Raw genomic sequence first — 72,089 nt, 5'->3', positions numbered from 1 at the left:
CTCCAGTGTTTAACTACTTCTCTTATACAGAATTTCAGGGCTTTATAGATCTTCTAGTGAGGGTTCTGTCGGGGGTTATTTTCCTTTGCTTGTTGAGTAAGTGATGCCGAGACCTCTCTGTTTGCCACGACATGGGCAGGAGGTGTGAGTACAGTCACTGTACTAGGTAAGTGGAAACCAATAAAGATTCTGAATATCCTACACTGAATCAGTCAGGCCCTCACAACAAAGAATTCCTGAGCTTGTGGAAAAAGACAGCAGCAGTTCTAAGCCTGAGTCACCTATCTGTGCTTTTTAAGTTAGTCCAGGTTTGTCATAGTTTGCTAAACTCCAGAAAGAGGATGAGGCTTGCTATCTAACTAATGAAAGGCAAATTTGAATTAGAGATCAGGTCTCCTAATATTCAGCATTAATTAACCCTAGATCAGTAAATCTTTTATTTGAATATTTGCAGACTAGGTAGCATGAGAATATCAAAATTCACATAGAATGTGTAAATTACTTTTATATAAGATGGAATATTAGCATAATTCGCATTCTTTTGGCTCTGATCATGTCTCAGTTCATCTAAAATATTGCTATATCTTCACACCACATGGTATTACTTTTTACTCTATTTTTGTCTCAGGCTTTCACTTTTCTAAACTTTTATCTTTGCATTTTTGCAAAGATATAATCAATAGACAGAATAAATTGGACTGTCACTAAAATACCACTAATAGGTAGAAAGTGAGTATAAAACGATTTTTTCTTGTGCTAAGGACATATATTAAAATATTTCTCTAAATATCTAAAGAAAAATAAGTGAGAAAATGTAAGAAGTTTTTTAAGATCGGTACTCACTTCGTAAAAGACTTTGATCCTCTCAGCCTTAAGTTTAATTCCAATTCCTGCTGCGTTATGTAAGACTTGCTCAATTCAAAAAGTCCTTCCCCTTAAAGGGGGAGTTCAGTTCAGGAAAAGCCACGCCCACAGCGTCCCGGAGCAGGGAAAGACAGGAAGGAGGATAAATTGCACAACTATTTAAAGGAAAATGCTCAATTATATTTTTCTCAGGACATGTCTAATAAGTTACTTTTTAAGGTTGATGGAAAAATATTTAGGCAAATACTTCAGATAGATCTTGTTTTTTTTCTGCAGCTAAAGGGAAATAATGCTTTGGATAACTCTTTATGGGATTTTTAGGAGATGGGTAAAGAACTTAGACAAAATTGCCATTCTGACTTGGCAAAGTGGTGATGGTCTGCAAGAGTGAGCTGATTGCATGCCAGAACCCATCATTCTGATTTGCCAACTAAAATCTTGGCCACCATTACAGGTGATTCTCACATTGCCTGGTGAATGGTTTCACTAAACACTAGATGTTAACTGGAAATTCAACTTTATCTGGGTGTCCTCTGTTTTATCTCCTAAATCTAGCAGTATTTATTTCATGATTTGGTTTCCTACCTCACTCATATTAACCTTGCTAGCATAAGGCTTTGCATGTACTCCTTTTTAAATTGAAATTTAAGTCACACATTGTGCTTTCTATTTTATGTCTTGGCAAACATTGTATTGGTTTTATGTATATATTATAAGATTCCAAACTAGAATTTGATTTCTCAAGTGCAGAGCTTTTATTTAATTTGAGGCTGGTTCCCATAATTTGAGCACAACTCTAAAATAATAGGAGCTCAAGAAATGAGATGAGTTAAGATTTATTTGGATAAAAAATTCTAGCATGTGTAGCTTTACTATTGTCTAGTGCCGAAAAAAAAAAAAAAACTTCTAGCAAATACAAAGCTAGAAAGAAGAGTATTCCTCAAGTGATTTTGTGCTGAAGACATGAAGACATGGGTGCTTTATTTCCCTAGCTGCATGGCTGTAACCAGGGTAACTTGGGCCTGGTCAGGCATGAAGCTTGGAACCCTAGCTCCTAGTCTGGGGTTGAGGCTTGGGAATTTTCTCTATCCACAGACACAATGCTGTGGGCAGATTTCAAGTAGATTCAGGCTTTAGACTCATAATCTTGGCTCCCTCCATTACCATAATGCTGTGTGAAGACCTCAAGTGTGGGGAGCTGTGCAGTTGGGTCAGATGGCATGTGTGTGTGATGAGCACTGCTCCTCGGTTAGCAAGGCTACGAGGAGTTTCTGACTGCATGGCAAGGCCCGGGCGGAATGTCTCCAGTCACCTTATTGCTGCCTCACCCCATTGTATGGACACTCAATCACCTCTCTGATGTTTCATAGAATTCTCCTGAGGGTGTTGTTGTTGTTTTTCTGCTAATGTGAAGTGATTCCTGTAACTGGTATGACACCTCAAATTGATCAATCATGTTATGATAAAAACACCTTTATTAATGTAAGACTATGACACACAGTTAAAAGTATACAATAGTACAATTGAGACCACAATGTCTCCAAACATCCTGTTATGTGCCACTTTTGTCCTGAAGTTTGCCCTAATGTAATTAATGTTTTCCTTAAGAAATGGCTTTACAATATCTTGGAACAGATGGCAATCATGGAGGTACAAACAGTTTGTTTACCATGTGCCTTGAACTGTTACAACACATAATATGATGCATTTTAGTTTCTCACCACAGAAAGCAAAAGTATATGGGGCATCTTCTAAAAGGAAACAAATGTGAACGCCCTCAAAATGGCTTAAAATCTCTATCTTATATTGGCACTTATATTTAGAGAAAGAAAACAGTTTATAAAGATAAAAGAAAGTTTCTTGTAAAAGCCCTCTGTTTGTAGATTGGCTGAATTGCCTTGATCCCTTTCACTGCCCTTTAACAAAAGAACAAAAAACAATTGAATCAGCACTAGGTGAATGCTGGAGTCCAGCTCCAGCCGAGTTAGGAGCTCGGGAAGGGTGCTTGGAGTCGGCGATAAAGAAAGACACAGACATGGACACTTGGTGTGTTCTCACAACAGCTCAAGAAAAAGCTGTCCTCTTTATTTACTCAAAACCCCTCTCAAGCTTCTGCACAAGCAACTATTCTATTTTTACTTCAAGACTAAGGGGGCATGTACAGACATTTGCTCACTCCATCTGCACTTCAAGGCTAAGTAGGTGCCCATAAAGATAATTCTGCAAAATACTGTATTCATTTTCTTTAAAACAAGCCATTATTCATTTTTCAACAGTAGCCATGGAGCAACAGCCAGGACTCCAAGGCCAAGGCACATGCGATTACCTGCTAATCAGTAGTACATTCCTACCACATCTCTGTTTCTACAGTTTACTTATTATTTAATGGGAAAATAGGTTACAAGGGAAAAAACCTAAAATCTAAAACAGAAACTTCAAATGTTAAATCCCCCTACAACTATAGACTCCTACAACCCCATAAACAATAAAGCAATAATCAAAAACATTTTTGTTAATAAAAGCATCCTTAATTCCTCTAGCTAAAAATTATAAAAGCAGCTAAAACAATTACATTTTCTAGGCTCCAAAAAATTGCAAAGGCAGGCTAGCCTTTGAGATAACAATGACTATATTTAGTACCATAGCAGTTTCAGCTCTCACCCCCATCACTTCTATTACTTTGTAAAATTCTTATTAAGCCATTTTCCAGTAGGCTTGCTATATGTCTGGGCCCAATTTCAGGTCAATGAGTAGGTACAGAATAAGGTGTCCAGAAATGGCATGGGTTTAACTGTACTCCTGTGCACAGTTAAAGGCCCACTTATCAAGACATTATCAATAACATCAACTCTCAAGCTCTCGTTGGTGGCAAAAGCCATCCAACAGGGACAAACAATGCCTCAATAGATTACAGAATTCTTAGTGGGTCGCTTGAGTGTCCATGCAAAAAGGTGGGTGAAACTGTGTCAAGGTAGTCAGAGAGAAATCCGCTAGGCCTTGCCGAACAGCTGGAAACTCCCTCTGGCCTTGCCACACAGGGGAACTGTTCTCTTCACACCTTCGTGCCATCCACACCCACTGCATGAACCCCAGCAGGTGATGATGATCAGTAATTAATGACTGATTTGATTATAAGATTTAGCAAAGAATTTATGTTATATGCTTCTATAAAATCCTTTCATTTATGATCTTTTAATTCTGTACTCTTAATATTTCAAACAATGTTAGTTAGTCTGTGTTTAGTAAAGATTGATTTTGAGTATAAGTAAACCACTTGTCACTATGTAACCACATGCGCTGTCAACTGTGGAGTTCCTGGATTCAGCCAGGTGACTGCAGGTTTCAATGAGTAATGGTTTGTTGAAAATATTTTCCTTAGGATTGTTTATTGTATTCTCTTAACCATGAAGTAAAAGTGAAACAATTGGATATTGTGCAAAAGCTTGTGATGCTTTGTGTATAAATAAAGAAGGCAACTTTTCTGAGTTGTCCATTATGAGCATCATGCCATAGTGGTCCATGTCTTATCTATTCTTCCTATCATCTCACCAATCCATGCATCCTTTGCAAGCTCTCAGTCAGCCGGAGCTGGTCTCTGGCACTAAATAAGTCTATTGTGGAGGTGTGGATGCTTACTTCCTCAGCCACATGACTACAGCCAGGGGACTCAGGCCATCTGGTGGTGTGTTCTAGAAACTTTGAGATGTGTGGTTATAGGGAGTCTGGTGGATGGTACAGGTGGCAATGAGTAGGGACCTGAGGGTTCGTGTCCAGGTGAGGGACTTCCATGGACAAGGCCACTCTACTTGAAGGGCTAGAACATGGAATCCCCCAGCGAGTATTAGGAAAGGGAATGGGTACTGAGAGGCTGGACCATGAAGCCAATAAATACATAAGTGAATCAGGTCTGGGGGTAGAATCTGTGGGGGACTATATGAGTGAGCCCATGTAGAACAGCAATCTGTTGACATGCATGAGATCTGTGGCTGAACTAAGCCTCGTTGGGAGCTAAAGGGATTCCCCAGCCAGGATGGAATTCCCACTGGTGAGCACAAGAGCTATAATTTGGGCATTGGTCTGGGTAGACATGGCTGCAATTTCCTTTAGCACGGGTGTGGACTGGGTCTGGGGAGTGCCAGATTGGGCACCCACTGGTACCTGTGAGAGTCAGGGTAGATATAGAATAGGCTGGGCTAGGTCTCGGCTCCGGCTGAACCATGTGAGAGCTGTGTCTGGGCACAGACCAGAAGTGGCTGGGCTGCAACACCCATCAGTAAGAACCAGAAAGGGTATGGCAGAGTTGGGCTGCAACACCGTTCCTATCAGGATGAAAAGGTGGACAAAGTCAACCTTGGCTAAAAATCAATCAGTGTGCATAAGATCTGCCACTGGGAGGAGACCTGATAGAGGAACTTGGTGAACTCCTCTGTCAGATTGCAGTCCCTGCAGGTAAGCATAAGCACCAAGGCAGGGAGCAGTCCAAACCAGGCCAGGTTACATGTGGGTCAGCATACATGTGGGTCAGGTCTAGGGGTGGGTCAGACCAGGTCGGTTCATAACACCCACTGGCAGATCCAAGAACCAGGATGGGGTGCAGGAGTGGCTGAGTTGGGCCACATAACCAACTGGAGCTGGGATTTGGGGCTGATTGGGCAAGGCTAAGTTGTAACACAACCAGCATAAGCTGGAACTGGGGGCAGGTCAGATCAAAGTAGGTTGAAAGACCTACTGATGGATGCCAAGGTGAGATGAGCCATGTCAATCTGAGGGGAGGGGTGGATGTCAGGTCTTTGAGCCCCAGGGACGGAGGGGCCCTTTGGCCAGCCTGTGACGTGGGTGTTGGATCGGTGAACTGGGGGTCTGATGGGGCTTGGGTTACTTGGTCCATGTCCTGGGGCCCACCTGTGTGGTGGGTGTTGGGGCCATGAGCCCCAGGAGTGGGGGTTTTCAGCATAGCCTGGGTCATCTGGACTTTCAGCCTGCCTGTGAGGTGGGTGCAAAATCCTTGAGCCCCAGGGATGGGGGCAGGGTTCTAGTGGGGCCTCGGTCTCCCTGCCCAGGTCCCTGGGCCCACCTGAATGGTGAGTGCTGGGTGTGAGAGCCCCGGGGTAAGGGACCTGGTTGGGCTCATATCATGTGTCTCAGGTTCTTTGGCTCCCATGCAGGGGAGTGGGGTGCTGTGTTTGTGAACTCCGTTGTTGGAGGTCTGACTTGGTGTAGGTCTCCTGGCTTGGATCATAAGCTCACCTATTAGAGTCCTTCTCAGCATAAAGGATGGAGTGCTGGACAGCAGACCATGGTGCACATAGAGGCCATGATAGCCCATTGGGGGCTGCAGAGGACATCTGGTACCACAGCAGAGGAAGGAGGGCAGAATATATGGACAAATACCCCAGCCAAATGATGACAGCAAATATCTGGGTGAATAAAGACTATAAAATTGATTCTGTCAGCTAATGGTCATTGGAAGTGTTTCTTCATCCATACATCGGTGAGATCAACAGCATTTCAGAACTACCACATCTACCTGGGCAGGAGCCTTGAAGCATGTGCAAAGTTGTGACTCTGGGTTGAAACTGGAGGCCTTTCCCCATCATCGGGTACTGGGATGGCTGGGAGGCTGGGTATGAACTCTATCCCCTTATTTCTCCCCTTCCTCCAGAAATGAGAAGAAGAAACAGTTTGGAAATAATGTTCACATCCACTTCTCCCTCACCCTATATCCTTCCCACACTGACCAACTGTGTAAGCATCATCTAAAATAATTGTTTTAAAAAGGTTTTTTTTTTGAAAGAAGAGTATAACAGCCTACAAACTAAACATTACTCATTTCAGCAATTGCCAAAAGTCTTTTTTTTTCATCTATGTTATAGAATGAGCTCAGCCATAATATCCTTCTAAAACACAGGTCTGTGACCAATCCCTGATTCTCTGAATGTGACCCTGATAAAGAACAGACTTTGCAGATGTAATTTACTTAAGGAATTTAGGATTATTCTGATTTATGTGGTAAGGTCCCAATTGGCAAGTATTCCTGTAGCACAGAGAAGAGAAGACATACATTGGCAAGTGTGAGGAGGTGGAAGATGAAGACAGGGACCACTGTGCTGTGGCCACATTCTGCAAGCGTGAGATATAGAGGCCTCCCCTAGTTGGAAGAGGCTGGGAAGGATCCTCTCCTGTGGTTCCCACAGCACTGGGGTCCTACTGACACGTTTTACCCTTTGTCTATGACCTTGACATGGCAACAAGGAATGACTGAATATGCAGCCATCTGTGTCAGGAGGCACAGAACATGATAATCACTTCCTGCTACTCCCCACAATAGTATGAGATTATACCAAAGCAAATGTCAGGCACAAGAATACTTTGTCTACAAATTACTGTTATGTATCTCGAAAAAGGAAGCCTCCTTTGTTAAACACAAGCAAACTGTTCTTGCATCACACTGTTATTATGATTTACTTTAACTGTTCATCATCCTAATCTCTTCAATGATGTCACATAGTTTGCGGTTGGATTATTTGTGATGACATCCAGACAAAGTCCATGCATGGCTGTTGAGATGAATGATGAGCTTCAGGAGCATGTGTGCATTGTGGGAGGGCTTCTCCGTGTCTCAGCACATGTCTCTACATCCTCCAGGAGTACATGGGGAGCACAGTGACACAGTTCACTGATGACGAAGTACTGTGGACACAACATCTCCTTCTAGGGAAAACCTTCTGAGATTTTGAGCTGCCATCTTGGTTTCCTCGATTCTGTCCCCTCTTATTGCATTCTGTTCCAGCTCCTCCTCCCCCGATCCACTGCAGCTGCTCTGGTCAGGCCCACAGTAGCACCCTGTTGTTGGATCCCATGTTCACTTCTCAGTCCTCACTGTTCATCTGTAGGTGTTGTGATGCCCCTTGTTCCTGTTTCTCTTCCTTGTGTGACTCCCAGCTGCCTCCACTCACTTGCCCTGTCTCTTCATCTGCCTTCTCAGGCCATGTGACTTAGCCTGACTTTCACTACCTTCAGAATCATGACTTTAATGCTAGTCATAAAGACAATGTGGTTTCCTTCTTGCTCCCTCCTGGGTTGCTTGATCTAGATGGGCTAGCTGTTATTTCTTGACAGCACTTCATTAGCCCCCATAGAGAAGCGGACATGTCAAGAAAATGGAATCTCCTGCCTTCTTCTATACAAGCCATGCTCTGCAACAGTTGTGGAGTGGACCATCCATGTATGGGTCCTCCTGTGCTAGTCTTTAGATAAGTGTAACCAGCTGATGACTCAACTGCCACCTCCTGAGATATCTTGATCCAGAACTAGCTATGGAGTTGCTCCCAGATTCCTGACCTTCACACATTATAGGAGATAATAAATGTTTATAGCTCTCAGATCCTGAACTTTGGCATACTTCGTTATGCAACTGTAGATAATGATGTATTCGTGCCTGCCATCTGAGCTTATCTTTCAGTTTTTCCTCACTGCGGTCCCACCGCACTAGCCTCCCTCCTGCACCTGAAATGCGCCTACATCATTCCTGGCAGAGGCCTGTGCCTTCACAGGGGTTTCTGGTTAAGCCTCTGACAAGTGGCTCTCCTGCTGGTTTTATCCTGTCTTTCAGAGTTTAGCCTTCCTTTGCATCCTCTGAACCTAAAACAATCCAGGGAACAAAGTACATGATCAATAAATATGAATTGAACTGCATAAAATTCTTAATTCATTGGGATCATAACAATTGAGAAGTTTTTGCCACTTTATGAAATTAAAGAATACTTTTTTTCTACTAGCTGCCATTGGCTGCCCTGTTGGGTAGGTTCTTGAAGTTAGAATTATGTGGAGAATGTGGACTGGATGAAGGGTAGGATGAGAAATATCACTATGATCCTAAATCTGTTTTGTGAAATATGTGAAATTTTTTCACGTTATATACATAAATTGAAGGACAAACAAGGATAAGGAGGGAATGATAAAAGAATTTGGCAGAAAGCTGGGAACAAGATGGACTAAAGTTAACAGAGTAATGAGGTGGCATCTCAGGATTGCTATATCCCAGAAGCTCTCAGCAGAATGCTGCTGAAATACACTCAAATTTGTTCTTTAAAAATATTTTAGGAGCCCTGTGCAGTAGCCTAGCAGCTAAAGTCCTTGCCTTGCATGTGCCAGTGCTGGGGTCTGTACAGTGGGTGTGGATGACACGAAGATGTGAAGAGAACATCTCCCCTGTTTGGCAGGGTCCAGAGGAACGTCCAGCTGTTTGGCAAGACCCAGTGGATGTCTCTCTGATCACCTTGATGCAGTCTCACCCCCTTTTGCATGGACACTCAACCACCCGACTAGGAATTCTGTAATCTATTAAAGCATTGTTGTTTGCCCATGTGAGGTGGGTTTTGCATCTGATGCGAGCTTGGAAGTTAATGTCACTGAGAATGACTTGGCGAGGGGGCTTTAACAATTTACACACGGGAGTATGATTAAACCCATGCCACTTCTGGACACTTTATTGTGTGCCTAACCATTGCCTCAGGATCTGGCCCAGACATGTAATACACCTTCTGGGAAAGGATTGATAAATATCCTAAATATTAATGCAAGTGATGGGAGTATGAGCTGAAACTGTTGTGGCAATGAATATAGTTACTGTGACCTTAAAGGCCATCCTGTGTTTGTAATTTTTTTGGAGCATAGAAAGTGTAGCTGTTTTCACATCTTATATAATTTTTGGCTAGAGGAATTAAAGTATGCTTTTATTAATATTATGAAGATGTGCTTTTAAGTATTGTTTGATTCTTTTTGGAGTTATAGAGCCTGTAATTATGGGGGATTTAATATTTGAAACTTTTGTCTTGGATTTTTATGTTTTTTCCACTTGTAACATATTTCTCCCATTAAATGATGGGCAAGTTGTGGAAATAGAAATGCAGTAGGAATGTATTACTGATTAGTAGGTAATCACATGTACCTTGGCCTTGGAGTCTTGGTCGTCACCTAATGGCTACTACTGAAGAATGAATAAATAATAGCTTGCTTTGAAGAAAATGATTATGGTAACTTACAGAATTATCTTTTAGAGCACCTGGTTGACCATGAAGTAAAAAATAAAAGAATCCAACATCTGTGCATGCCCCCTAAATCATGAAGTAAAAATAGAACAATCGAATGATTGTGCAGAGGCTTGTGATGTGTCTGAGTAACTAAAAAGGACAGCTTCTTCTTGATCTGTCACAAGAGGACACCACGCGACAGTATTAGGAGAGAACACTGACACTAATTGCTGCATTGATAGCCTTAGTCATTCTCTTTGCCAAAGTAATGCGGTTGATTCACTTGCTAGAGTGTCCAGTGTCTGCACTCCTCACCCACTTGGGCACATCAACAACACAGAGCACTGACGGATTCCATGGTGCATGAACACTCAGGGAACTCTGAGTTTTGGGAATCCGCCTGGGCAGGTACAGAGGAACCAATCATACCTCATGCCCCTGCCAGTTTCTTAGCCTGGGACCAGGACTCCAGCACAATGGAGTTTCTGTTATATTCTGTCCATTCTCCCCTGCAAATTTCTTTTCATCAGGCCCTAAAGAATATGATCATTTCTGTAATTTTTTTTATTATCGTACTGTTGCTTAAAACAATGCATCTTCTCATTACACAATCATCTTTGATCAGCGTTTTTAAATGTGATCATACTACTATCCTGCCACAACTACATGATATAATTGTTATGAAGATTACTTTATGGTTGAATTATTAGTACTGCAATCCAAGAATGTCCATATCTATCATTTCAGGCAAATGAATAACTCTACTTTGTAGATTAAGTTTATGACTACCAGAAAGAGTGTATAGATTGTGACAAATTCTCAAGGTCCAGATCCGCACCCATAGCTTCTCGAGGTGCACATGAATTTTGTATGGTGTGATCTATGTGTGATAACTGAAGACACCTCAGCTGTAGCCCACAACACAAGCCTCACAGAAAGTGGAACAGACACAGTGCCTGGAACTGTTGTTAAAAGCTTCCTGATACTCTGTAGAAGGCAAACAGGGGACCCAGAGGAGCCCTGAGAACTAATGAGGTCAGGAGTTAAGTGTGGCCAGGTAGGAAGGACTGACCAAGCAGGGTGAGCAATGTGCTTGGTCTAAAAGGCAGGTGACCTAAGGGAGTGTATGCTTTGCTGTGTGGAGAACCCTCCCAATGTAAATAAATGGATATGACGTGTGTTATTGATGTGATTATTCTTTGATAGTGCAAACCCCGTTTCAAATTTCTGATTGAAACATAAAATTCAAGGAGCTATCTAATGGTAAGGAGGCCCATTGCTCACACTCATGCAGGGATAACATCATTTACAACTGTGTGGAAATGTGCAAATGGAAAAGTTTGGATACAGCACTTTGCCATTCAGGGTAGCATTGGAAGCAAATATAAAACACTTGTTGGGGTAATAAATACCAGAACATTAGAAGTCCACTTTAGGACACCTCTACACCCTCTGAGAATTAGTTATATTAGTATTAGTATTAGTATTAGTATTAGTATTAGTATTAGTATTAGTATTAGTATTAGTATTAGTATTAGTATTAGTAGTAATAGTAATAGTATTAGTATTAGTATTAGTATTAGTATTAGTATTAGTATTAGTATTAGTATTAGTATTAGTATTAGTATTAGTATTAGTATTAGTATTAGTTGCCGAAGGCTCTGCAAGAGTCAAAGTCCTTTAACTCTACTAAAAACTATCTGGATGGCATTGGGAACTACTAAACAGCATCTTGGCAGATTGTGCTGTCCCAGACCACCAGGACCATTTCCTCAGTAGACATGTGGTGTTTGAATCATTGCTAATACTCTGAAAATGAGTAATTTTTAAATCTATATTTGCCTATCTTTTTAATTGTTCCTTTATCTTATTTTTACTTACTCTATGTCGTGCACTGCAGCTAATGATTAATTCAAGAATTATCTTTGTTTTTTAATGAACCTTCTAATTTGATTAAAGGGTAAAGAACTTGACCCTCTTGGAAATATTATGATGCACAAGGTTGAAATTATCACCAGATGTTTAAATCCTGGCCATCCTGGCATGTCTAGGCTACAAAAGCCCAGGTGAGGGAACAGAATAGGGATCAGGGAGTGAGGAGGGATGTGAGATTACATTCAGAAAACAAGGACTCACTGAAGGATCTGAGAAAAAGAGAAAATATTCACACTTCAGAGAAGCCCTTGGTTCTAAATGGGGCAGAGACTAGAAAGAAGTGAAACTGCATTGAGGGCACCACATGTATTTGCTCCCTTGTCCCCTCCCCTGTGGGGGATCCCTCTCCAGAAAAGGGGATTCTGTATGCCACTGTCCAAACTTTCTGAGAAAAATGAACATGCGGGTCTCTGTCATTGAAATGAAAAACTGCTTCTCACCCATAGACTCTGTCCCAGTGGAAAGCCAGGGGGATTATGGGTTTCAGATCCACATTTATAGTTCTTATACAGAATCGGTATCATGACAGTTCAGGTTTAAGTGACACTAAGAGAATTGGAAGTGATGTCTGTGTCCCATTTAGCATTACAGGACACAGTAAAGAAAGGCCAGTTGCCCAGATGCTATGAGGGACAACAGGATCTTCTGAGACTGCAGCTTTGCCTCTTGGAATACAGAAGAGTCCTTGGTTAACCTAATACACATCTTAAATTTAATGAGGAAAAATGTCTTTATTTTCACAATAAAATGGCTGTTAAAGGAAAATCTCATGTGTTGTTCATAAAATGAGAAAGATTGGGGTGGGAATACCTGAGAATATCAGAAGCGAATTTCTATACTCAATTGTCTCATAGATGGTAAGACGGATTTTGTACATGGAAAAACAAAGGACCTGGTTTACCTTTTTTCTTCTCCAATATTTAATTCCAAGAAAGATACTATAAGGACATTTTAAACCTGATTTCATGTCAGACCACAGTGTAAAAGAATATATTCTAATTAATTCTGCCATGAAGAGTTTATTGCATCATCAATCACATTTGAGACAGTTTATTGGTTTCGCAAAAGCCAAGATCAGTGTTTAATGGATATACTTCTTTGATTCAAAACTTCACAACACTAATTGAAATAGGCTTATCTTCTACACCGATCACTTGAAACAAATCTTGATGTGTATTCCTCGTCCACAGGCAACTTCCTCTGGCTGACAGGCAGCAAAAATGCCTTCACTGAGAAGCTGTTAATTCTGCTTTTCATGGCCTGCAGTGCCCAGATCACAGCCTCAGAGAGGAGCAAAGAGCACCCATCCCAAGCACAACCCAGGGAGTCTGATTCTTCTAGACAAAAAACAACTGCAATTCTATGGCTTAATTCACGTCCTGTATTCCTGCTGATCTCCCCTTCCTACCTAACCCTTGGTGGAACTCCGATCACTGCTGGGGTGTCTGTTGCAATGCTGCTTTGCCATCTTTGCATCTTCTCTGTGTCTGCCAGGTCCCCAGGTGGCTCTCAGCTGTCATTCTGCTCAGTCCTATTACCTGGGATGTTACTTTCTCTGCCTCTTCTCCCCTAATCCTTCTCCATCTGCTTTAACATGTCCTTCCCTATTCCACAGTCCTCTCCTATCTATGCATTATTTTTCCCAGGCTCATTTTGTGTACAATATTACACATTATGCCAATCATTTTTATTTATTTATTTATTTATTTATTTATTTATTTATTTATTTAAGGTAGAGAGAGCCACACCCAGGGCAGAAAAAGATCTTTTACCCACTGGACCACTACCCCAATTTGGTAGAATCCTGGACCCTGTTAAGAGAACTGAGTAAATTTTGTTAAAACCCTCCAACATACTGTCTTATACCCATTTTCTGGAACACAAGTTTCTAACTCAACCATCCTCAGTTTATAGCATGTTTTATAATATTGTCTTTATCATTTGTCAAGGCATCTCCCTGTGCTCCAGGAGCACCAGATGAATAAGTATCATCCCAGTCCTTGAAGTGTACAAGCTTTGCACATAAGGAATTACAAATCAATACCAACATGTACTAGAGGGTCCCAATAGAAGGATCCCTGGGAAAGAATAGTTGAGAGAGTACAATGGAAAGTCTAGTTGCAAGGCTGGGGTAAGTCAAAGCACCTCAAGGGTTGATGAAGGCCTTAGAGACAGCAACACTGAGAAGCGTCTACTTGGCCTTGCTCTCCACTGAAACAGAAGAGAAGACAGCAAAGTCACCTGGGCCAGGTGAATTACCTCTCGGATGTATAATTGGATTCTATTGGCCAATATTTTGTTCAGGACTTTTGTGTCTTTGTTCATTAGGGATATTGGAGTGTAGTTCTTTTTCTCTGTTTTGTCTCTATCTGGCTTTGGTATTAAAGTGATGTCCTCATAGGAATAGTCTGGAAGGATTGCTTCCCTTGCTATTATTGTGAATAGCTTGTAGAAGATTAGGGTAAGTTGTTTTTGAAACATTTGGTAGAATTTAGTGCCAAAGCCATTCAGGCCTAGGTTTTTCTCTGTTGGGACAGATTTAATTACTATTTCAATCTCCATCTTGGTTATAGGTATATTTAGATTACTAATTGCCCCATGATTCAATTTTGGTAGATTGGATGTGTCCAAAATCTATTTCTTTTCAGTCATCTGGTTTCTTGGCATATAGTTGCTTGTAATACTTCCTGATATTCTATTGCTATATTTACTTTTTCATCTCTGATTCTATTAATTAGTGTTTTCTCCCTGCTTTTTTGATTAATTGGGCTAGTGGGCAAAGAACAAATTAGCAATTGTACCAAGAAAGAGCTGGGTTAAAGTCCTAAGAGGACAAGGATTACTTTGTGTTAACTTTAGTCCATCTTGCTCCCAGCCTTCTGACAAATTCTTTTATCTTTCCTTCTGCACTCAATGGCCTTATTTGAATACACTTGTTCTTTGGAACTATTAATTCCATTGCAACATCCTACATCAACTGGACAACCAAAGACAGCCAGTAAAGGAAATTTTTAGTTTTAAATCTCTTAATTTAACAAAATGTCTCAATAATTATGTTCACAGTGAAAATACCAAAAAAAATCTGTATTCAGTTCAATACATATTTATTGATGACATACTCTCTCCCCTGGATTGTTTCAAGCTCAGACTATTGAGCTTGAAAATTTAGAAGACTAAATTTTGGGCCCAGCACAGTAGCCTAAGCAGCTAAAGTTCTTACCTTGCACCCATCAGGATCCCATATGGATCCTAATTCCAGCGGTCCCACATCCCATTCAGCTCCCTGCTTGCAGCCTGGGAAGTCAACTGAGGATGGCCCAAATCCTTGCGACCCTGCACATGTGTGGGAGACCCTGAGGAGGCTCCTGGCTTCTGGCTTCAGATTGACTTAGCACCGGCTGTTGCAGCTGTTTTGGGGAGTGGATCAATGGGAAGATCTTCATCTCTGTCTCTCCTCCTTTCTGTATATCTGACTTTCCAATAAAAATAAAAACCAATTTAAAAAAAACAGAAAAGAAAATTTAGGAGATTAAATTTTAAATTATTAGGCTAAGAGGTCAGATGCAGAGACCAAGGGGAGGTGAGTGGAGGCAGCCAAAGATTCTTCTTCTTTCTAGTATTGTATTTGCTAGAATTTTTTATCCAAATAAATCTTAATTCATCTCATTTCTTGAGCTCCTATTATTTTAGAGTTGTGTTCAAATTATGGGAACCAGCCTCAAATTAAATAAAAGCTCTGCACTTGAGAAATCAAAGTCTAGTTTGGAATCTTATAAGATATACATAAAACCAATACAATGTTTGCCAAGATATAAAATAGAAAGCATAATATGTGACATCAGTAAAATATTTCAATTAAAACAAGAGCATAAGCAAAGGCCTTATGCTAGCAAGGTTAATATGAGTGAGGTAGGAAACCAAATCATGAAATAAATACTGCTAGATTTAGGAGATAAAACAGAGGACACCCAGATAAAGTTGAATTTCAAGTTAACATCTAGTGTTTAGTGAAACCATTCACCAGGCAATGTGAGAGTCACCTGTAACGGTGACCATGATTTTAGTTGGCAAATCAGAATGATGGGTTCTGGCATGCAATCAGCTCACTCTTGCAGACCATCACCATTCTGCCAAGTTCAGAATGGTAAACGTTTTGTCTGTTCTTTACCCATCTCCTGAAAATCCCATAATGATTTTTTCAAAGCATTGTTCCTTTTTAACTGTAAAAAAAAAAAAAAAAAACCCGTATGAGATTTACCCAAAGTTGTTGCCTCAGTATCTTTCCACTAGCCATTTAATAACTTATTAGCTAAATGTGCCCTGAAACGAGTATGAGCATTCTCCTTTAAAACAGTTCAGGAATTCAGCCCTTCCTGAACACTGAAGAAGTGGCTCTCCCCTGACTAAACACACCTGCTTTCGGGGAAGGGCTTTTAATAAATTGTTACACAAACCATCAGGAACTGGTATTAAGCTCTTGGGACAAGAGGATTATAACTTTTTACTAAGTGAGTATTGATCTTTTAAATCTTCCTAAATTTCCTCTTTCTTCCTTAGGTACTTAGAAAGTATTTTAAGTAAGTCTTCAGCAGAAGTAAATGTCATTTTACACTCTCTTGAAAGGTTCTAGCTGTGCTTAGACAATAGTTTAAAGCTATTTATTCTGTATCTGTCAAACACATGTTTACAAAAACTAAAAATGAAGAGTTTACAAAGAATGAAAGCATGAGTCAGAAATAGAATTTTAAGAAATTTTGAGGAGAAAACGGGACGATGATACCTTACACCAACTGAGGATATAGTCAAAGCAAGAAGAATGTGGGAATTTTTGCTAACTTTGCATTCTCTGTAGAATTGTTCTGGGATTAATTGTAAATTTTGATACTCTAATACTACCTAACACTCCAAATATTCAAAATTAGGATTTATTGTGACAGGAATAAGTTATCTGAATCTTAGGAAATTGAACTAGTTCATTCATTGCCTTTAATTAGTTAGATAAAAAGTCTTGTTCTTTCTTTCTGGAGTTTAACTAATTCATGACAAACCTAGAGAAACCGAGAGAACAACTAAGACAGGTTGCATGGATTGATACCGCTGATGCTTTTCCTCACTTGGTAACTTTTTGTGTAGGGGCCTGACCTGTCCAGTGTAGGATATTCAGAAGCTTTTCTGTCTCTACGTACCTGGTACAGTGACTCTTCTCATAGCACCTCGCCATGCTGTGGCAAACAGAAAGGTCTCAGCATTGCTCTGAAATTCTGTGATAAGAGAAGTAGTTAAACACTGGAGCATGAAACTTGTTTCAACAAAACCTACAAACAGCTTACTAAAATTCAAAAAAGAAAAAAGGAAGTTCATAGGATAAGAATGTGAGAGTCAGCAATGTTCTAGAATAAGTAATAAATAGCCTTATTTGGATTCAGGGGCTGGTGTGCTGGGTCACAACTCAACTCCTTTGGCATATAAAGATGTTTCCTGCTTGGAAATGGAGTGGAACTGAATCTCGGGGCCAAGTGGCAGTGAAAAATCCTGTTGGGCTGAGCCCTGCCCTGCCCCGTCCCACATGCCTGTGCAGAGATGACATGGAGCTTCCTCAGCCAGGTGGGCTTTGCTATCCTCCCTCCACCACCCACAGAAAGTGAAGCTCCAGTGAGTGGGCAAAAGAGGTCAGGAGAGGATGCTCGGCATGGTAAACTGAGAGCTCATAGGCCAACCCCACCAAGAACCTGCACCTGTGAAAGCCCAGAAGCATACAGCCTCAAAGCTGTGCTCAAGAGTGAGCCCAGATTTGTGCAGCATCCAGCAAGTATCTGTACACCACAAGGAACCACTGATTTCATTGAATGTGACTGCTGGCCTCTGGTAGGGTTTTGTGAACACCCCCAAGGCTGTGTAAGAACTTCTGACTCTGGTTAACAGAGCTCAATGTCAGTCTGAATGTCTAGAGGGAAGCCTTTATCACTTTCCTCTAAATGTGGGCAAGCAAGAGGCCACGGGACAGTGGCATAGGACCCAGGGCTGGGTTGACAAAGTCCCTCACCTGACAGATTCTACCAATTTGCTGAAGCAAGTGGATGTGGACAGTCTTTCAGGTTGTCCTGGTATCAAGCACAGACTAGTATTTGATGAATTCGCCTTGTTTTTATGTGTGTCCCCACCAGCCTCTGAGAGCATGGTGTATATCCACAAGATTGCATCGGTTAAGGTGACAGTTATAGTTGGAACAATCTACCTAGGTTCTGTCTGCATAGCTGAAACATACCTCCATCATTCTTCCTCCCGCTTTGACATCCAGTAAGGAATAACTGGAGTATGTTGGAACTCAGTACCAAGCTGATGGAATTCAGAATTAAGAAATCTTGTTGATCTATTTCCCCAGTTTTGTGCCTGCTGAAAGAACTTCTTGATCTGTTTCAGGACCCTCAAGAATCCCATGATCATTTGAGCAGTCTTATAGCCAAACTGACATCAACAATGGCTCCTAGATGTGGCTTTATGTAGTGAGCCCAGGTCATCAACTGAGACCACAGCAGAGGGAGTTTTGGTCCTACCCCCAGGGTTGTATCAGTCTTGGTGGGCCGAGCCTCCATGTCTCTAACTTATTGTACCTAGAAACACAGGTCAGAGCTTCTGCTCCTACCACAGACCCTGGAAGATGCTTTAGGGTGGACTAGCCCTGAAGGTCATTTCCATTGTTCATATTAAACAATATTTTAATTGCAGAAATGGGACAAACTTAATTGGGAGGAGTATATCAAGTCTCAGCTGGAAATAATATCAACAGTAAACCTGTGGTAAATTGTGACTTAGGCAATTTTCGAAGTATCCATAGACAAAATAAATAAGCACACTCCTTAACATATCTAGAAAAATTGGGATTAACCATGCCAGATTATTATAATTAAATCCTTCAATGCATAGAAAACACCACACATCAACAAGCATCAAGAATTTCCAAGGAACCATGACCTTACCTGAAGAGTAGAAAAAGATATCATAAACTAACCAGCTGTGCATTGAAATTTCCAAAGAGGAGGATTTAATCAGGTTTGCATTGAGGAAACTCAATGGAATTCAGAAAACACAGAGAAATAATTCAAAGTTTTTTACAGATCTGATATAGATGGAATTATTAAAGCAAAGCAGAAATCTTTCAACTGAGAGAACACTATATGAAGTTAAAACTGGTAGAAGTAATTACAGAGTAAACCAAGAAAAGGAAATAAGTGATGAGTTCAAAAAGATAATTTGAAAATACACAGTAAAAAAAAAAACCAGAAAAAAACATAAAGAGGAATGGAGACATCTTATAGAGAATATGGGATAGCACAAAACAGTAAATATTCAAGCTATCGGGATTCAATAGGGTATTGAGATTTGTTAGGTACAATATGTCTGTAGCCAGTGATGGATAATAATTTGGGTTAAGAAAGATACACAGGAACATCTCCAAACATGCTATAAAGGTGGCATACCCTGGAGAAAAAGCTTGACGTGGTGGTTAAAGTACAGTTGTGATGCCTTGTTCCCTACTTGAGTAGTGGCGTTCATGTCTTAGCTGCATTCCTGAATCCAGCTTCTTCCTGTTGCTCATCCTGGTAATGGGCAGGGAGCAGTTCAGGACTCAAGAAGTTGGATCCTGGCTGCTCACAAAGGAAACTTATATTAAAACTGTTCAGCTTCAACCTAGCCCTGATTGTGTGGGAACCAGCAAAGAAAGATTTCTCTCTGTTTCTCTCATATACCTTCTTCCCCTCTCCACCTCCTCCTTCTCTTCTTCCTCTCTCCTGCTATTTCTTTCTGCTTCTCTGACTTTTGGTGTTATTCAACTATACATCATAAATGCATTTTTATTCCATGCTTCCATTTGTTCATTTACTCACGTTTAGGGAAACCAGGAGCCTACTATCATGGCCGGAAAGCCCAAGCTTCACTACTTCAATGCCCGGGGCAGGATGGAGTCCATCCGGTGGCTCTTGGCTGCAGCTGGGGTGGAGGTAGGTCCTGGGTGAGGTCATTTGAAGGTGATGTAAAATAAACTATGTCAGATATTTTTTACATGTAAGCTTAGAGATGTGGCCTGCTAAATGATCAGAAAAAATGTGCTTCCTTAACTAAAAATTGCCAAGGATGAAGTGAGTTGTTTAATAGATTGGTCTTATAATTCATTTAAATTTCTTATGTATAAAAATCATAATGATGATTATAAATTCAAGATTTCAATTATTATATGTGAATTTCTATGAATTTTAGCTTTAAAATGGTAAAAATAATTATGTCATTTAATAACAATTAGAATAGGAATGATTTTTATATTTGAAGGCATTAAAAGTTATTATTTATGTTTTACATGTACCAATATGTTTAATAATTCTTATGTTTTAGAGACACACATTGAATATTTAAGGAAGAAATCAAGTCCTATATCCTTTATCAACAGTTGCTTTCTGATAAATGTGTCATTAGGTGATCATATTCTAGGAAAATTTTAGTGTGTATTTACACAAACTTAGCTGGCACAGCTGCTGCACAGGTATACCAAACAGTATCATCTATTGCTTCTGGGCTAAACACCTGTAAAAATGATACAAAATGCTGATGAACAGATAACTGGAACATAATCATAAATATGTATGTAAAAACATGGGAAAGGTACAGTGAAAATATGACATGAAAGATAAAAAGTGCTGCACTATATAGGGCACTGCCCCTGAGGGGGGATTCCAGGGTAGGAAGTTCCTCTGGATGATTTTTGTTGCCAGCTGACCAGTTCTGACCAAAAATGAATTGGAGGAAGACTCTTAGAAGCTCAGGAGCCTTTATTCACCGGCCAGCGGACGGTCGTGTGCCACCACAAGTGGAAGAAGGAGCAGCCCCACTGGTCATTATCAGGGGTTTTTAATCTCACATTGGCGTGCAATGATCAGTCAACTCAGGGGGTACACATTACAAAGCATCCAATTAACTTGACACCACTGCACAGACTGTCCAATGACAGGGGTTTTTAAACAAAAAATAAAACAGAAACAACACCTCACACACACACACACATCCTGGTTAGCAAACAAGCATAGCTCAAGGGAAACTTCCAAGGCAAACAAATGCAGTTTGTTCCACTCACAGATGCCAAGTCTGCAGTTAGCCAAGTTTCTCAGTAGACAGCAACTGTCTTTTCACATCCTCGTCCTGCTTGTGTGTCCCCAACTGAACGCTTGTTTTTCTGCTCACCCTGAGACTCATGGGACTTAGAAGTCTGACATGACTGGCACCTCTTCGAAGTTTTGAGCTGTCAGATTTGGTGGGTGAAAGGTGAGTCCTAGGAAGCCTGCCACATTGATGTATGCTACTACACACTTCACAAGCTTTGTCTAGTTGGGCACTAATTCCATATTTTTTTTTCCTTTCTCCCCTAGTAAATTAACCTCAGCTTACTTTTTTTTTTTTTGCTTTATACTCTTTATTTTTTAAACTTTTTTATTCTTTTGTAAAATCATGTTGCTTAATAACAGCACACAGCTATAGAAAAGATTTTCTGTTGATATCCTTATATTGTAAGTTTTTTCTATTTCAGCAATTACCTATTCTTTATTTTTAAAACTTCCATATTAAAATCTAAGACATAAATATACAATGATCTGACCTGTACTGGGCCTGGGTCATGAATACGATTGTTTGCCACCTCCACATCTTAGGACATCTGTTGGCGCAGCCACAGTTGAGGAGGTGACATTCTCTATGGGAACAGAACCTTCTTCTTGGTCCCTTCTGAAGAAACTGCCTGAGGCTCCTACTGAGAATATGTCACTCTTTTTCCCCAAAGTACATACATCATGATTTTCTTGGTTTGTTTTAGTTTACATCACAGAATTTCTTTTAAATGGTTCATCAATCATTTATTCTATATTAATGACAAGCATTTAATGTCAGGAGAGGAGAGACCTTTAATTTCATGTCCTTTAGGGAAACAGTGAAATCTGCACAAACTTTCTGATAAACTTTTCATTGTGAATTTTTAGGAGGCTCTTCATTTTTTTTTCTGTTTGTTTTTCTTCTTGTGCCTTGTGTTGTTCATAACAGAGATTAATCTTAAAGTTCCATAACAATCTAATTTTTTGAAAACAGTTATTGAACAGACTTCTGAAAGAAAATACTAAAAGACAAAAATATCATTTATTTTGCTGAAAAAAATGAAAGTCGGTGCATAGCTTTTCAAATTCACATTCCCATAAATTTTTGGAAACACCCACGTTTATACATCCATGGTCAATGGAAACCTCAGTATATCATACATGACTTTTCTGGATATCTGGAATGACCTTCAGTTTACAACAGGAGTAGAGTCCGGGTCCACATTGTGGTTTTGTAGGTTAAACCACTGCATGGATGCCAACATCCTCTATGACTGCCGGTTCAAGTCTCAGCTGCTCCACTTCTGATTCAGCTCCTTACTAAGGTACCTGAGAAAGCAGCAGATTGGCAGTCTTTGGTTCCTGCCATCCACAGAGGAGACCCTGAGGGAATGCCTGGCTCCTAACTGTTGTCTGGTCTAGTCTTAACCATTGCAGCCATTTGGGGAGTAACCAGCTAATGGAAGTACTCCCTCTCTAATCTGAATTATCAAACACACAAAAAAATCTAATAAATAAATACCTGCATTTTAAAAATTAGAGGAAGAGCGTGTAGGTAAATGAAAGGGCATTGGCTTATGTTTGAAATGTTGAATTAAATCAGTGGTACAAAAAGCAACATTATGAGTCTATATATATTAGAAGTGTTTGTAATAAAATAACAAAGTTTAATAATGAATACAATAAAAATTAAAGCACAAATGTCAAATGAGGAGAAGGACAAACCAGATTGTTAACCAACAGCATGTTAGTGATAGAACACACTCATTGATCTGTTGAACCCATTGTTGAACAGCTGGTAAAGGCTGTTTTTTTGTGTGCTGGGTCCCAGAGAAACACAGTGAACAAGATAAACACAGTCCTGTAACCCCCATGGGTATCTATGAGAACATAGACAAGTAAATCAGTGACTATCAAGAAAGATGGGAGTACAGAGATATGCAAAGAGTAAAAAGCCCTTCTTCCTAGAGTTTGAACAGGAAAGGCTGTTAGGCATTTGTGGAACTGCCGAGTGCTGCCCTCTACAGGTGTCTCTGAGGAAACATCTTTTGGCACTGCCAAGAAGGAACTGGCAACTGGGTGAGGACTTCCCGGGCAGCCCAATCTCCACAGCTCTTGTCTTCAGGTGGCAGCACACAGAGGGTTTCAGGTGATGTGGCATTCTGTAAAGGGAGCTTTCACAGCACAACAGAGAACGTTTTACCAGTGTGCCAAAGAACTTTTACCTAAGGTGGAGAACATTGCCAGGACTCTACAGCCTGATCCTCTTGGCAGTTTTGAGAAATGAGTGTTCGAGAACCCAAACGCTGCCCAGTGTCACTCGAAATGCTTTAAAGCGATGAGTCACTGCTTTCTGCTTCTTTTCAGCTTCTGTTATGTGGTGCAGGGCCTGACCTTTTATCATTAAAAAGAACTCCTTCACACTGATAGCTATTGCAAATCACACTACAATTAACTGCCTAATTTAAATGGGCCATGACCTGTACTGTGTAGTCTAAAGTCACTACACTATTCTGTTTAAAGAGTGTCTTTCCTCTGTTATACAGATAATGAAATTAAGGCTTTGTGACATTAAAGGTTCATGTCCAGATCCCACAACTACTTGAGGCAGAGCCAAGATGGAAAGTAAATCCTATGGACAGTAGAATACAGAGAATTTTACTGTCTCCTTAGGTTTTAGGTTACATTAGATTCTGCTTTACTCTGCATTCATGTGTAAAAATTGACTTTCATGTGTGTGTTGAATGCTGGCAACCACACCAAGTTTGTGATCAGATTGAGACATGCTTGCTACTGACTGCCACTTCAACCTAAAGGAATTGTGTCAGGATGAGGTATGGTTTATGGCAAGGTTTAAATAACAAGATGTGGATCAAAAGAGTATACATTTTCATTAACTGAAGTTTGGTTTAAGTTGTTAAAAAATATAAGACATAGTAAAGCAATCACCATCTGTCAAAATCTTGGTGCAAGTTTATATGTATCAAGCACTTAATATGCACTTGCTGTTTTTCTCAATATCTTGCACACACACCTTAGTGATTTAATCCCCTACTGCAAGCTGTAATATCTGTATTGTGAGTATACTCACATTTTAGTCTAGGAGACTGAAATTCAGGCCTGTTCAGTAACGTGTACAAAGTCAAGAAATCATTACAAGAAAAAGTGATGTTAAACTCACCTGTGATGTAGAAACTAAAAGTCGGATGAAAATAAAATAGTATGAGGACCTCAGCTGCTTCATTAACCTTGAAAATTGATACCAAATTCTCCTCTATTTTTCATGAAAGGAAGTTTTGGGTGAATTGTTCAGAGCTATGCAACAATGAGGTCTCATTTCACTTAGAGTTGACTTCCTGGGGAATGAGATGATGGAAATACTTAAGGTAACTTTGTTGAAATCCTACATAGCCATTAATCCGTGGCAAGGTCCATGTTGTTTCCACTCGGATCTCATGAAAACACAGACTTTTCTGAGGTTCTACGAGTCCATACCTGGAAGAAACTGCAGTCCCTTCCCTCCAGAGACATACCCATAATATAAACCTAAGCACAGACTGTGATGCTGTCTAGAGTAGCGCTAATATAAAACAGGCAACAATGGGCTTTGAACCATGCTCTTTTATGGATAGATCTAACCTAAATTTCCATATAACCATGGCCAGATTCTTCTGTGTAGCTCTAAACTCTGTATCTTACCCTCTATCAAAGATTTATTGATTTTTATTGGAAATGTGCATTTTCAGAGAGAAGAGAAACAGAAAGAGAGAAGAGAGAGAGAAATCTTCCATCCACTGGTTCACTCCCCAAATGGTCACAATGGCCAAAGCTGAACTGATCCAAAGTCATGAGTCAGGAGTTTCTTCTTCAGGTCTCCCTCACAGGTGCAGTGTCCCAAGGACTTGAACCATCCTATGCTGCTTTCCCAGGCCACAAACAGGGAGCTTGATTGGAAGTAAAGCAGCCAGGACATGAACTAGTGCCCATATGGAGTGTCAAACTTAGAGGTGGAGTATTAGTGAGTTGAGCCATTGTGCCAGGCTCCCCACATTTTTAAATCAAATAATCATTTTTATTGAAAACACATATTTAAGGAGATGGAGAGAGTGAAAGCAGTGTCTTCCCTTCTCCATATTGTGTGCCAGACAGGGGCTATTGAGGTTTAAAATTCATAATGCTTTGAGGTAAACTAAAAGGATGTCTCTTACTGTTTTTGCTTTCAGTTTGAAGAGATACTTATGAAAACTAAAGGAGACTTGGAAAAGCTAAGAAGTGGTAAGAATAAATTTGATGAAGGTATCAAGCAGAAAGCTAAATGTTTAAGTGTTTGTAGGGTGATGTTTTGAGAAAGAGAAGAGAATGTACTATAAAGTGAAAGAGGTGTAACTTGAGCTGGCATGGCAACATGCTGTAAGGGAGGAAGGTCTAGATATCTCTGAGTATGTTCTAAAGTAATCCTTCTTACTCCTTCATGGTCATGGCAATGCCCTCTCCTGCTTTGTGATGCTTTCTGCACCAGGAATGAGCTACCTTCAGCTCAGCTTTACATGCTGTTCCTTATGTCCAAAGACACACAGGAGCATGAATTGTATGAAGGGAACTCTGGCAATAAACTTGGGTTCCTTATTCCTTCATTTTTTAATGGAAATTATTTTAGACCTGGTGGTAAGATGTCGCTGCACTAGTTGAACATCCAGATGATAGTGTGTGGAAGGAGAGGACGAGCAAGTGCGAGCAGCCCTGGGTTAAGGAGCCAGGTCCATCTGGCAACACTGCCAGATGATATTTTTGAAGGGCACACTGAGAGGTCTACATAGAGATTTCTGTATGAGCTCCTATGATGTCATGAACACCATAAGTTCCTGGGAACTTTCTAGTCTAAGAGAAATCCAGATTGCTGCTAATTTTAGCAGCTTCAAACTTCCCCCTAGAATCTCTATGAAGACTAATTTTAAAAGACAGTGACCTATAATGTAACTCTTCGGGAAATGAAAACATCAATGAAATAATAGGGCTAAAAGCTAAAAAGGAGGATTAATTTTTAAAGGGGACTGTAAGAAGATAACAATGAAAGTCTGTTTTATTTGAAAGGGAATGTGGAAGTCATTTTTACATTTCATCGGTAGAGCCATTTCAACCAACATATTTTTTTTCTTGAAAGAATATGATCTCTAGTCATTTAACTTTTTCTGTTTCATCTTCTCCTTCCAAAAGATGGATTATTGATGTTCCAACAAGTACCCATGGTTGAGATTGATGGGATGAAGCTGGTGCAGACCCGAGCCATTCTCAACTACATTGCCGACAAACACAACCTTTACGGGAAAGACATAAAGGAGAGAGCCCTGTACGGTATATTTTTTTGTTCTACATCTGCAGATATGATAGTACTGATATCAGATTTGCCCTGATTGAGAAGTATCTTAGCAGGAATGCAAGGCCAATTGCAGCCTGAGTCTTGGGTATCCATTAGGACTGAGAGTGGCAGAGTCCTGTGGAGATGAGCAGAGTGATTTCAGATGGATTCAAGTGATTTGGGCCATAGTAGAAGATGCAGGTCATAGCCCAGTATCAGAGGTTTCCTGACAGTGAAGAACTGTGAAGTCTGAAAAGTGAAGTAGTCTTCTTCCCAATTACGTTTTTATTTTTTTAATTAATTTTTTGAAAGGCAGGTTTACAGAGAGAAGGTGAGATAGGGGAAAGATCTTCCCTATGTTGATTCACTCCCCAGATGGGAATAATGGCCAGCTCTGAGCCAATCTGAAGCCAGGAACCAGGAACTTCCTCCAGGTCTCCTATGTGGGTGCAGGGTCCCAAGGCTTTAGCCATCCTCCACTACTTTCCTGGCCACAAGCATGAAGCTGTACGGAAAGTGGAGCAACCACTTCTATGGGGACCTGAACCAGCATTCACATGGAATCCCAGCACCTTCAAGGTGAGGATTTAGCCACAGCACAGGTCATCTTCTCTGCTTTACCAGGCCATTGGCAGGTTCTGGATCAGAGGTAGAGCAGTCAGGTCTAGAAATAGCACCCATATGGGATATTGGCACCCACAAGGGATTCTGTCAATGCAGGTAGAGAATTAACCTGGTCCACCACCAGGCTGGGCCCTGCAATCACTTTTACAGGTTAGGCTGCACGAGCAGCTCAAGACAGGGGACTAAAATGAGTGTAAAAATGAAGACCTAGAAAAAGTCAAAGAAACTAACTCTTAATTTCCCAAAATTTGAAAAAAATACTGGTTCTCAAACTTATAATACCAGAATATTATGTGGTGTTATATTTGAAAGCAGTGGGTCATTAACCATATGAGTCGTAAGACACAACATATTAGAGATGCAAATCTTATTTGCTGCACACAGTGATCACTGCAGATTTTCATGATCATGACTATGAACAGGTCAATGACATTAATTGTAACTATATTTGGTCATGGAGAGAGCAAAACCTTGAGGCTTTTATCTACCCTCTATGTTGCTCCCAGAAATAAATGCTGACATAATGGAATGGTGGACACACACACACACACCCCTAGGTAAGGATTGGCAGAGAATGATGCTGAGGGATTCCAGCATTATTTGAAGCATTTCACATAACACTAGAGAAAACAAATAGTCAATACTTATAAGGATTGGGGTCTATTTCTTGTTACAATAGTACTACTTGATTGAAAAAATAAAGTAAGCAGCCATGGAAAGTTCTCAAAAAATTATAGATAGAATTATAAAGGACCTAGCAATTCTATTAGGCTTAGTCTCAAAAGAAATGAAAGTATAGGGGCCAGCTCTATGGCTCAAAATAATAATAATAATTCTGCCTCAAAATGGATGTAGTTTGAGGTTTTGAGATTATTATGCTCCAAAAGGAAACTCAACAAGAACTAAACACTTCACTTTCCTGGGCTGCAGTAAGAGACCTGGAAAGCAGTTGACAAGCTGCACAGATTTTTTTTTCTGGAGTTGGTATTAAGCATATTTTCGAATTACTGGATGATGATACTTGCAGAGTCCTGTCAATGCGTTAAAACTACTGAGAAGTATACTTTACAGGGAAGGCAATTATGGTATATGACTAGGCTGATAATTCTGCTGTTTCTGAAAGTATTTTGTTAACTGTTTCAGACAAAGTGAAAAATCACCTCATATCCTATACACTTGTTGTAATTGCACACAAAAATGCATTGGATTAGGAAATATTTTAGGTGAGATATCAAGAATTGTAAACATGACTAGAATTGGAAAACAGCACATGGGAAGCCATGTTTATGAGAAATAATTAAGAGAACTTCTGAAATTGTGCATAAAAATTATCTGGGATATGTATAACCAGGTGACAGAGGGAGAGGAACACGTGTGAATGACCTTGATGAGAACTCTCTCAAGAGATGAATCAGCTGGCAGACCGTTAGCTACATGCCATGCTGTGTTTGTGTGCCGGGTACAAAATACAGACCAAATTTGTGACATTAATGGTCATATTCATGAATCCGACACATGCTCTCACGAGCTTCACTCTCAGCAGGTACCTATCAGCATTCATTGTCAATGTATTTGGTCATGATTATAATAGAAATTAAAGCCATTTTTCATCTGCTTAAGTTGTTCTTAGAAGTAAATGTAAATAAGTTCATAGAAATAATAGCACAATGAATGGCATATCAAATGGCCATACAATAATGAATTACTTTGCTACCTTGGATATTCCATTTCATTAAGTTTTAAAACCATAAGCTTTAATGCCATAAGTGCTTGATAGTTTGATTGTTTTTATCTCTCAGGATTGATATGTATACAGAAGGCATGGCAGATTTGGATAGATTGATTCTTTATCACTCATTCTCCTCACCTGAGGAAAAGGAGAAAAGCCTTCCTCAGATCAAAGAAAAAGCAAGAAACCGGTATTTTCCTGCCTTTGAAAAGGTAGATGGAAGCTCTTTCACTTTTAGGGGCACTAAGGCTGTGGGCTAATACAGATACAATGCCAAGAGTCAAGTGGCTTCACCCCAACTGTTGATATGTCTGGATCTGGTGTAGGGGAGGCGTGCAAGGATCTCAGCAGATGGTTGTTGGGGTTCAGGCATTCAAATGATCACTACAGACAACGGAGAAACAGTGGCCTGGCTTTCCAGGGGCTCTGACCTTCTGCCACAGAGTTTTTCTGAGTGGTAATTGAGTGCATGGATGCACAAGGAACTGTGTGAAATATATTTGAAGAAGAATTAGTTTAACTTAGTTAACTTTCTTCAAAATTTTTCAGTTGCTAAAACCCAACCTAAAGGGCTCAAACTAAATTTCAGAGGCATTTGTAGAACTTAGTCTGTAGGAATAATTAAATCTCACTGGAAGTTGGAGTAGATTGTGTAGAAACCCAACTTTTGATACTAGAGCAACATCCAAAAGCATCTTGGTACACGTGCGAGGAGACTGGAGAGCAGCCGGGTATCCAATAAAGGACAGTGGCAGAGGGAGGAGAGGAGATGAACAAATTGATGGTTAGAAACCATAATCTACTGAATCTAGAGATAGGTTCTCAGATATTTGAGGAAAGGTATGATAAGACAGTAAATAAAGTGTCATTATTATACATTAATGCCTTTCTATTAATTGAGCTCCTTTTTGAGTGTCAGAGAAGATTTTGAGGTCACACCTTACTTGAAATTCTGTTGAATAAATATCATGATCCAAAAACATAACTGTAAGGGGAAAAAGATTTATGGATCAAGTAGCCCCTGGTGCTGATGCTATAGGGCACATTCACACAGTGACAAGCTCTCCAGTTGTCAGTGCTCAGTATTAGTGAACTATGAATCCAGAGAGCCTCAGGTTCACAAGTGAAGAGAGCAGGTTACTGTACAGCACACACTAGTCCCTGTTTCTATACCAAATAACTCTTCATACATCTTTATGCATATAGAATCCAAAGGGGGCTTTGTCAAAATACTGTATCTTGCTGGGGATACTATGTGTATATCTTATTCATCATGGATTCAATGTTTCTTGCAAATTTTTATCAACATCAAATATAAATCAAAATTATATTATGAAATATTGAACGTATTCAGAAATGTTTAAAACAAAGATGAATAAATACATAGACCCCACAACTAGATAGAAAAACGGACAGTTATATTTGACTTAACCATGTAGTCACAACTCCAGTTTTTGCCGTAAGAGTATGATTCATTATATCGATATAAGTTTCATTCATCTGCGTAGTTCACCTGTACATTTTTTTAGCAGCAGATTGCAATATGCCGCAGTTTAAGAGGCATTATTTCATAAAGGAAGAACTCAAGTTCATACTTGTTTATTTCAATCCCAGAGACATAAACTATGATAAGAGGATGTTTGTGAAGTTTTAAAAAGTCTCATCATAGTGCAAAAGAGCTGTGGTGAAGGGGCAGACACTGTGCAGCAGGGAGCTGCAGAGAGTGCAGAGTGCAGGGGCATGTGTAAAATGTCAGGCCTGCAGACTTGAGGAGGTGGGGCAGACTGGAACATGGGGCAGCAAGAGGTAAGCCTTCTGCACAGGTGGAGGTGCAAGTGAGGCTAGGGGTATGAATGCCATAGGGATATGTAATGGGAGTGAAAGGAAGTCTGGGTTTTCGCTGAGTGAGCAGTGCCCACTTCTCATGAGCAAGAGTCCTGGATAAAGGGGTGCATCTCCACACCCTCCAAGAAAGCACCGGAGCTGGCAGGATTAGGCTGGAAACTCAGGCAGGAGGAGGATCCAGCCTGATGGGCCTGTGGCCATGATGTCATTCCTCTAATCATCAGGTGTTGAAGAGCCACGGACAAGACTACCTGGTTGGCAACAAGCTGAGCAAGGCTGACATTCTCCTAGTTGAGCAGCTCTACAACATGGAAGAGCTGGACCCCACCATCCTCAGCAGCTTCCCTCAGCTGAAGGTGACCAGTCTCTTCATGGCACAATTCTAGCCTCTTATCTAACATTTGTCCCCTTCCGCTGATGAAGACTCAGTGCCCACCTTCTCACTTGCTCTCTAGCCTTCACTACTACCACCCCAGGTCTCCAAAATGAGCTTGTAAGCACAGATTTTGAGGCAAGTCATTTTGCTAAGAAAATCACTGTGGATTCCATCCCATGAAGAATATTCTGCCTTTTTGTTTAAAGATCTACTTTATTTTACTTGAAAAGCAGAGTTACAGAGAGAAGAGGCAGAGAAATGTCTTACATTTGCTGATTCACTCTCCAAATGGCTGCAAAAGCCAGAGTTAAATTGATCCAGACAGGAGCCTGAAGCGTCTTCCAGCTCTCCCATGTGGGAGCAGGGGCCCAAGGACTTGAACCATCGTCTGTTGCTTTCTCAGGCCATGAATAAGCAGCTGGATCAAAAAATGGAGCAGCAGCAGTAGAAGCAGAATCGACATGTGATGCTGAAGTTACAAGCAGGGCTTTAGTCTACTTCGCTACAGTGGCAGCCCCACATTTTGCCTTTCATATGGAGAATGACACAGGGCCCAGGAACCCTCTCCTCAGCCCCTCTCCCATGGTTTTGTTCCCATCCTCTTCCTTCAGCTCTTGCCTTTGGCTCTGTGTGGAACTTGATTGTGGCTGCCTCTTGGTTAGCCTTGAACACTTCCTCCATTTCCCACTCTATATTCCCATGTCTCAGTTCTCCGGCTTGGATCCCCCTGGGTCTGCCTAGCTGACAGTCATGTTGTCTTTCTTGAATGAGGGTTCTTCACAAAGTTCATAGGAAACACATAGTGCAAAAAACTGACTTCACCCTTCATTTCAAATACGAAATAAATGTCTAATTTCAGTATTTCATGAACACTTTGAAAACCCCTTATGTTGAAAAGAACAAATAGTCTAGGTTGATGCATAGTTGGAAGAGAGATTAGCACTCCAGAAAGTCCTAGCAATGTCTTTGGGGAATGCTCCCGTGCTGTAATCACCAGCTCTCCATTTGCATGCTCACTGGTGTCTGCTGCCCAGCCTCCAGGTTGGTGCTGATGGAGGCGACTGGGCTAGTTTTGAGTAAGAGGGGCCCAGTGCTCCTGGGTTGTGCTAGTGAAGGGGTGGGTGCTCTTTGCTCCTCCCTGAAGCTATGATCTGTGCCTTGCAGGCCCTCAAGACCAGAGTCAGCAGCCTTCCCACTGTGAAGAAGTTCCTGCAGCCTGGCAGCCAGAGGAAGCCGCCTGTAGATGAGAAATGCATAGAAGAAGACAAGAAGATTTTCTATTAAATTTCGAAGGCCTAGATGCCAAGCATAGACAAGACCAGTTCTAACCACCAGAAATAATGTAGTATTTTAAATAAGGCATATAAGATTTTCTAAGTATGTATGTGCTGATTTAATTAAAAAGCCACCGAGCAAATTTAGTTTTTCCAGAAACATATCTTTGAACTTATATAAAGGAAAAACAAAAGTTACTTAGAGTCTAAATTATGATTTCTGGGGACCCAAGGTGGCAGAATAGGGAGAAGCTACACTGATTTCTGTGCTGCCCTAGGGCATTTATTTTATTTATAAAATAAACAAAGGAGGGACCATATTGCCAGTAGTCTGATTGGCAAAAATTTTCAGTGGAGAAGTGAACGATTACTTTGTATAGTAGCTGCCATATATCCTGTTAAAATAACATAACTAGAGAACTGTATCTGATACTGTAAGTTATGCAAAAATACTTTTCCTTTTGTGCTTTGCTACCCCCAACACACAGTATATAATAACTATATTTCAAGAGCCATTTCTGTTCAGATAATTGATCTCGTTCTTGCTCATTTAGTCAATCAGTGCATTTATGTATAATATGGAACATTGAGTATTACAGGATCCTAAAGAATGGTGAGTAAGACAAATTCAGTTTTGCTCTCATGGGGTAACAACACTAGCATAGGCAATTATAACTAAAATTATGCATAACCAATCGTGTGTATACTGTCCCTGGTGCTGTCACACAAATTACCGTGATGTTGTGGCTAAAGGCAGTAGGAATTCATTGCCACACAGTTCTTTAGGCTGTAAGCACAAAGGTGAAGCATGAGCAGGACCGTATTCTCTCTGTAGCTGCAGGGAAGGATCCTTCCGGGTCTGCTCCTGGTGTCTGGTGTCAGGAACCTGCCTTGGTTTATCGAGATGTCACTCTAATTGGTTCCATCTTCAGAGGATATGGTTTTGTTTAAGCAAAAATTTAAACACCAAGAGTCTTCTGAGGATAAAAGGGTTATTGACATTTTTCACATAGGAGGCAAAATAATGTACCAGTCCTAGGGCAGATTCCCTATGCCACCACAGCATGACTGACAGCATTTAGAAAAAAACGTGAAAAGATTATAGCATGGACAAATTTTACACATATGACAATACAGATTTAGGAGTTTAGTAATACTTCCCACTCATCCCTTTTGCCTCCCTGTGTTCCCTACCTGACCTCTACTTTCCCTAATTTTTTTTCTGGTTTTTACAATAGCAAAATTTCAGTTCACTTTGCAATTTCACACTCCATTAGGAAATGATATCAATACGAGGCAATGAAGAAATAATAAGAAAGAACATAAAAAGGACCTACTGTTCCTCAAGAGTGGAAACAAAGGCTGTATATAACAATCAAATTCTAAAACAGCTCATGTAACTGCAGATTCCATTTTTGTACACTTTGTGTTAGTTATCACAGATTAGGGACTGAAATAGCAGAATGTTGAACTTGTGAAGCTGAAGGACTATACTGCTGTAATGATTTGGGTGGCAATGGTGGCTGGGGGAATTGGAAAAGAAGAAAGGATAGGGAAAGGGGGAAATCTCAATACCTACCAAAATGTATTATGCAAAATAATAAAAAAAGTTTAATTGAAAAAGTTTTAATAACAAAGATTAGGGACATCCTTAACCCTGTATTACCTCATCCTAACTTGATTATATCTCCAAAGACACTGGAGATGGAGATGGACACGCTAACAGGTAAGTGTGTTAGGGAGTGAACATACACCTTTTGGGGACACAGTGTAACCCACAGCCTCACACTAGAGAATGAGCTAATTGTGGAAGCTAATGCGCCTGATCAGGAAAGCTCTCCTGGATCTGTGGTCAGACACAGTTTCATAAAGAGTAGGGTCATATCTGAGATGAGGCTTACAGAAAAGGCAAGTTGTGGCTGGTGCAGTGGATAGAACCACAGAGGAGCAAGAGGAGTGGGATCCCAGTGAGAGCAGCACATCAATAGTTAGAGCATGGAGAAATCGTTTGAGGAAAAAGAAGATATTTGGACTGAAGACAGCACTAATGCACAAGGTAAGGAGAGAGGAGTGATGAGGAAGTGAGATCAAGGAACAAAGCCCAGAGACCTGTGGACTTAGGCGGCCATGGCAAGATGCTTAAATGTTTGTCCTAAGAACACTCAGGGCCCTGTGATCACCACAGCCCCTCTGTGTCATTGGCCAGCCTGTCATGTGCAAAATCTAATCATCTTCTAAATCTTCTTTTAAGTCATTCGAGCATCCATTTCAGAATAGCAAATCATTTCTTATTCAGACACTGCCTCTCATGTTAGAAGATAACTGCACGCACATGAGACGATTGAAGGCAGTCTGAGCAGACAGCCACTAACGACCCCCACACGGCCAGATTACCAGTGAGGTACAAGGACAAATTTCTATAGCGTGATTTTGGAAGAAATACAAAGAACATATTCTATCCATTATAGCAAAAGTCACTCATTAGAGGCTAGTTAGTGATTTCTAATCAATGAAGCTGAATATTTTGTTTTTCTAGGATGTAAGTGTCCTGGGCTTCAATTTCTTACATAAAACCCAGTGCTCTGTTGCCACCCCAACTCCTGACCTCCTAGTAGTCAACGACCACATGAGATCAACTCGGGGGTTTATTCCATTCAGTGAATTAGGTAGCCAAGAGACATAGGAAACACAGTCAGTCCTCAGCTGCTATCTGCCTCGCCGAGCCCCTGCTGTGCTCTGGACTCCCTAATCTGAGGAGGTTTGGGCACAACACTGGAACAACAGCATCCTCATCCCCTACAGCCTAAAGGAAGGAAAGAGGAGATCCCCCTACTGTGTTTCTAGTGTCTGGAACCTCCTGATGCAGAATGAAATACACAGTCGCTTTTCTCTCCTGTTCTCAGTGAGACCAGAATGCAGCAGTTTCTACTTTTAGACATGTACTAGTCCAATACCCTGGGGTCTCCCAGAAAATCAAGAGTGTGATGGGTTGAATGCCAGGCATTAGCAGTGGCTACCTCTGTTCACAGTACCAGCTGGGTGTGGTGGGGCAGAGATATGAGGCTCATGCTTTAGTCATGTTATTCCTAGAGTTTGTACACTCTCCTTCGAACTTTGTTTTCTGTAGTTGATGGTAGTTTAGCTATCACAGCAATTTGAACTGTTCCTGTGCTTGGTGCAGTCACTGAGGTTTCTGCTATGCAGATTTCCCACCATGTGCTACTGGAGGAACTGGTATGATGAGCTTCTCAGGTACTGGGAATAGGCCTTACTGACACTGTGTGTGTGGCTAACACACAGATTCACAACCAGTATTCAAGTCAGGCACTGAAATCAAAAGATCAATGCTTGATCCAGGAGCTGAGTGAATCTCCAGATTGAGCCACTGCCAGGCTCAGCGTGTCAAGAGTTACTAGTGCTAGGTGGGGAAGGTGGGCCCCACAGATGCTGTGTGAAGGTGACTACATCTGTAAGAGTGAATTTTTCTCTAGAACAGAACGAGCTGTCATGGATCACTCCTCAGGTACTGCTAGGCTGTATTGATGCGGCTACCTCAGTCCTGAGTAACAAGTGAGCAACAGCATCCATGCTGCCATAGACAGCTGGAGCCGAGAGCCCTGCAGCTGCACACCAGTGCTGAGAAGAGCACAGAAATCCTGGATCAGAGATCCCAGCAAGCCACATCATTGTATCATGCAAAGCACAGAGATCAGACCTGTGAGCCCCAGGGAGCAAGTTGTTGCTGGGCTAGGTGGAGTACAGAAGGTTTACATCAAGGCTGCTGCGGTGTATGCTGGGTGGTGCCAAGCAGCTGTGGCCACTGTCTGTCTGGACTGATACACAAGATGGCAGTGGAGGGAGGGGCAGCGTTAGAGCCCAGTGGTGGACTTGGTCTTTCTGTCTTTCACTGCGCCACAGTGAAGCTGCTGCCTCACTGCTCAGAGTGAATGCATAGTGCACACAGACTTCACATGCCCAGTTGGGCACATTGTCCAGAGCAAAAACACATACTGTATCATACCATTTGAGTCTCCTGCAAGGTCTGAGCCTCATGGGGCAGACTGGACAAGTCAGCAATCTGCAACTTTTCAAATGATTGCAGAGCAGATAATGAAGAGGATAATCCCAATTCCAATGGGACATAATTATTATAAACTAATATTATATGAATACCCGCATTAATATGAAATCCTTATTTTCAGAACTATAGGGGCTGCCTGTTTCAGAAGCCTGACTCTCTCTGTCAGCTATTAGAATGCTATGTAAGCTAGCAATCTGGGCTTGCCATTCTCCTTTTGGATCCATTCTGTGCCATGGGATTCAGTCTGCCTTACTAGAATGCAAAAATGTCTTCAGGACTCCTGGGAGGAATATATACGGGATTCCCATCCACTAGCATGGCATAAATTGCAACAATAACTCCTGCTCTCAAGACAGTACCTTCTTGCCATAGTCCTGGGTCTAAGTGGGAGGAGACAGAACTATGCAAATCACAGCTCTAAAGTCAGGGAGCCTTGAGCTTTCCAGGGAGGGCTGTGGTTTTTTGTATTCCTTCCTGGGGATACAAGGTGAAAGGTTTGTGCACTTGGGCTCTGCCCACACTCCCCCGTTCACCCTTTCCTTTACAGCAAGAAACTCCTCAGCCATTGAGGCTGGGGCTCAGACGCGTGAAGTTGGTTTTGTTCCTCTTTGTTCTCTCTCTGTTGTTGCGATGTCTGTTGTCAGTGTGGCACTGTGCTTCTTCTGCTCTCTTACTGATCAGGTGCTTCTCCTTGAGGCACTCACCCTTACAGCTTCAGGTTCTTTTGATGGAAGACACGAGCACTCAACCTCTCTATAGGGCCATCTTGAATCTCCATACACTGTTTAGTAGGAAAATATATCTGTACATGTTAAATTTACATATTTAAATAAATTATATATTTAAATTCATATATATTTATCAGATGAAATGTCAGGCATTTTGAATATTCCTATTAGGTATTATTTAACACAAAGATTTTGTGAAGAAGTTAAATTTTATATTTAATCTTTATATATGTTGTGATACTTTTTACACCCTTTTGCATTTATATATATATATTTATTTATATTATGTGTTATACATCTGAAGTGAAAACAGGTACTTAATTTCTCTCATTGTACTGGAGAAATTGGTGAAGAATTGAGCCACTGTGCACAGTAACATGGCTATCTTCCAAAATGCTCATGAAGAACAAGTACAAGCATGTGTTAGCAATGTTATACTAATACAACCCTTCTTTGATGATGCATTTGAGTCAGCACAACATCATTCCGTGTTGACTATAACCTGTCTTGCCCCCATCTCAGTGCCACAATCTTTGAGCACTTCCTCACTGAGCTCAATAGTTTTGCCTGATTCTACTTGTCCTTTGAAATGTTCAATTCATTTGCAACATTCTAAGTCAACAGGTCTATTACCACACCTAGTGAAAACAATACTTACCCTTTAAACTCAGGATTGGTGAAATATCTGCAAAGGTTATGTTAACAAAATATTGATGGAATTGTTATTCATCATTCCATTAAATATATATCTGCTGGAAACCTGTTTCTCCCCTGGATGCTTCTAGAAACACAGGATACCACAGAAGACTAAATCTCACTGAAAAGTAGCCGCTTGAGAACAGCCTGCTGAGAGACTTTTACCCAGAAGCAGCGATGAGGGCAAGGGTCATGGGTCAGGAACAAGTTGGGGCATCTCAGGTACAAGAGGGAGGCCACTGAGGTGGAGACTTAGTGAGAACAAATTTAATGATAAGGTCAGAAATGCAATCATGGGTGTATTGTTTATCTATTGCTGCATAACAAAGTGCCTCAGAGTTTAGTGACTGAGAGTAACATTTATTACCTTACATAATTTGCAGAAGTCAAGAATCAAGGGGGAACAGGAGGTAGGTCTGAACTTGGATGGCTCAAGAAGTGGCAGTCAATTAATCAACACTGTGCAGTATCTGAAGGCTTAAATGGGGTTGTCACCAATGTCCAGGAAGGCCTACTCACATGGTTGTTGGCAGAGACTCACTTCTTGTGGAAGGTGGCAAAGTCCCATTTCCTTGGTAGGTCTGTTTCTCTGTGGGGCTGTCTTCATGACATAGCAACCAACCTCCGCTAGGGAAAACGACCCAAGAGGCAGCAAGTAGCAAGTCTTGAATTCCTATCACTGGAAATCACTGTTGTTAAGGTGCAAGTAGTCAGATGAGGCAACCTGGGCAGAGAGCATGTGCCGATAAAAGGGAAGCTGGTGGGGAAGGCACGGGGGATGGCCAGGAGTCTTGGAGGAGGATGTCAGGGACAGTGGGGAGACCCAGAAATGTGGGGCATCATGACACTCACAAGGCCAACAGGTGAGTGTCAAGTTGGAGGAGCGAACACTGGATTTGGCTACAGGAGGTCATCGCTGGCCTGACAAGAGTAGGTACAGGGAGGCAAGGGGAGTGTAAGCTGCATAGACTGGGCTGAGAACAGTGAAGTGAGAAGCAGAGCAGAAAGCTAGAACATTCAGCAGTTTCATTCCAAAGGGTGTAGATGTGGGGCAGTAGACTCCATCTGAGATCCAGAAAAGGAAGGGCTAAATAGGCTGGGCTCCTATTTAGCCGGCAATTACACTAAGTTCACAAAAAAAGGCTGAGGCTGTGCACTAATGCTTGGCAGGTGCTGCAGCAACCAGGGCCACCTGGTGGTCAGCGCCGCAGTCACAGTCACATTTAACCATTGATTGTAATCTACACAGGACAAACAGCAAGATGAAAATGCCCAAGAAAAGGCTGAGGAAGACTTTCTTGACTTCCCTAACACCTTCCAGCTTATTCCACTGTCTGTGGCTTCCTCCTCCTTTTCTTTTACTTCATCCAGGTTCTACATATGTTCCAGGGTCCACTTCTGACTAGGAGGGCGGTGAGACAGATACAAGGAACACCAAGGGTGCCAGAAGGCACTAAAAGCCAGGAGAGAGGCATGAGCTGCCTCCCTGAGAACCATCATAGGGAGCCAATGTTGCTGACCCCTGAGTATCTGACCTCCAGCACTACGTGAACACATGTTTCTACTGTTCAGGGGCAGACATAAGGAAATTTGTGAAATGTAAGTGATCTCCTCATGGGGAGAGAGCTGAGATGGAAGGGAAAGCCATTGCTTGGGGCAGTTTGAGAGAGCATAGAGGGAAGAGGCATGAGTGAACTATCAGGGCTGCACGTTCCAGGTCATGGGTCAGGTGGGAGCATGGGTGGCAGGAGTTAAATCCTTGGCAGCAGGGGAAGATGCAACTGAGAGTGGATGGTGTGGGAGTAAGAGTGAAAAGGGAGCCTGGACTTTCACCTAGTAGTTTACAGAGCTTTTGACATGCTCTTCCTCATAAGCCAGGGCCCTGGAGAGAGTTCTGCACCTCCACACGCCCAGGGAGGCAGCAGAACTGAAAGAGGCTCAGAGAGGAGCAGGTCCAGTCTGACTGTCCCTGTGACCATGTTTGGATTCCTCTAATTCAACAGGTATTGAAGATCCACAGGCAAGATTACCTGGTTGGCAACAGGCTGAGCAAGGCTGACATTAGCCTGGTGGAATTGCTCTACAGAATGGAAGAAATTGACTCCAGTGCCATTGCCAGCTTCCCTCAGCTAAGATGACCCATTTCACAGTGCAAGGAGGGCATCCCAACATGTCCAATCTCAGAATCTTGTATTTGATCTCTGGAGTGGTGATGTTCTGACCCCCCACCTTGTCCAGGTCTCTTCCTCCCTCCCTAAGTCCCCGAGTTGATCTTTGAGGCTTGATTCAGAGGCAGGAAGAGAACCTTGTTCTGCAAGGGAAGCTTGGATGGATATCTCCTTGTGAACAGTACTTATCTTGTAAGACAAAGGCCCAGAACACAGCTTCCGTCTCTCTCAGCTGCCTTTCCCTCTGCGGTCTCTGTGTTTGCTTTCTCTGAGATTCTCTTTACTCCATATTCTTGCCTTGAAACAGTCCCCAATCCAGCTCTCCACATCAGGATTTATGCTCCTCTCATCACAGCCCTCCTCACCCCACCGACACCATCATATTTCCCTCCCATTTCTCAGTGTAGAAGTTGATTGTTATTGATCTCTAACATAACCTTTAGGATTTTCTGCCTCCGGTTTCAAGTCTGTTTTTCCCAGTGTTCATGTCCCTTGTTTGGAGACTTTACTCTGCAATCTAACAGACACAAATCTGCAGGACTCACATGTAAGGAAGAAAAGGGAAGATTGTGAACCAGATAAAGTCCTACAGATGCATTTGGGGGAAATGCTACTGAGGTGTGCTTTCCCCCTCTCACTGGAGCCCATTTTCCAGCCTCTGCACTGGTGTTGATGATCCCCATTGATCTTTGTCTAGGATAGACCAGATTTCCCAGGTTGACCTATTGCTTGGTTTAGTCTTTGTACTCTGCAATCTGAGGCTGTTATTTGTGCATAGAAGACCCTGGAAACCAAAGTAAGCAGCCCCTGCACCATGAAGAAATTGCTGCGACCCGGCAGTAGGAGGAAGACGCCTGTGGATGAAGAATGTGCAGAAGAAGCAGAGGTTATTTCCAGCATGGGTATGAAGCATAAGCATGACCCTTCTCCTGTCATGATGCAGTAATAGAGAGCTTGAGGAATATGTGGGCCCTCATTACCATGAGGCTAATTACCTTTCTCAAAATCTGTTTGCTAATTTAGAACTCAGCTATGCACAAGTTGCTGCAGTACACTCTATTTTGTTTTAGTGAATATAAAGTCATGATCACTTTCTGGAATACCTCTTCAATTTAAGTAATAAAACAAACATTACTCTGTTATGTATAAAAAGTTCATGCAACAGTTCTTGTGTACCTTGTCAAAGAAAGTTAGGTAGAAAATTTCACCTGATGCTGGTGCTCACCCAGAGATAATCTTTCCATGGTTTTGCTGCAATCTTTAGCAGCAGTATAAAGATGCTTTTTAAAGAAACTTTTTCTGGATAACCAATCTCTTTTTTTTCCTGTTCATTTATACAATCAGTATAGTCACATTTAATATGAAACATTGAATGTTCCAAGAGCTGCGTAAATCACGAGGCATATTCCAAGTTAAACTCCATCCCTCATGGGCGTTACTCTGGAGAAAACAAACAAAAAATAGCAAAGGGATTTGAATTTAAGAGCTAGGTTGCCACTGGAGCCACCTATATCTGCATTGGAGTGCATGATTCAAGCTCTGGCTACTTCATGCTGGTGACCCAGCTTCCTGCTAATGCCTTTGTGCATCTAGGAGGCAGCTGGTCATGGCCAAAGTAACATCCATGCAGGATATTCAGAGGCAGTTCCTGTCTTCTAGTTTTTATCTGTCCTAGTTTAGATGCTGCTGCTATTTGTGGTATGGACAAGTGAATAGAGTCTCTCTCTCTTCTTGCCTCAGTCTATTTTTTTTAAATACACATTTTTAAATAGATAATTTTAATTCATAAACTATATAAAAAGGCATACATATATCCGTATAGTTTTAGGGCTATCATAATTATTACCATATACTTGATGGCAAAAGACAAAAGATTATTTCCTTAGCATTTGAAGTCTTAAAGTCTGTATCTCTGAAAGTGAGATGTCACCCAGAATCACACTCTATCTGAAAGCTTTAGGGAAGCATCTTTCTTTTCTCTTCCTGGTATGTGGCTATGCTGGACATCCTTGGCATTCTCCAGTTGATGAAGTGTCACTCTAACATCTGTATCCATCATCCAAGGCCATTTTCACAGGGTATGTCATCTTCGTCCACATCCCTCTACATTTAAAGATGCCAGCAATCAAGTAAGGACCTGCTTAATCAAGTATGGCTTCCGTTTAACTTGATTACATATGCCGTGACCCTAATCAAGTTAAGGGCACAATGACAGGGAAGGTCTGGACATATCCTTTCTGAGAGACTTAATTTAAACTATACCACCACGCTAGAGAGTAAGTCAGCATACACCCAAGTTCTAACTGCAAGCATACCTCTCTAATTTTTTTTTTTTTTGCAAATCCGTTCTAGTATAATTTCATAGTCAAAATAGCATTACCTTGTTTAGCTATGGGGAGGAAGTAGTGTTACTGTATCAGGTAGTGAGAGGCCACAGAAATCTCTTAACGTCTTACAAAGGACAACACAACTCTCCCCACATGCACAGGAAAAAAAGACTGCCCTGTGCATAGAATTAGTAATTCTGAGGGTGAAAGCAAATTTTCTTATCCATTCTATAATTTTGTCATGAATTGACTGAATACGAGAGAGTCTTGTCACTTAGATAATTAATGGCAAAGACTGAATTATAATCTGCTTCTGACATTTACACTGTTTTCCTCTATTAGAACCAATCTTTCCAACATCCCTTTATATCTAGCGATATGTTCCACCTGCTCTTTTTTATTCCTATGTCATTAATTTTCCTCATTCCATTAAAGTCACATGCCCCAGTTTTCTAATTGGTTATTTTCACATTTCTGTGAAGATGTGTCCCACAGAAACTGAAAAATACAGGGCTCGAAGTATGACCCAAGGACACTATGGACAATGTGAGTATAAACCAGATTTGCTATTGAACTGGAGACACATTTTAAGTTATTTCTTTTGGCATATAATAGGAGGGATGTGAAGAAATGTAGAAAGATGGACAATATCATTATGTGACCTTAAAGACTGGCATCCTCTTTCATCAACATCTTGCAACACATCTCTGTGCATGCGTCACCTAACTATTTGTATGACTCTTCCTTATTACAGGGAAAAGAGTCCAGTTGAGAAAAACCACTCAGCGTTTCATACTGAACTACAGGGAAATTGCTGAAGTCAGCCTCCTGTTAGAAAACAACTAGTTAATATGTTACTTGTCAAGGTTGGTGACAAAAGTGTAAGCAAAAACCCATAAAAAGAATTGACTATTTCTGCAACCCCATGAGGATTTTTTTTATATAAATTTGACTGAGATTTGTCAAGGATTAAATGCAAGGACTATGGTAAACGCAAAGCTGCACTGTGGGGTTGGCCCAGAGGTGATGTCTATAACAAGAAACCTGAAGGCACTTTGGAACTGGGTTGTGAAGTAAAACACAAAACCCCCAGTTAATGTAAATTTCAGATAAGTAACAAGAAAAATTTTGATATCCGTGTATCTCAAATGAAGCTTGAGAGTGTTTCCATGCATGTTTACTATTTGTTTTTAACATTACTACCTATCTGAAATCTGTAGATCAATTACTAATCTTGAGACTTCTCATTGCATACTCTTCCCTCTCTGCCTCACTCAGATCTGGCTCCCACACCTGTGGGCCTTAGCACATGTTGTCATGCAGACTGGGACACTCTGCTGTAATGACGGCTATCATGTCTTTCCTTACATTATTTTTAAATCATATTTTTAAAATATTTATTGTTACTGAAAATACAGAGTTGCAATGAGAGGACAGAAAGAGATCTTCCATCCTCTGGTTCACTCTCCAAATGGGTGCAATGGCCAAATCTGAGCAAATCTATAGCCAGAAGCCCGGAGCTACTTCCAGGTCTCTTATGCAGGTATAGGGACCCAAAGATTTTGGCCATCTTCCTCTGCTTTCCCAGGCTATAGGCAGGGGCAGGATCAGGAGTGGAGCAGCCAGGAACTGAACCAGCACTGAATAGGATGCTGGAGTTGTTTTATTGCTTAACCTACTGCTCTACAGTGCCAGTCCTAACATTAAATATCTGACACCAGTTTATGGCATAGACTTAGACTTCTGGAAGGCATAGTCTTCATTTTGTTTGACATTAGTCCCAGTAGTCCCATGCACAATCTGACCAAGGTAGCAACAGAATAAATAAGATAGATTCAACATCTTTCAACGGAAAATTATAACAAATACAAAGAGTTGTGATCCAGTTGTGATGAAGCACTGGGGACACAGCAGCCAGGATCCACAGTTCACAGGACAGGACAGGAAAGTGGAGCAGACAGTGGCTTTCAGTTTTCCCAGAGGAAGTCAGTAGAGGGCACACAGGAGACCTCAGGACCGCATGAGAAACACAGTGAAGTAGGAAGGTATGCACAGACAGGTGGGAAGAAGTGGTTGGGTCAGGTGAGCCAATGTGCACAGGGTCAGGGGGAAAGTCAGAGGGTGGCATGGGCAGGAGTTGAGGAAGTGAGGAGGCTTTGGGGTTTTATTTTGCTGAGGACAGTGACCCATTGAAGAGCACAAAGAAAGATGATGAGATCCACATTTGTATTTAAAGAAAATCACTTGTCTTCCAAGTACAGAAGAGAATGGGGGCTGGCACTATAGCAGTTATATAAGCTAAGTCTCCACCTGAGATGCTGGAATTCAACTCCCAGGTACTCCACTTCTATTCTAGCTCTTGGCTAACACAGCAAATCAGTGGAAGATGGCTCAAGTTGTTGGGCCCCTACACCCACATGGCAGATCTGGAAGAAGCTCCTGCCCAAGCTCTGGTCCAACTCCAGCCATTGAGGCCATCTGGGGAGTGAACCAGTGGATGGAAGAGCTCTTCTCTGTCCGTGTCTCTCCTTCTCTCTCTGTAACTCTGCCCTCCAAATAAAATACAAAATCTTGAGGGGAAAAAAAGAAGTAAAAGGAGAAATTGGAAGGGATGCTGCAGGTAGTCATGCTGTGTCTTATCCTATTCCTCACCCTCTCTCCTACTGTGGGGAAGGTCATGCTACAGAAATCCATGTGCTAAAGCCAGAGTTGCTGGGGCGAGGGGAAGCATATGAAGGTCACAGTTTGTTGCTAAAGTGAGAAATTGTTCCTCACCCGTGCCAGCTGGCCCATGAAATGCCCCAGGAAATGACTTTGCACCCACATCCATTACATTCAATGTTCATTATAGAATCTGTGTGTGGGGAGAAACAATATGGCAGAATAGGATAAGCACATGTTTAAACAGACTGAAAATTATTAGCCAAGGTGAAGCAGAGAGGCCATGATCCCAGGAAATGGGAGAGGACAGGCCAACAACAGAGGGACACCTGGAGACCGGTGGATATGGGGAGGCAGCAGAGACAGTGGAACAATGTTGCAAAGACCAGATATCCCTATGGTGGTTGATTATTGCAGCCCAACCAGCACCTAGGTGGGAAGGAGAGTTCACCAGGACCTCATGAGGTGAACCCAGACATAGAACTGCCCATTCTGCTGATTTGCTTGATTAGACCATGAGCAGAAGCAAAGTGGCAGAACCCAAGTAAGCGGGTGCAGGAACAAGGTGGATTTCATGACTCAGATCCCCACCAATGAAGCACCAGGCAGTTTTGTGCACTGAAGAAAAGGCTGGAAGGTGGGAGGGGTTGAAAAACAACAATAGCCACATGCACTAAGCTGGGAGAGAATTCACATCTGACTCTGTGCAGTGCACTGGGCTCACAGAGACAATGATACCAATTTGGAATCCTATAAAATCCACCCAAAATTGGTCCAGGTGGCCTTCAGACCTAACGGTCAGCAGGTTCTGGCAATACAACACCACCAACAACCCAGTGATTTTAGGACAGCTGGCATCTCCATAACCCCCAGGCACTTGTCAAGCCAGGAATGGGAGGACAGCTATGCAGCAACGATGAGGCTGCAGCAATGATGAGGCCACAGCACAGGATCCCAGGGGGTGGAAAGTGGTAAGCCAGGAGCCGGGACCCTGGAGATCATGGTATAAGTCTAGCACAAGAGCCCAAGATTAAAACTCGCTGGAGGGAGCAGCACAAGTGACCCCAAAAGAAGAACCAAGTGCCAAATACAATCAGTAAAATTGACCTGTACAGCAGTGGGTGACACAACTTAGTAACTGGCCCTGAGGAGAGGAATCTGCTAACCAGATGAGCAATGGCCAAGAGTAAAATAAAATAAAATATTTTATAGTATAAATGACTTTCTTGTATACTTAATAAAAATTAACCATTGGCCAAAACAAAAAAGTGACTACTTAGGGGCAGCTCTGCCCTGAGTGACACTGGGAGAACTGAGAGTGACTCTCGGGCCATGCCCCACAGAGCTGTGAAGAGCAGAGTGAGAAGCTCTATAGAGCAAAGGAAATAAAAAAAAAACCACTCTTTAAGCAAAACAATGTGGCTCACTAGGGATGTTTCATTATGTTAGTTGTAGAGTGTTAGTTATTTTGCTGTGCATTTTTGAGAATGTCCGATGTAAAGTCTTTTTCTCTGTTCACCTTTTTGTAGATTATAAGAGAGATGTTACCAGGCAATTCTATGTCCAAAAAAAAAAAAAAAAACTCACGTAAGACTTTCTTTTATTTTTACTTTCTTAATTTCAAGAAAATAGGTTAGGATGATATTACCAATCTGATTTCATGCCATGAATAATGACATTGAATACATTGTGCTCAAAAGAGCTTTATTGCCTCACTATAATATATGAATTAGAAAAGAGTGTTGGCTCTAAGTTGGTCAGGATCAGAATTGAGTTCTGAGAGACTTCAGAACATTGATGTCCAGTTACTTGATGTTCAGGTCTGCTTTGTTTAGAAGAAAATCTTCTTTCCTTCTTCAACACTTTTCTCACTCACAGGTGGCTTCCTCTGGCTGCCAGGCTGCAGGAACTTCTTCACGGTGGGGAGGCTGCTGACTCTGGTCTTGAGGTTCTGCAGGGCACAGATCACAGTCTCAGGGAAGAGCAAAAAGTACCCACCACAGGCACAGCCAAGAAAGTCTTAACCCTCTTAGACCAGCTGAGTCCCCTCCATCAGCACCAGCCTGGAGGCTGGGAAATGAACCCCAAGGAGGACATGATTGGGAGGAACGAACAGCTCGGGAACATTTTATAGTGTTGGGGCTCTGATCAGTTGCAAACATCTCTGCCTCCTGACTCAAGCTTCAACCCTGCACTCTGTCACTCTTCCACAAAGCAAGGAAAAATACTGTGTATCAGATGACAACACTAAGACATCCCCAACTGAGATAAAGTGAAGATATGGGAAAGTGTAGTTAGCAATCAGGAAAAAATAAAAAAGCTTTGCTTGTTACAAGCAGTTTCGGCAATGAGAGACAGCAAGAGTTGTGTGAGCAGAGGGAAGGGCAGAGCTGTGCAAGGAGGAGCACAAGGTCTGATAGCTGGAGGCAAAGGTGAGGAAAGCAAATGGCATGGAGGAGACCTGCCCAGATGGTCTCAGGGTGGAAAGACCTGGACTCCCCTGGGATGAAGAGAATCACAAGGAAATCAAGAAGAGAGAACACAGAGGAAGAGGGGGCTGAGAGAGGGGTTCTGCTCACCCCTGAGTCCTGTGCACTGTTGGGAGGGAAACAGACTTCACAAGCTAACTTTCACCTAGCTTTCCTTGATGTATCTCAGAACCAGTGTCTGCAAACAGTTTTGGGATGTGCGACACTGGGTGAAGGGGGAAGGCCTAGAGTATTAGATGCCAAGAGTGGAAATGCATGTCCTGCCCTCTGAGGGCTGTGAGGTAGATCACCTGTAACAGAGGGAAGCTGGTGAGGATGGTGGGGTCAATTTCTTCCACGTTATAGAGCAGCTCCACCAGGAGAATGTCAGCCTTACTCAACCTGTTGCCAACCAGGTAGTCTTGTCCGTGGCTCTTCAACACCTGGTGATTAGAGGAATCAGAACATGGTCAGAGACACAGTCAGGATGGGCCCTACTCCTCCCAGCTTGGCTGCCTCTCTGGGAAGATGTGGAGATGCAGATGTTTCTCCAGGGTCCTGGCTCCTGAGGGAGAGGACCAGGTGGAGCTCTGCTCACTCCTCAGGGAAAAGCCAGCCTTGCCTTCCACTGTCACTTCCACTCCCATATCCCTGTAGCATTCACACCACTCACCCTTCCTTACATCTTCCCCCAACGGCAAGAGCTTAGCTCCTACGGCTCCATATTCCCACCTGTCCCTGCCCTGAAGAGTGCAGCCATGGCATTTCAGAACACGGCTCTCCACTCTGCCCTCTCTCCAGCATCCCTCCGTCAGAGGCTTCTCCTTCACCACAGCTCTCTTTTCCATGAAGAGACTATTTCAGATTCTATGATCTCCTCTTTCCCTAACCTGTGTCTGGGATCTGAAGTAACCTTGGCTGAACTTGAATTCATTATCTCTTGCAGCACTGGCTCTGACACCTTAGATAAACTGTGTCATAATTTGCAACTGAGAAATCTAAGGGAAAACTGCACTGATATCCCCACCCTACCTTGGAGTGCATGAAAAAAGTAGTAAAGTCGCATGATGGAGAAAAAGATGGAGAGATGAACGCATATGACAACTGTGAATAAATAATAAGATGATAATTATGCTAAAAGGTTGTAGGATGCATGTGCTTACTAAATATTTATTTGACTTTTTCTGGGTGGATGAGATTTTCCACAATGAAATTTAAGGGTAATATTTGATATTTGTTGAAATATTCCAGCAACATGGAAATCATAAATAATAAAAACCCAATCTATGATGACTTTGTTATGACCCGACCTGCCAAGGCATCCTCTTAGGACCTACACATTCTCTACACTCTCAGTGACACAAAAGTGAGCAGACTGTACTCACCTTTTCAAAGGCAGGAAAGTAGCGAATTTTGGCCTTTTCCTTGATCTGTGCTAGGTTTGCATCTTTTTCCCCAGGTGAACCAAATGGGTAAATAATAATCATTTCATTCAAATCAGCCATGCCTTCTGTATACATGTCAATCCTGAGAGACAAAACAACCAGTCAAGTGCTTGCATCTTAAGTTTGTAGTTTGAAAACAGGAACAGCAGAGGTAAAGAATTTCCCCTGCAATGGGTGCCTCTCACATGTCAGTTAGTGCGCTATGATTTTTGCTTTTAGGCTTGTGTTCCTTGAAAACACCTGCAGGGAAGATACTTGTGTAAAATGTTGATTGGCATAGGCACTTGGTCTAATGGCTAAGACTGATTCCGATGACCAAATCCCATATTATTGTGCCTGGGTTCAATTCTTGATCCCACTCTTAATCCAGCTGCCGGGAGAGAGTAGATGATAGTTTCTGTTACTATGTAGGAAGCCTGCTCCCAGCTTTAGCCCCAGTTGAGAGTTTTTTCTATATTCTGGATTGAATCCGGTAGATGGGAGCCCTGTCTGTCTCTCTTGTCCCTGCTACTCTGCCTCTCCAATTGATTAGAGTTTATTTTGTCTATGACCAAATATAGATACACAATACATCAATAGCCTGTTCAGAGCCACAGTGGTGAAAGAATCGTTGCATGTGACCAGTTATGTTACAAATAGGGCTGTCCTGTATCCTGTGTATAAATGTTGCATGGTCCATGTGGCTGAGGCCAGCTACTTGCATCAGCTTACAAGAGTCCCTGCCACCATCATCTCACTCAGGTCCTCTCCATCTCTCATCTGTTATGCATTCCAAGCTCAGAGTTATGCTCGTATTTAAAAGTTCTCTCAATTCCCATAAAACATGGTGTTTACATGATAATGTCTGAAACTATTCCTGTATACATTTCTCCTTTTATGATTCATTTATTTTTTTATTGGAAAGGCAGATTTACCAAGAGAAATAGAGACAGAGAGAAAAAAATCTTTCATCCACTGACTCACTCCCCAAGTGGCCCCAACAGTCAGAGCTGAGCCAGTCTGAAGCCAGGAGCCAGGAATTTCCTGCAGATCTCCTATGTTTGTGCAGTCTCTCAAGGCTTTGGGTCATTCTCTACTACTTTCCCAGGCCACAAGTATGGAGTTGGAAGGGAGGTGGAGCACCCATTTGGGATCCTGGACATGTGCAGAGTAAAGGTTCAGGCATTAGGTTATCGCACCAGACCCTGAATGCTTTTCTTGAAAACCCACCTGAATTATGCCCTTAGGTGCTGAAAATTTGTACACAGTTACAACAGGCACATATGACAGGAGACTATTCTCTTTTCCTAATTTAGTTTTTGCAATACTTAATAAAGTGACAGCTTTGTTGTCATATATTCACACACAACGATTGCCAATAATTTAGTGTTTGCATTCTATTCAGTACTGTTTAATATGCTTTCAGTCTTTACCAATATCTACACTAATTCCAGCACATTTTTATCATCTTCACCCAAAAGCACATGTATGTTTTCATTGCGGCCTTCCCCTGCCCACTGTCTCCAGACCTGAACAGCCACTTATCTGCTTTCTGTCTCTATGAACTTGAATGTTGTATTTCATACTCCTTTGTCTGTTCTCTCTGTTCTCTGTTCTCTCTTGCATTATGTAAAACTTTCAAAATTCGTGCACACTGTAGCATTCATCAATACTTCGTCCCTGCTCATGGCCAAATACCCTTCCATTGTATAGCCATGGCACTCCTTTGTTATTCATTCCTGTGTTGATGAACATTTGGTGAATTCTCACTTTCTGAATAATATGAGCAATGTTGCTATAGACCTTTATGCAAGTATTACTGAGGCTATGTACTTCTTTTGGATACACACTAGTAGTTGAATTTGTAACTTCATAATTAATTTTTGAAGAATTACCCCTACTCCTGTACGAGATATTATTTTTGACCATGCAGTTTCTTCAAAATAGGAAGGAAAATCCTGCACCAAGCTTCTCCCATACTGAATTAAGATAGCAGCTTTAGTTTTCTATAAAATGCATCAGATGGCTCCATCAACTTGGGCACTAGCTTCAAATAACCCTTATGAAGTTGATCTACCCAAACAATCACTCTGGCAACTTATGTTCAGAATCATTCCTCAAATGCCCAGAGTTTGCAACCATCTTCTTGCATTCTTTACCTCCAAGACCTTCATCTCAGAATATGTAAACATTTTGTCACTGTACTGTGCTGTTGGCTGGAGTCCAGGCTCGGAAGGCCTGAGTCCCTGGAATCATCATCTCTCTACCCTCTGACTTCATAACGTCTCTGGGTTTTCCAGCCTATGCTACTAGTCTGCATCTGTTAATTCGTCACTATTTTATGATTCCACCAACTGGCATTCACTCCAAGATCACTTTTGCCCATGTCCATATGATTCTGCCATCCCTCGGGTCATGCTTACAGCTCCACTCTGCTTGTTCTGATCCTGCTGCCATGGTCCTGTTGGCACAAAGCAGGATCCATGTCATCCCTGTGCTATGTGTTAATGTGGAAACAGAAAAGACACCGTACAGGGCTCTCTCCTTTATGTCTTTCCCATAGAGGTTGTGTTTGCTGGCAATGTAGTTGAGAATGGCTCGGGTCTGCACCAGCTTCATCCCATCAATCTCAACCATGGGTGCTTGCTGGAACATTAGCACTCCATCTTTTGAAAGGAGAAAAGAAAGAAGACAGTTAAATATCTATGGATCCCATTTTTCTAAGAAAAGAAAGTGTTTTTATTGTAATAACTGAAGAAATGAAACAAGAAAATATATGTACTATTTCATGTAAAACATCGATTAACTTTTAGCTTTCTATCATCCTTTACCTTACCTATCCTCCTTAATTTTTTCATAATATTTAATTAGTGCTTTCATTTTTCTTTTACGTATATTATAGATTTCTGCCATTTTCCCTTGATTTATCTTCATGAACACTTTGGGTAGATTTGGAAGAAGTTGTAAAAGCGTAGTCATATGCCACCTAGAAGAAGTAATTCCCAAAGCCTGTGTCCGTGACACCAATGCCAGGCCTAAGAGAAACTAATATGTGGGACCCTCTATGCACTCTTTAAATAGCACCAGTGGGCAGTGTGTGCAAATCAAGTCTGTGTTCTTGACTCTTCAGCTGCTGGCCCTTACTCTTCCTCTCCCTCCTCACACTCTCTCCTGTATTTCCAGGTAAGTTAGCACATCCTCCTTTTCAATCCCATTCACTGCCTTGTCAAATATGCAATAGAAACCAACTCAGAATAACTGGTACTTTTTTCTCATCTTATCTAGCAAGTGTCCATGGGTGGGGAGCAATGTGTGGGATTCTGAGCTCATGATAGCCATTCCTGGTTCTGGAAGCATCACAAAGCAAGGACAGGGCAATGGCAATACTTTAAAGAGGATTGCTTTGGGAAACAAAGAATTCTGGCTCTTGAAACTCTGAATTTCAGTTCTACTCAAGGATCCCAGCCCTGTTGTAATCACCTTCTCCCTCTCCACATCCCAATCACCACCCTGGAAACACAAAACAGTGTTTAATGCTTCTACCAACACTTACTCTTGTGTTAATACATTCTACTCAGTACTCTCATGTCATCCAAGTAGATAGCTGTTCTTACCCTTTCTTAACTTTTCCAGATCTTCTCGAGTTTTCATGAATTTCTCTTCAAACTGGAAAAAGAAACAGGAAAAAGAGCTCTTATTGTTTCGTTCGGTAGTATTATAGACTTTTACACTTGAGCAGTCCTGGTCAGGCACATAAAACAGAAAAGGTAGGATTTTCTAAGTGTAACAACACCTACTGGCATGGATGTGGGGAGAAAGACACCCTCCTTCACTGCTGTTGGGAGTGTAGGCTAGTACAATCACTATGGAAATCAGTATGAAGAGTGCTTGGGGAATTGCAAATAAATCTGCCATATGACCCAGTTATCCCACTCCTAGGAACATACCCAACAGAAATGAAATCTGCATATGAGAAGGGAATCTCTAATCCTATATTTGCAGCAGCACAATCCACACCAACAAAGACATGGAAAAAATCCAGATGTGCGTCCAAAGAAGAGTGGCTAAAGAAACTGTAGTATATCTACTCCATGGAATATTATTCAGTTATTAAGAAGAATGAAGTTACACCATTTACAATTAGATGGTCCCAACTAGAGACCATTATGCTCAGTGAAATGAGTCAATCACAAAAGAACTAACACCATATATTCTCTCGAATGTAAGGAAACCATCATGGACAGTGTAACTTCAATAATCAGATCCATACTGGTTTTTTTTTTCTGCATCCCATGTATTTTGATGTTTTTAATTTTAGTTTAATTTCTTCCAAATACTTTCTTTTCTCTTGTGGAATTCATTGCTGGCTCGTGGACTACACGGTGGCATCATTTTTCTCAAGAGACTTTTGTGTTTCCTTTTTGTCACCCATGTGTTGGTTACTTAGTGGCACGTTCTTTTACAGTGCTGTAATTTATTGTGTTGTTATGGCTGTTGTTCTAATTCATATCAGTTGTTGACCTTGTCTCATGGCTTCTCATTTATGGAATTGTATAGTGATGGAGTACTGGTGACTACCATATCCAGATATTGGGGTACAATGCAACATACATTCCTGCTTCCAAATAAAATATGGAATCTCAATGAAACTGTTGGAAATATGTAGACAATGGGATGCTGGACTGTCTGACATTGTCTGTACCAGCAATATCAGGGGAACACTTAAATAAGAGACTAATGGAATTATAACTCCTTATGAAGGACTTATTGTAGCAGTATGGGGAAAATCTGTCAGGGAGTGGGAGTTTGGTAGGGCAATCCAAGTCTATATGAAATTGTACCACAAAATCCAAAATAAAAAGAAAACAAACAAAATAAAAAATTTTATAAGTTTTTCAGGTACAGAGAGAAACATGGTGATTGGAAATCGAGGTTAGGTCCACCAAGAAAAGAGCAATAGGTGTTCATTTCTGTAGGTTCAATTTACCTTCACCCTGATCCAAGCAACGTGCTGTGTATATTAGGTCAGGATTCAGGATGGGCCATCACTAGAGGAAAGGCACTATACACATAGTTCTAAGCATGGAGTTGTAGCATCTTCAGAAAGCCTGTGTCTCTCCCTGAGGTTACGACAGAACCTGGTATGTTGGGAGCATGGACTGTGACCATGGACCATTCCCCTGCTGAGGGGTCTCTAGAGTGGTGTGCATTACCTCATTCAGCAGGAGACAACCAAAATTCCCAAAACACACTGGGATAGAACTCCCAATTTAGGGAAGGAGAGTCACCATACTAACATTTAACCAAACTTAATCTGAGTTCCCTCACAGCTTGACTGCCTGATCCATCAGCATGGGTTTCACACTACCTTTTCCATGTACCTGCTTGACTTCAGGCATGTTACTCAAACTCTCTTTTTAAACATCTTAAAACTATAAAATGAATATAGTAATGCTATCTGCATTGTAGGTGGATGTGAGTACTCAGGCATTAAGGTATGCAAAGCACTTAGCAAAACACCAATCTACAGTAACACTTCCATAAATACAAATATTTTGCTAGCATTTTGACCTATTCTGGTGTTTTATCATGATACCTTTAATTTTTTGGAATTAAAACTGTGTAATGGCAGTACAAAAATGTACATTTTTATTTCCCATGATCTAGGACACTAGGCAAATATCACAGCTTGTCCTGAAGCCAATGACTCCAATCAAGGCAGTCGTCCCTAAAAGCTTTGTGGGGACCCAGGAGTTCATAGATATATTCGCACCAGCTTTGACACTATGATACAATGTATATTCTAAGCAGTCTGTCAAACCAAAAGTCCAGTGGCTAACTGTAATGTAATAAAATTCTTTGTGATGAAAAGATCGGGGCATTTTGGTTTCTATCATTCCTGTGGAACAGTTTACTGCGGATCCGCACATAGAGGATCAGACTGTAGGAACTGAATGGTGGGCACTTCAAAATGTCCCATTCAGCAAAAGCATAATTGATGGGGTGAGGGTGGGGCTGTTCATCACAGGAGGGTGGCTGAGGTGGGATGCTCCTGGGAGGCTAATGGCTATGGGTGAAAGACAGTGATCACCTTGAGCTATTAAGAACCCTTACACAAGAAGTGCAGGCAGCCTTACCCACCACTCTCTCCCATTAGGGAGGTGGGCTGTGCACATCACTGCCGTTCGCCCCTCCTGTGCTGAGCTCACTCTGCTGGGACTGTGAAAACAGCCCTGCCCGCAGGACTGAGATCTGGAGGACGGAGAAACCAGAGGATGGATTTCTTAAAAATAATCACATCCAAAAAGTCATTGCAGTATCTGCATGTTTTTGTGGTTGTTGCTTCACACACACACACACACACACACACACACACACACACGGAAGGACAAGGTTAAAGTCCCACACATCATGAAGCAATAGCACACATAAAGGAAGTGTAATCCCAGGCTTCGGTAAACACTTTTCTGAGAGGCAGAAAAGAGCGCTCTCGCAGTTCTGTTCACAAGGCACCACTCCTTTTCCTGGTCCCACATGAGACACAGGGTGCTATTTTGTGCATTATTGCCTCCCTTTCCTCTGGACTAAGAAGTGCTTTGCTCAGTGTCACCGCTGGAGAGCAGCACTGAGCAGAGGCACACAGCCTTGGGCCAGGATTCCTGGTCAGGCTCACCCTGGTAAAATCCGTGCTCCTAGGCGTTTAGTTGCCTCCATCCTCATAGATGTGTACATTGCCCAAAAGGAGGTAACCTATTTGTCTTTTTCTATTTGAATGAATTTACTAAGGCATGAAGCTCTCAAGGTCACAGAAAGGGCATGACAATTATCACAATACAGTTCTAATCAATTCTAATATTAGCATGACTTCAATACAGATTCAGTGTAGTTCAAAGATGCAAAGCTTTCCTCTGCCTTTCTTGCTTCCTTCTTCCCCCTTCACTTCTTTCTCCTTTTTCTTTTATTTTTCATCTTTGACATAGCATGTTTTTAATCTACATTATACCCAAAGGCTTAATGCTTCAAATAAGAAGAGCTTATCAAGCAAAATACCATAGTTCAGTGGGAATATAGGCAAGGGCTAAAAACCACAATCAAAAGAAAAGATGTCCATTTCACTCACATATGGTAAATTTTATAATAATCAAAGATCATTAAACCATAGTAATAGCAGAGCCTTTCTAAACCACTGGTTTCACAAAGATATAAAGCAGTGTCACCAAATCACATTTGCAGCAGCAGTGATACAAGCAGGCATTTCTGCTTTGTTTTTGTTTTCTTTTTAGATTTTGGCTCCCACATGAAAGAACATGCAGTGTCTGGCTTATTTCACTTAGCATCTGTTTTGATACAAATAGTAGAATTTCATTCTTGCTGCAGCTGAATTATTATTATTAACAATTATTATCCATTGTGTGTATGTGTGTGTAAATGCATAAAATCACATTTTCTTTTCTTTTTTTTTAAAGATACATTCATTTCTATTGGAAAGTCAGATATACAGAAAGGAAGAGAGACAGAGAAGATCTTCTATCCATTGATTCATTCCCCAAGCTGCTGCAACAGCCGGGGCTACATCGATCTGAAGCCAGGAACCAGGAACCTCTTCCAGTCTCCTGTGTGGGTGTAGGGTCCCAAAGCTTTAGGCAATCCTCAACTGCCCTCCCAAGGCACAGGCAGGGAGCTGGATGGGAAGCAGGGCCACTGGGATCAGAACGGGTGCCCATATGAGATCCCGGCACACACAAGGCAAGGACTTTGGTAGCTAGGCTACCACACTGAGCCCGCAAAATCACATTTTTTTAACCTGTTCAATAATGGACAGCTTGAGTGATTCCATATTCTGGCTATTGTGAGCAGTGCTATTCCAAGGTGCAGATTTGTCTTTGATACAATGTGTTCATGGATTTTGGATGTATACCTAGTAGTGAGATTGCTAGATGAAAAAGCTAGTCTATTTCCAGGTTTATAAGAAGTCTCCAGGTCTTCTCCAGAGAGCCTCAGGAACTGGGGTCGCCTCTGATTCATGTTAACAGGGTGGCCAACAGATTACTCAGCTAATACGTATGTTCCTTTATGAACAGGCAGCTGGTTACTAACTACATCAGCTGGTCTTTCTTTACGGTCTGTATTTACACTCTGATTACATTGATTTTCTAATATCATCTATCTTAATCCATTATCATGGAAACTTCTAACATGCATAAAATAAACAGAAGAGTATAACATTTCTCCTTCAACCCATCAGCCAGCTTTAGCAGCAACCAACTCAAACACCTTGTTTCATCTGTCTGTTGGCCTGCTCCTCTTAACAGAATGTAAAAGGTGTCCCAGGTATCATACATCATATCCTCTAATCCTTCAGTGTGCTTCTCTAAAACATCAGAGTTATTTTTAAAATAACCTCAATATCTTATCACATTTGTGGCATCTTTAATAACATCATATATTCAACCAGTATTCATGCCTCTAATTGTATTACAAATACCATGATTTTTTTCTTTCACAACTTAAGACACAACCCATGTAAGGTCCATACATTGGAATTACTGTGGTTGCTTTCTCCTTTTTTTCCATTTCTTTGGATTTTAATGTTTTACTTGTGTATTTTATTTATTCAAAAGGCAGAGCCACAGATGGAAAGAAACAGAAGAGGGGACAGAGAAAGAGTGATTTTCCTACCACTCAGCTCCCCCAAGACCTGCAGCAACTGCAGCCGAGGGGGACCAGGAGCCCAGAGCTCACTCCAGCTCTCCCATGTGGACCCCCACCTGCTGTTTCTCAAGCTGCACATCAACACACAGCTGGACCGCAGGTGGAGTGGGAGCAGAGCCCCAGCAACACAGCGTGTGAGATGCAGGTGGCTCGAGCAGTGTCTGGATGCTGGGATGACTTTCTTCAGTTTGTTTCCCTCTTTGAAGGAAGAAATCTTATCAACTCACTAAGTTAAATGTATTAGTCCTTTTCTTCACAGCTGACAGTTTTGATCTTCTCTTAAGATTTTAAAAATTTTTATTGAAAAATCAACTATACAGAAAAGAGGAGAGACAGAGAGGAAGATCTTCCATTGGTTGATTCACTCCCCAAGCAGCTGCAATGGCCAGAGCTGCGCCAATCTGAAGCCAGGAGCCTCTGCTGGGTCTCCCACATGGGTGCAGCGACTCAAGGATTTGGGCCATCCTCAACTGCTCTCCCAGACCACAAGCAGGGAGCTGGATGGGAAGCGGGGCTGCCAAGATTAGAACCAGTGCCCATATGGGGTCCTGGGACGTGCAAGTTGAGGAACGATTTCAGCCACTAGGCTACCGTGCCAGGTCCAGTTTTGATTTTTGAATCATGCATATCTCCTCACTGACATGAGAATGGTATCCGATGCAATCACTTTATGAATGACATTAACTGTGGACTCACCTCTACTCCAGCTGCAGCCAGGAGCCACCGGATGGACTCCATTCTGCCCCGGGCATTGTAGTAGTAAAGTACAGGTCTCCCTGCCATGACAGCAGCCTCCTGCTCCTAAACATGAAGAAATGAATGAAACCAAGGAACCAAAAATGCATTTTTTTTTCTAGGGCTGAACAATACTAACAATTCTAAAAAAGCCTCTTCATTATTTGTGACAGGCTCAAATCATTAGCCATTCAAAGACACCGTCTTATGGAACCCAACCGTCTCATGTCCCCATTGGCTACGTGTGACTGTACTTGGCAAGATGATAGATGAGAGGCCATGGTAATAACGTGTGTGCAAGTATACTTGGCAGGAAAAACTGGAAAACTAATGTTTGTTGGAGATTGTCAAATATCTTGCCCTACTTCCTTTGGTATGTCATTCTGCTATTTTTACTATTTTTACTCTCCACAATAGCTGCATGAACTAGGTGTTAGTGCCTGCACTTTTTGATTAATGAAACTTGGTAGCAATACAGTTAATAGCAATGTGCAGTTATACTCAGGCTGACAGCAGATTTGAATATTCAAACCAGGTCTAACAATGAAAGAGCCCAGCACACACACACACACACACACACACACACACACACACACACACACACACAAGTGAAGTCCCTGGGAATCCTTTTGGGGGCCTTGAAACCACAGGCCATTGCTGATGGAGAGGCCTAGGAGGGCTCTTCTCTTTTTCAATATTTTAACCTTTGGGCTGCATTTGATAAAAAACAGAAATTTGCCTACAGACAGTTAACTGTAGCTCAGCGATCCAAATTCCTTCCAGGTAGAAGAGGCCAACTCCTTGCTTCTTTTGAAGTACTATAACTAGGTGCACATAATCCAGAAGAGAAGAAATGAAGTGAACATTACTCAATATCTGACACATACCGGACATTCTCATAAAGGTTACCATTCCCTCTGGGCACTGCTGACTCCTATTCTGATGATGCTAGGTGACTCTGAGTGCTCGTTGAAAGCTAGTTTGTGCTCCAGTGATTATCTACCTTCAGTTGTAAGTGAGTGAGATGTCCTGTGGTCCAGTGATTATCAACCAAGGGTGATTCTCCTCTCCTGCTCCAAGGGCTGTTTAGCAATGTCTCAAGAAACTCTGGGTGTTCATAATGTGGGGGGATGAGGGTTAGTGCTAGTTTGGGGTGACTTGATCAAAAGGATGCCTCTAAATGTCCTACAACAGACAGGATAACCCTCATACAAGGGGTTACCCTGAGACAAGGCAAAGTAAGGCAACATAAGGCAAGGCAAGCAGTGCTGAGGGCAGGAGACTTGCCTTGGTCACTTTCCAGCTCTGCCATGAGACAGCCAAACCCCAGGGACAGAGTTGGAGTTATAATCTCTGGTGAGCAGCAAAGATTAAATTCCCATATAGCTCTCCTGACAGACTAAATTATTCTTATTACAATATGTCTTAATTTTGAATTTTCACAACATATGCAATAGTACAATATCACAATTCAATTGCCTCTTGAATACTAGAAAGAAAATAACTCTGGCATAAACACTCATTTCCATCTTGCTCTGGTTATATTCTAAGTTAGTCTAGAGTGTTACCATTTCTTTTGTTTCTTTTTTTTTTTACATATTATTAATGCCTCATGCTCTGGTTTTCTAAATCCCTCACTTTCACATTCTGTAAAGATATATCCAACAGAGACCAGGGAAGGAAGCAATCTTGAACCATCATCTACACACATCAAGAAAGTATGATGCCAGTAAATGATTTTCCTTGCCAATGGACACATTTTAAAAATCATTTTCTTGGTACTTGGAGAGCAGGATATGAAGCAGGCAGAAAGATTTATCAGATCATTTCTTACCTTGATCAAGACTGCCACCCTCTGTGCTGGACAATCCAATGCAAGTTACTGACCTGCTTATCAGTTATTTATTTGTTCAAATGTCTCCTTTTCTTAGAAGGGAGTAGAGTCCAGTTAGGGAAAAGCCACTCCCATACTGTTAAGTGGTCCCAAATTTCCATAATGTTAGAAGGAAAAGGCTAAGGCTATCCCCCTAACAGAAAACAAATTATTAATGCTCCATTTGAAGGCTGATAAGAGGTTTAAACAAAAACCTCCAGGTAGAATTTGATCTGAGACTGGCCTTTTCAGGAACCTGTGAGGTTTCCACGCCAGAATCAAAAGGCTTGAACCCCCAGTGGTGATATTAGCCTGGGTTGACATATGTGAGGATTGAGCTGACAGCTCTCTGGAATGCTTCGAGACAAATGTGAACTTCAGACAAATAACTCATAACCCTTAATGTAAGAGTGTGGACTATTTTTATACTAAAAATTATTATTTGCCTGAAATTCACATTTACCTGGGGGGTCCTGTGTTTCATCTGCTAATTTACAAACTCTATTTGCACACTTTCCCTGTCTGTCACATTCAAGTTTACCTTCTTAATCTGTGACCTTTGCACTGTTGTTTGTACTAACTGGAACATTTTTCCTGAGGGCACCACTATATTTGCTCAATTTTTACTTCCCTTATATTACTTTGACATCACATACTTTATAATTGACATGTAAAATATACAGGTTTATGGAATCCTTGCGATATTTTGAATCATTTATATATTCACACAAAATGCCTGGCTTGGACTAGAATATCTACCTCCTCAGATATCTAACATTAAGGCTTAGCATCAGTTTGCCTCAGAGTCTGAGTTCCTAGGCACAGAACCTTCATGTTGTTTTAGTTCCCATAATCCCACACTAAGGTTTACTACTATAGAGCTCAATCAACAAGCTATGTGCATGCTTGAAAAGATGGTGAGAAAAAAAGAACTAAAGGCTAAGCTTCGGGACAGAAATTTGCCCTAGTAGTTAAGATGTTATGTCGGATGCTTGCCTTTGATATTCTCTATTGTATCTGCTCCATTCCTGATTCTAGCTTCCTGCTAAGGCACTTCTGGGAGCAGCAGGTGATGGCTCAGACAGGAGACCTGACTGAGTTCCAGACTTCTAGCTCCAGCCTAATCCATCACAACCATATGAGCATTTGTGGGGTGAGCTAGTAGATGGGAGAAACTTTCATTCTGAATCATTCTCTCTCTCTTCCTTTTCAAAGAAAAATAAGAAGTGTATATTGTAAAAGAAAAAATATTTGGCAATTTTTTTTATGATGTACATTTCCCATGATGCTTGGAGCCCCTTAATGGCTTCCATTTCTATAATGGGAAATTTTAAATCCATAAAAGAATAGTACAGAAAAGCCCAAACTACCCATGACCCCGATTCAGCAATCAACAACACTGTTTTTCCACTTATTTCATGGGTGAGCACAATCAGTGGACCTCTAGAATATGGGTTCATGCCCAAACCCCTGGATCCTGTGACTGCAATTTCATTTGAGAAATGAGTTCCTACAAATGTAATTTCCTTATGGAATGCCAAGGGAGATGATCTGAATTATCCAGGGAGACTCTGGACTTAGGATGCATGTTCTCATTATAAAGAAGGGAGGACCCCAATAGGCAGAGTGAGGAGGTGGAAGTCAGAGGCAGAGCTTACCGTAAGGGGCCACAGACACAGGAGCCACAGAATGCAGGTAAACAGCAGTCTTCCCTCGCTTCCAGAGGAGCAAGACTCCGTGGATACCTTTTCCTCAGTCCTCTGGCCTTGTCTCAGTCACCACTGTGTAGCAATCTGTAACAGGAGATGTGAGAACCTCCTACCAATTCCCAGCTACTCCCCCTCAACCAACTTGTGGAAGCAAGTGCCAGGCACAATAGCTCTTTGTCTATAAGCAATGATGTTTATTCTTCAAAAAATAAGAACTCTTCCTAAACACATTCATGTTGAACTCTCACTAAGTCAGTGTTTTATATTTTCTTAATTGCATCACTCAGCAGTGCCATTTCCTCAATTGTGTCATGACTGTTTCTTTGCACTTGGATTTCCTTGCACCTGCATGTGGACAAGGATAGTACAAAGCGTTGAATGTGCAAGAATGAATGCACTTTGCAGACTGGAATGCAGAAATGCAAGCCTTTCTCCAGTGATCTCATCAGGGATAGAGGGTGCTCTGCATGCTTCTGGGTGAAAGCCCAGGCTCCCCTTTCAGTCTCACCCCTACATGCCTGTGGCAACCTCACTGCCTGCCCTCACTTGCATCTTCCACCTGTGCCAAGGGCTTAGACATTTCAGACAGGCTTCTCCACTCTGCCCTTCCTCTAGTGTCATGTGGAGCGTAGCTTCCCCTTCACCACATCTCTCTGTCCAGGAGGACTCCACAAGTCTCCTTGAATCTACTCCAAAATAACAGATTTTTAAGCTTAGGCGGTGCTGGAGGTCAGAAGTCAGGTGAGGTCAGGGTCCTGAAGGAGGCTGCACCCAATGGAATGCCAGTGTTCCAGGCAGTAATTTTACCTGCTGTACCACAACACTGGCCCCTAATGTTATTGCTCAACAAAAATCTTTGTAAGTTTTCTCGGGTTTTAGTCCTGCCAGCAGGCCCTGAGGTCACCAAGGGTGAGGCGGTATTACGGGCTTTCCAGGAAGGATACTCAAAATAATTAACAACTACAATGGTGAAACCAAAATGAGTGTATATTCTCAAAAGTGATTTTTTATTTTCTAATTACTGTGTTGTAGCATAGAAATGAGGACAGCTGCAGAGCCAACCACTCACAAATCTTGGCCATACTTTCAGTTATCTGATTTCTGTAAACTGCTCCTGGGCTGGTGGGGTTGACACTGGGTTCCTTCCTCTGGATGTCTATCAGGTCCCACAGGGGCAGCCCTCCTTGCAGCTCTGACTCTTGGTGTTCCCACGTCCCTCTGCTGCTTTCTGCTATGGGACCGCTGGGAGCTGGGGGAAGCAGAGACTTCTCGATGTTGCTGTCCTGGAGTGCTTCATCACCCTCTGAGCACCTTGATCTACTTCAGCTTTGTAGACAGCCATTCCATTCAGCTCTCCTCAGCCCCTCCTTTGGACTGGCACTTTGTCACATGCATGGGTGCTCTTTGATGCAACTTCTGGACTTTTGTCTTGAGGTGAATGGAACATCCTTCAAGGGATGGGATAATGCTCATTCTTCTTGTATTCCAAGTACCAACCAAAATTAAATTAGCCTTACGATATTCCCTTTTAAAAAAATATGTTTCCTTTTATTGGAAAGTCCAGATATACAGAGAGGAGAAGAGACAGGAAGGAAGATCTTCCATCTGTTGATTCACTCCCCAAGTGGCTGCAACAGCCAGAGCTGCACTGATATAAGCCAGGAGCCCGGAGCTTCTGCCAGCTCTCCCACACGGATGCAGGGTCCCAAGGATTTGGGCTGTCCTCAACTGCTTTCCCAGGCCACAGGCAGGGAGCTGAATGGGAAGCAGGGCCTCCGGGATTAGAATCAGTGCCCATTTGGGATCCCAGCTCGTGCAAGGTGAGGACTTGAGCCACCGGGCTACTGTTCCAGGCCCTATGATATTCTCTTAAGGACAGAAGAGCTAGTCTCTTCAGGACAATAGGAAAAAAAATCATAAGTCCTGTTTGTTCTGACAAAGTACTGCTGCTGGTGACTGAATCCCCCTTTTTCCTTCCCTGTGTCCCCTCCATGAGATGGAGCATTAAAGGCACCACTTCCACCATTTTCTTTGGTTTTTCTCCTTTGAAGCCCACTCCTGTCGCTATGGCAGGAAACCCCTGCTCTCTTAAATAAATCTCACTTTGCACACTGAATTTGTCCGCATGAAAACTCTTCTTTTGTGTGAGACAAGAAACAAGGCTTCTGTCATCTTTTGTGTTGAATTCCCTGCAACACTGGCACCCCATGTGGGGAAGTCTCAGTTGAGGCTCCTGGCTTCTACCTGACCCGGCTTCAGCCATTGTAGCCATTTGGAGAGTAAACCAGCAGGTGCAAGATTTCTCTCTGTGTATCTGTTCCCGTCTCTCTCTGTAACTCTACCTTTCAAATAAATAAATCTTTTAAAAAAAATTTTTTAAAGCTTCCAGAGCAGTGCTGCGACACATAAAACTCACCTGTGATGCCAACGTCCCGTATGGACACCAGCTTAAGTTCCAGCTGCTCCACTTCCAGTCTGTCTGCAGATATACCTGGGAAAAGATCAAAGGGTGTCCCACTGTTTGAGCCCTTTCCACCCATTTGGAAGACCCTCAAGGAGCTCCTGGCTCCTGACTTCGGACTGGTCCAGTTCAGGCTGTTGGGGCCACTTGGAGAAGGAATCAGTAGATGGAAGGTCTCTACCTATTTCTCCTTCTACCCTCTTTAACTTGGCAACTCTGCCTTTCAAACAAATAATAGAATTAAATCTGTTTCAAAAACCTTCTGTTCAGTGTAAGGGTACAAGATGTTGAAGAAAGTGTTCTTTTTATCAGTTCTTGGAGGATTCTCCAGTGGAAGAGAGAACAGCCAGATCTGCCCAAGGAACTGGGAAGAAATCTTGGCAAGTCTTGGTTGGGCAGAGTTGTCCTAATGCTAAGCAGAAGTGAATAGCATGAGCATGGGGCCCAATATCTCTGGTCTACCCTCCATCCTGACTTGGTTCATGGTTGTTATGTGTGTTTGCTGTGTTGAGACCCTTGTGAATCTAGACTGTGAAATTAAGATTTTTATGACTATGCTTGGACAAAACCAGCTCCATTTTGAGCTTTTTCTAATAAAACAGCTGTAACTGAACCCCTGGCTGGCTGATAGCAGGAAGGCTGCTTATTTCATTCTGGGTGACTAAGAGCCACCTTGACAACCTCACACCCATATGCAAATGAGGTTGTTTGGCTCTAATTTTCCCTCAAAGATTCACAGCTGGAAGCTAGACTCACACAACTTTAGGGGCAATCAGTTCTAGTTAAGACTCCATGCCACAACTCTATCCCATGCCAGAAATTACCTTGAAAAGGCACTGGACACTGCTGGAGTGGCAAGCCCTTTAGCTCATTGCTGACATTTGACAGGTTTAAGTGTTTTTGCAGTACAGTGGGGGGTGACTGTATAATGTTCTACGGAAATAATAGGAAAAAAGAAGCCAGTATGCTTCAAACACAGAGGGAAAAATGAGGATATGGGAGATATATGAGTTGAATCATTTCACTGAATCCCCTAAAAATGTACAAGTGTTCCAAGTGAATCCAAATTCTTAAGATAATTTTTTTATCTTTTTAAATTAGAATTTGTTTTTTTCTGTTAAAACAATAATGTTTACTGGCCTCTGCTCCCAATAAGAAATGATGCAAATTATTGATGTTTTTTTTAAAGATTTATTTCTTTTTACTGGAAAGTCAGCTCTTAAAGAGAGAGAGAGGCAAAGAGAGAAAGAATCTTTCATCTGCTAATTTATTCCTCATTTAGCTTCACAGCTAGAACTGAGCTGATCCAAAGCTGGGAGCCAGGAGCTTCTTTCCGGGTCTCCCATGTGGCTACTGGGGCCAAGGACTTGAACCCTCCTCCACAAGTTTCCCAAGTAATAAGTAGGAAGCTGGATGGGAAATGGGACAGCTAGACTTAAGCCTTAGGGATGCCAGTACTGTGGGTAGAGGATTAATGTGTTATGCCACCACATAGTCCTGCCCCCTTCCCCATTTTTTAATATTTATTTATTTATATGTTTTGCTTACTTTGAGATAAGCTAGCATAGGTTATATTTTATCAGAATGCTTTGTAGGTTTTCTTAATTAAGGTCTTTGCTTAGAAAAACTGAGTCATGGGAACTGGCATTGTGGTATAGTTGGTAAAGCCATTGCTTGCATCACCAGCATCCCACAGAGGTGCTGGCTTGAGTTTGAGCAGCTTCACCTTTGATCCACCTCTCTGCCAATGTCTCAGGAAATGCAGTGGAAGATGCCCCAACTGTTTGGACCCTTTGTCTCACATGAGAGACATGGAAGAAGCTGTTGACCCTGGCTTGGCCCAGCTCCAACCTTTCAGCCACTGTGGTAGTGAACAAGTAGATGGAATCTCTCTCTCTCTCTCTCTCTCTCTATATATATATATAAAGACTATATATATATATATATAGGAAATATTGTCAAATAATAGAGTGATTAATATTTTCATTAAGCTAAGAAGTGTGAATGAGGGTAAAATGACAGGAAAAATGCTAGCTGGAAATTTGTTTTTGAAAGTGTTGCTTGGGGCCCGGCGCGGTGGCGCAAGTGGTTAAAAGGTCCTCGCCTTGCACGCCCGGGATCCCATATGGGCGCCGGTTCTAATCCCGGCAGCCCCGCTTCCCTTCCAGCTCCCTGCCTGTGGCCTGGGAAAGCAGTCGAGGACGGCCCAAGGCTTTGGGAACCTGCACCCGCGTGGGAGACCCGGAAGAGGCTCCTGGCTTCGGATCGGCATAGTATCGGCCCGTTGCGCTCACTTGGGGAGTGAATCATCGGACGGAAGATCTTCCTCTCTGTCTCTCCTCTCTGTATATCCGCCTTTCCAATGAAAAAATAATAAAAATAAATCTTTAAAAAAAAAGAAAGTGTTGCTTGGAGGCGGGGAGGTTAGTGAGATAGTTCAACTGGCTAATTTTCTACCTGCAAGAGCCAACATCCCATTCCTTTGCAGTAATCCATTGTAAAGTAGATGTTTTAGACCTCAGGGAAAAGGAAGACTCAGAGAGCATAGCCAAAGGCTTAACATGCATCAGGAACTGTATGGATATTCCACACCAATATTTCAATATATTAGAGTATATTATATGAATAACTTAGTCCAGAAAGTGAGGGTGATGAATTTATGTGTTGATGAGGCCCTACTTCAAGATCAATGGCCATATTTTCAATCCTAAATAACCTTAAGCATGTAGGTAATTAATTTTTTTTGGAAAATATAACCCTTAGAATACTAGTATTGGAGGCCTTACTCTTGTTCTAAATCCCATTTGAAATTCTGAGATCTTGTTGTTTTACATACAGATTAGAGAGCTGCCCTTAAATGTACGTCTTGCCTCCAAGACTCAATTATGCCTATAAAGTTTTGGCTCTGTGCTGTATTACTCATTGGTTGAGTACTCTGTGCTTTGTCCATGGTAGACACAGGAATAATTTCTGTTCAAGTGTTGTATATTTTACTGAAAGCAACTATGAACTTTATCATTATTTATTATCCACCCTTATCTATTCAAATATTGACAAATATTAATAGATAATCTAAATATTGTCCATAAAATTGTCCATATATGAATGGGTTTTAGAATCTGGAAATTTAGATTCAAATTGTCATAGATGAAAGATTATATGAGTTATCACAGGAGAGTTAAAATTATTTGTGGTAGCTGAGTGAGTTGATATTGCTTATATTTCAAGAAAACACTGTTGCATGTTTAGATGTAACATCTAAGGATAAGGGGAAAAAAGCTAAATAAATCAATAATGAGGCAATAAAACTGTCTCTCACTCTTATTGAATTCACAGAAGCTCAATATCCTGCAGAGCTCTTTGCATTTTTGGAGTGCTTGTTTTAGTGTTTATAATTAATCTGGTATTACATATGATCCATCTGGTTTCCTAACAAGCTCTACTGGATTTTCATATAGGGAGGCAATATTTCTAACTAGTTCCTTCTATTTTAATTCCTTTATTCTTTCTATGACTAATTTATTTCCTCTCTTTATTGAACATAGTGGAATATAGTTTATTTTATTAGGTTGAGGCAGAGAGGCAAACTGAATTTTTATAATGGCAAACTTTCCTTGCCACCAAACATGATTCGCTTTATCCAATTTTGCCGTCCTTAAGACATCTTTCACATTATCCATTTCTAAAGTATCTTTTAGCATTCTAGCTGCTTATATTTGCATAGGTAAAGTTGTTCTATTCTAAATAAATATAAATTCTTCAGTTGCGTTTTCACCCAGTCATTTAACTTTGATAGTTACATTGTAAAGCTCAAATGTATGACAATAAGTCATGCTCCTACACTAACCAGAAACATTTAAAGATAGTATTCTTGGAGATATCATTTACATTATGCATACCCAGGGCTGTTATTCCACTATCCTTTCATGCTCTGCAGAAACAACTGTCTAATATCTTGCACAAACTTTCATGGTATTGGATTCCTAACACTTCAGTTGCCAAATTGCTTGTCGGCTTGTGGTTGGGATATGTAAAACGATTCTTAAGATAGTTGCCCTAATTCCCCTTTGAATAGTCTTAAATGGATTTCTCATTTGAAGGGATCATTCTTTCTCAAAAATATTATTAGCAGATTTTTATTTGCTCAATCTCTTTTAATCTCAAGTTGTTTAGAGAAAGCTCAAGATTTATTTTTTAAATCCTCTATGTTGCATTTAACTATACATTATAGAATAATATCTAGATTTTGAAAGATATTAAAAAGAAAGGTTAAGATTTATTTTCAAATCCTCTCTTGCATTTAGCTATACTTTTAGAATTATATCTAGCTTTTTGAAAGATATTAAATAAATTTGGCCTTTACTTTTCTTGTGAACTTTTAGTTTTATTCTGAACTTTAAAAAAAAAAAGATTTATTTGAATGGCAGAGAGAGGGTGAAAGGAATCTTTCAGAAACTCATTTTACTTTCCAAATGTCTGTAATAACCAGTGCTGGGGCAGGCCAATGCCAGGAGTCAGGACTTTCACTTACCTTTCCTTGTGGGTTATAGGGGCCCAAACACTTGGGTCTTCTTCTGCCACTTTTTCTGAGGCCATTAGCAAGGAGCTGAATTGGAAGAGGAACAGCTGAGACATGAACTGGTGCCTAAATAGTATGTTAATGATGCAGGTGGTGGCTTTACCTGCTATGCCGCATAGCACCAGCCTCAGCAGTGTAAATCTTAGGCTCTACTTGAAGTTTGCATAATTTGTCCAGCTGTATTAGCACTGATAATTATAGTCAGTGACAATTTTATGGGACTGTCTTAGTTAGAGCCTTTTTATATTCCTGTGCTGCAAGGATATATCCTATTGCAACATGACCTACTACAAGGAAAGCCAGACCACAGGCTATATGTGAAATTTCTTGAAGTTCCTTTAAAAACGTGCAGTTTTTAGTTTGGAGGAATTATTGCAAATAGGATGTCCATTTTCCCAGCCCTAGACAGCCCACCTTAGAGGTTATGTGCAGCACTTCTGTTCCCATCAGCTGTCCAAATAAGAATCAAAGCTGCTGCTGATGGGCTGCTCACAGGAGGACTTGACTAAACACTTCCGTTGTTGAAAGGACAGAAGTTGCTCCTTCAGCCCAGAGTTTGTTGAGTCAACTGTAGTGCAACTAAAATTACTGCAGTTCCATCCTAATACAGTTTCTGAACGCTGCTGAGGAAGAGTTGGCACCTTGATGGTCAATGTTGGTTATAGTGATTCTATCTGGTCTAAACTGCACTTTACATGAGCTGTTAGCTTCCCACAGGATCTCAAACTTATCAGGACCTATTGGATGGGGGTGATGAGGACATTAGGCATCTTCGAAGAAACTTTAAAAAAAATTACTTGTTTTTATTGGAAAGGCAGATTTACAGAGAGAAGGAGGTTAGAGAGAAAGATCTTCCATCTGCTGGTTTATTCCCCAAAATGTCCACGATGGCCAAAGCTGAGCTGATCTGAAGTCATGAGCCAGGATTTTTTTCTGGGTCTCCCAAGTGAGTGCAGATTCCCAAGGTCTTGGACCATCTTCTGTTGCTTTCCCAGACCATAAGTAGGGAGCTGGATGGGAAGTAGAATAGCTGGAAGATGAACCATTGCTCACATAGAATTGTAAGCACCTGAAGGGGGAGAATTAGCCTGTTGAGCCATGGCAACAGCCCCAATACTTGGCTGTTTTGAGAAAAAAACTCAGAGTACTGCATACTTTCTGATCTTCCCTCAATCAGCGATACCCGAGGCTGCAACATCTGGAACATGATTTCCACTCAGAATATTCGGGCAACAATGATGTTTACCACAGATTTCTTATAAACTCTGTGCAAGCACCAGCACCTGTGGACCTGCCCAGCCTCAGATTATGTGGTTCTTAATTTTTTTGTTTGTTTTTTTTTCCCCTCACTTGGTTTCTCTTTTCAGATGTTTTTCAATTTTACCCATGTTGGGTATTTGATCCCCTCATGGCCCAGTCGTCATGGATGACTCTGGCTAGTTTGATACTTTTCATTCCCACTTCTCTGAAATCCAGTCACTTCTTAAACTTCAAAATGGAAATTTGACTAATCATCTATTGATATTATCTCTTTCAGATAGAAAGCCAAAGCTTACATCAAAGGAAGTTTTTCTAAATTGTTTTTTATAGTCTATTTTATCTTCGCAATATATTTAATTTTGTTTCTAACAAACTAATTGCTACATTATCAACTGTTTACTTAGCCATTGATTTCCCTCTAAGATTGTGCCAAAGTAACCCTTACTCCTGGGTCAAAGGACTTTTTTCTTTAAACCTTGAAATCATCTCATGCTTATTTTTCATATTGACCAAGTAGAAAGGGCATGCTGATTTCAAAATTGTGATTCGTAAGAATCAAAGAGTGGTTTGCTGTGATGTGTGTTTTACTGTGTTTTGGCTGAGAATCTGATTTGTATCTTAATGATCATTAGCAGCATTGTGCTTTGGTAAGACTAACTTCATTTTGATCTTTTCCTTGTAACACAACTAACCAAATGACTAAGTAGCCTTAAAGAAGCCCACCACCTTACTCTGGCTATCTGAGAGAACTCATGTGAGATAAACGTGATAAATAGGACCACATGACAGCACCCAGGGCCACTGACACGCTGAAGAAGTGTGCTTTTGGATGCACAGTGATTCAAAGCCTACACTTGGAGACTGAATAACTTTTACCTAAGAGTCCCATTTTATCCTACACAATCCTATTGATATTTTACTTTTAAGTGCTTTGCAATAAATCAATTAATTCAAAAACTATTATTTCCCCATCTGTCTGTTCATTTTATTAAAATGACAAAGATCAGCCATATTGGAAAAATTATAATCCTTGGAGTTGAAGTTGCACCAGAATTGGATAGAAATGTGTCCCCTTGGGCGGTCCTCCAGGGGAAGACACTCAGGATCAATAACCAACCCAGGTTTTACAGGCAGCCTATAAAAACCACAAATGGGGCTGACCCAGTAGTATATCAGGCTAAGCCTCATCGTGGGGCACCAGTCTCCCAGATGGACACTGGTTCATGTCCTGGTTGCTCCACTTCTTACCCAGCAAGACAGGATGGCTCAAGTCCTTAGAACCCTGTACCTGCATGGAAGACCCAAAACTCCTGGCTCCTGGCTTTGGGCCAGCCCAGTTCTGTCCACTGAGGCCAACTGGGGAGTAAATCAGCAATGGAAGATCTCCTAGAGTCTCACATCCAGGATTGGTGGTCTGACCATGGAGTTCATGTGTCAGAGCTGAGCCTCCTTGGTGGAAAAAAAGGTGGAGCAGTGGACGCCTGGCCCAAATGACATGGCAGCCCACTGGGGCCTGTAGAGGACATCTGGTGCCATAGCAGAGGAAGGACAGAATAAATTGGACAACTACGCCAAACATGACATCAAATACCTGGGTGAATGGAGACTTCAGCTATGTCCACCAATGGACATTGGAAAGGGTTCCTCACCCCTAGATCAGCGAGATCAACAGCATTTCAAGACTAGCAAAACCAGTTGATCAAAATCCTCGGATTATGTGCCATATCAGGGACCTTGGTTTGATATCATGTGGCTGTTCCCCATCACTGGGTTCTGGGGCACTTGGGAGGCTGAGTGTGGCTTCTCCTCTTATGTTTCCCCTCCCCCCAGATACAGGAAAAAGAAATTGAAAATTTGGAAGCAATGATCACACCCACTTTTCCCTAACCCTTGATCCTTCCTACCCTGACTATGTAAACATCATCAAAAATAAAAATTAAAAAAAAATTGCCCCCAAAAGTTTATTGATTAGCAATATCATATGTCTGGTATCTCACATAATGTGAGTCAGGGATCCAGGTAGGATGACAGAGCAGGTGCA

General features: G+C 41.5%; 3 protein-coding genes across 3 annotated transcripts in view; 1 reads left to right on the top strand and 2 right to left on the bottom strand.

Annotated features, from left to right (window-relative positions):
* Nucleotides 1-938, bottom strand: part of LOC121158667 (glutathione S-transferase Yc-like) — a 12,344-nt gene extending 11,406 nt beyond the window's left edge. Inside the window, exon 1 of the mRNA XM_040983537.1 lies at nucleotides 844-938. The gene's annotated coding sequence lies outside the window, so the exon portion shown is untranslated. The remainder of the gene's footprint in view (nucleotides 1-843) is intronic.
* Nucleotides 939-16,160: 15,222 nt separating this feature from the next.
* Nucleotides 16,161-32,360, top strand: LOC121158668 (glutathione S-transferase Yc-like). The gene is made up of 7 exons (XM_040983538.1): nucleotides 16,161-16,339; nucleotides 19,724-19,831; nucleotides 25,186-25,237; nucleotides 26,177-26,309; nucleotides 28,742-28,883; nucleotides 30,741-30,872; nucleotides 32,057-32,360. Exons 2-7 carry the CDS (start codon nucleotides 19,745-19,747, stop codon nucleotides 32,174-32,176), a joined length of 666 nt encoding a protein of 221 aa, XP_040839472.1. The 5' UTR covers nucleotides 16,161-16,339; nucleotides 19,724-19,744; the 3' UTR covers nucleotides 32,177-32,360.
* A 14,298-nt stretch (nucleotides 32,361-46,658) lies between these two features.
* LOC121158669 (glutathione S-transferase Yc-like) lies at nucleotides 46,659-58,223 on the bottom strand. Its single transcript, XM_040983539.1, has 6 exons — nucleotides 58,128-58,223; nucleotides 52,334-52,385; nucleotides 51,253-51,385; nucleotides 48,681-48,822; nucleotides 47,607-47,738; nucleotides 46,659-46,778 (listed from the first exon to the last, which is right to left on the bottom strand). The coding sequence occupies exons 1-6, from the start codon at nucleotides 58,212-58,214 to the stop codon at nucleotides 46,659-46,661; spliced, it is 666 nt and encodes a 221-aa protein (XP_040839473.1). The 5' UTR covers nucleotides 58,215-58,223.
* Between the last annotated feature and the right edge of the window lie 13,866 nt (nucleotides 58,224-72,089).

Source organism: Ochotona curzoniae, unplaced genomic scaffold, assembly GCF_017591425.1.
Source record: "Ochotona curzoniae isolate NIBS_2020 unplaced genomic scaffold, NIBS_Ocur_1.0 contig_3819, whole genome shotgun sequence".
Lineage (NCBI taxonomy): Eukaryota > Metazoa > Chordata > Mammalia > Lagomorpha > Ochotonidae > Ochotona > Ochotona curzoniae.
The sequence above is the reverse complement of the archived record's forward strand: the minus strand, read 5'-3'. Positions and strand labels throughout refer to the sequence as shown.

Coding starts and splice junctions, on each gene's coding strand:
- LOC121158668 (XM_040983538.1), top strand. CDS start 19,745: ATGGCCGGAAAGCCCAAGCTTCACTACTTCAATGCCCGGGGCAGGATG. Junction 25,238..26,176: donor CTTGGAAAAGCTAAGAAGTG/GTAAGAATAAAT, acceptor TCCTTCCAAAAG/ATGGATTATTGATGTTCCAA. Junction 26,310..28,741: donor GACATAAAGGAGAGAGCCCT/GTACGGTATATT, acceptor TTTATCTCTCAG/GATTGATATGTATACAGAAG.
- LOC121158669 (XM_040983539.1), bottom strand. CDS start 58,214: ATGGCAGGGAGACCTGTACTTTACTACTACAATGCCCGGGGCAGAATG. Junction 52,386..58,127: donor TGGCTGCAGCTGGAGTAGAG/GTGAGTCCACAG, acceptor TTCTTTTTCCAG/TTTGAAGAGAAATTCATGAA. Junction 47,739..48,680: donor ACTTTCCTGCCTTTGAAAAG/GTGAGTACAGTC, acceptor TCTAATCACCAG/GTGTTGAAGAGCCACGGACA.